The 61,213-nt window shown below is 31.8% G+C and overlaps 6 protein-coding genes and 2 long non-coding RNA genes across 14 annotated transcripts; 7 read left to right on the top strand and 1 right to left on the bottom strand.

Moving 5' to 3' along the window:
• Positions 1-188: 188 nt before the first annotated feature.
• LOC100808860 (ribosomal RNA-processing protein 8) lies at positions 189-5,634 on the bottom strand. 3 transcript variants are annotated; one of them, XM_014769265.2, is made up of 10 exons: positions 5,412-5,634; positions 4,042-4,292; positions 3,888-3,949; positions 3,645-3,696; positions 2,769-2,883; positions 2,579-2,673; positions 926-1,032; positions 723-837; positions 600-649; positions 189-356 (listed from the first exon to the last, which is right to left on the bottom strand). In XM_014769265.2, exons 2-10 carry the CDS (start codon positions 4,165-4,167, stop codon positions 242-244), a joined length of 837 nt encoding a protein of 278 aa, XP_014624751.1. In that variant the 5' UTR covers positions 4,168-4,292; positions 5,412-5,634; the 3' UTR covers positions 189-241. The 3 variants fall into 3 exon arrangements, with proteins under 3 accessions (XP_014624751.1, XP_003547708.1, XP_040866185.1); XM_003547660.3 differs by having other exon boundaries at positions 600-644; positions 5,412-5,633; XM_041010251.1 differs by lacking the exon at positions 5,412-5,634 and adding an exon at positions 4,794-5,057 and having other exon boundaries at positions 600-644; positions 3,888-4,292.
• A 12,226-nt stretch (positions 5,635-17,860) lies between these two features.
• LOC100809404 (protein LURP-one-related 10) lies at positions 17,861-28,975 on the top strand. 5 transcript variants are annotated; one of them, XM_041010254.1, is made up of 5 exons: positions 17,862-18,099; positions 18,349-18,582; positions 19,130-19,432; positions 19,547-19,577; positions 28,620-28,975. In XM_041010254.1, exons 1-5 carry the CDS (start codon positions 17,890-17,892, stop codon positions 28,784-28,786), a joined length of 945 nt encoding a protein of 314 aa, XP_040866188.1. In that variant the 5' UTR covers positions 17,862-17,889; the 3' UTR covers positions 28,787-28,975. The 5 variants fall into 5 exon arrangements, with proteins under 5 accessions (XP_025982017.2, XP_040866186.1, XP_040866187.1 ...); XM_026126232.2 differs by having other exon boundaries at positions 17,861-18,099; positions 19,130-19,600; positions 28,613-28,975; XM_041010252.1 differs by having other exon boundaries at positions 17,861-18,099; positions 19,130-19,577.
• On the top strand, positions 23,424-25,253 carry LOC106796340 (uncharacterized). The gene is made up of 3 exons (XR_001385293.2): positions 23,424-23,736; positions 24,378-24,507; positions 25,030-25,253. It is a non-coding gene; the product is annotated as an uncharacterized lncRNA (long non-coding RNA).
• Positions 28,976-33,082: 4,107 nt separating the features above from the next.
• Positions 33,083-33,938, top strand: LOC100809937 (germin-like protein). The gene has a single exon (XM_003547662.5). It carries the CDS (start codon positions 33,152-33,154, stop codon positions 33,782-33,784), a length of 633 nt encoding a protein of 210 aa, XP_003547710.1. The 5' UTR covers positions 33,083-33,151; the 3' UTR covers positions 33,785-33,938.
• Positions 33,939-38,464: 4,526 nt separating this feature from the next.
• LOC102665785 (germin-like protein) lies at positions 38,465-39,092 on the top strand (the record flags this gene model as incomplete). Its single annotated transcript, XM_006599736.3, has 1 exon — positions 38,465-39,092. A coding segment is annotated over one exon (627 nt), but the record flags the coding sequence as incomplete, so codon positions are not given.
• A 9,357-nt stretch (positions 39,093-48,449) lies between these two features.
• Positions 48,450-51,332, top strand: LOC121173778 (protein LURP-one-related 15-like). The gene is made up of 4 exons (XM_041010836.1): positions 48,450-48,555; positions 49,461-49,702; positions 49,942-50,166; positions 50,773-51,332. The coding sequence occupies exons 1-4, from the start codon at positions 48,450-48,452 to the stop codon at positions 51,124-51,126; spliced, it is 927 nt and encodes a 308-aa protein (XP_040866770.1). The 3' UTR covers positions 51,127-51,332.
• A 3,772-nt stretch (positions 51,333-55,104) lies between these two features.
• LOC106796524 (uncharacterized) lies at positions 55,105-56,965 on the top strand. The gene is made up of 3 exons (XR_001385470.2): positions 55,105-55,490; positions 56,132-56,261; positions 56,784-56,965. It is a non-coding gene; the product is annotated as an uncharacterized lncRNA (long non-coding RNA).
• Positions 56,966-58,925: 1,960 nt separating this feature from the next.
• LOC102661753 (protein LURP-one-related 10) lies at positions 58,926-60,729 on the top strand. Its single transcript, XM_006599023.4, has 3 exons — positions 58,926-59,160; positions 59,411-59,644; positions 60,187-60,729. Exons 1-3 carry the CDS (start codon positions 58,951-58,953, stop codon positions 60,538-60,540), a joined length of 798 nt encoding a protein of 265 aa, XP_006599086.1. The 5' UTR covers positions 58,926-58,950; the 3' UTR covers positions 60,541-60,729.
• The last annotated feature ends 484 nt before the right edge of the window (positions 60,730-61,213 follow it).

Here is a 61,213-nt window from a genome sequence, read left to right on the forward strand (position 1 = left end):
AACCACTTCAAACACACACTAAAACTACATGGTCCACGCGTGAACCACTTTTTCTTAGGATCCACCATAGCAATTGACTTCAAGACGACAAACATTTAAACCCATCCATAACCGAAAGGCAAAAGATTTTCAAGTCACCCTATACGCATTTAAAACGAAAGAATATGAGTGTGAGGTCGAGAAATCAATTACTACAAAACTTTTGTGATTTACTAATGTTGCGAAGATTTAATTAACTTAGTCAAATGACATTGAATACACCAAAAAGGAAAAAAAATATAATCTCATCGACGCTTGTACAAACAAGGTTTAAGCATTGGCCATTCAATTTCCTTCTGCTTAGAAATTTGCTTTTCCTACACACACAAGAGTAAGTTTAATCAGTACTTAGCAGAGAGGATCATATATTGTTAATATAAACTAGCATCAGAACCCGTGCATTGCACAGTTTTTAAGAAAAACAATAAATAATACTAAATAAATAAAAATAAAATGAGTAAAAAAAAACTTGAAAAACTGTGGCTGGACAGTTTTTATAATACTATTGACTATTGATAATAAATGAGCAAAATCAAATCAAATCACAACCAGCAACATACCTTTTTTGTGAAGTAAAACAAAATAAACATTTTATTTGAGAAGTCCTGCACTGAGTAAATATCAGTTAGCACAATCCAATTCCATGTTTATTTGTTGTAGTAACGAAATGAACAAATCCTCACCTGTTTCACAGAGTTGAAACCTAGCTTGGAAATAGCATTTGAAAACTTTTCAGGGTCTGCTCCTCCGGTATTTGGATCAAACCTGCTCTTCACTTCTGCTATCAAAAGCCAGCCACTGTTCAAAAAACTATACTAAGTCAGATCCTAAGTAGGGAAGCAATATCCAGCCTGAAAAGCTAAAATCCATATGAAAGAAAACAAACCCTGGCTTGAGCACTCTGTACGATTCTTTGAGGTAACTTTGGTAGTTGGTTCCCATCAACGAAAGACAGAAGACGGCGACGTCAACGGATGAGGAGTCAAGGGGAGTCTGCAAAAAATTCACAGCAGGAGTATGTATGCTTGTAAGTAACATAACCATGAAATGTTAAAATAAAAGCTTTAAGACTGTTCTTTCTTATGGTATGCACTTCACATATTTTGGAATTCATGTACATGGAATTTGACACAAGGCAACTGTTAGATAGGCATCAAGTGAGCCAGCCCCTGTTAGTTAGGCATTTTTAGTAAGAAGCAGACCTTAAAGGAAAACTCTTAGTAGTTATTTAGTTAACCTGCAATAAACAGAAGCACAGAATTTAAGGGAAGGCAGTTAGTTTTGGGTGGGAGAGACCAGGCTCTTGAGTACTACTTAGGGGAAGACACCATTGTATATCGTTCTTGCTCTTCTAGTGTTGGAGGAGGATATTCAACAAAAATTTCCAACTTTCTATCTGTTATATGTTGAACCAACATCTATCAACAATTTACAAAAAAAAATTCATGCTTTAAAGTATCCAAAACTATATAATTAGGATAGCAGGAAACAATTTTGTTCTTGCCGTTTAGTATATAATAAAGGAGTCAGCTTGGACCAGACTCAAAACTTGAGTTTATTTACTTAATTAAACAAATGAGTTTGATCAAACATTTGAAGAGCCAAGCCAGAATATTTCACAAATGGCTCAGCTCATTTACACTCCTATGTAAAACTGTAAATACATTCCCACTCACAAGAAATACATGTCAGCCTATCAGGCAAGCCTATTATTTGACTAGGAAGAATAAATGATACAAATCTCAAGCATGACCAGTTGCCTTAGTTTTGTAACATGTTACCAGTAATAACAGCATATTATAATCCCTATCGTGGATAGGAACATCGGGGGCCTATCCTATAAATCCAAGGCACCACTTTCTGCAGCATGAAAATGGGTTGAATGGTGGGAAGAAATACAATAGGTGGAAGTGCTGGTGGGTAGCTCTAAACTGGTCCATTTGGCAGCATAGGAATAAGGCTATTTTCATGAATGTTCCATTCAATGGCAGTAAGCTGATGGAAGATGCACTGTTTCTGGTATGGACATGGCTCAGAGCAACGGAGGAAAATTTTACAATGCACTATAACTACTGGTCTAGCAATCTATCAGCTGGTTTTCTGTAGGCTAGGGGGACACCAGCAGTGGTTCTTTTGTAATGTTCATTTGTTGACGAGTTGGTTCCTATCAGTCTGTATCCAGCCTGACATGCGGATCCACTAGCTTAACTTACATCATCCTGTATCTATAGTACCACTGGTACTCTGTTCTATATCAATATATATATTAATTTTGCTGACCAAAAAAAAAAAAAACAGCATATTATAATCTTTATATTCTAAAAAAATAATGAGCAGATAATGTTTTTATTTTCCAAATAAATGAATCTACACACTATACAATCATGTGAAATAAACAGCAACAGAAGGAATAAACTGACTTTCTACATAAATTGTGATTTATAAAGGAAAGGATGACAGATAAGATTACTACTGTCCAATTGCTATGAAAGTCTACTTCAATGTGCACTACTATTAGCCTTACAAGAAGAAAACATACATTTGCCATGTTGCAAGCAATTACATTCGGATCATTGGAGACAAGATCTAGAGAGAAGACTTCATTCTTCACACTTTTAGCAATGAGTGCTTCCCCTAAAATGGAAACACAAAGGCATTAGCAATGAGCAAAAAGAACTTGGCTATAGGTAAAAGTTATAATTAACAATAAGATCAGAGTAACTTCTCACCACAACCAAAATCAGCAACAGCAAAAGAAGGGCTCTGTTTTTTCAGCCACTTAATAATTACATTAACTGGCTGTTCAGGCCAATTTGACATTTGTGTTTTGTATCCTGCATGATACTACCAACATAAATGAAAGACAAATTGAGACAGCCAATAAGAATGGATTATTCAAACCATTACATCTCAATGCTAAGTCTGTGAATGCGCTAATATGCCAGAAGAATTGAAACAAGCTTAAAGGATTAAACTAATATACAAGAGGTTGTCGAATTCAGTCACCTGTCTATCTAAGACAAACAAACATGGCCTAAAAAAATATGTTTCGGAATGAATTTTAAATCCAACTTCTTTTTGTTAATTCCAATCCCAATACCCCTCCCATTTTTTACCCTACACAAACCTCTTGTAATTTATGAACAACATAACAGCCTCTATACCATTCCCACTAAAACAAACCTCTCCTAATTTCTTATGCAACTAAATTGACCAAGGTAGGTCAATGTAATGTCACCAGGCAGTTTCAATAATTCTCAAAGGAAAGTGAGTGTTATTCACTCTTTTTATTTGTACTTTAAACCCCAAATGCAGGTCATTAAAATTTCAAGAGTCTACAATTGTTATAACCTTTCAGTTTAATGTTCTTCCATAGATCCAAGTGTATTATCCATGTTGAAGGTTAGGGCCTTAGATGCAACATGTAAGTAACAAAGTAAGAAAAAAAAAAACTTTTCATTGTATGCAAGTGTAAAAGTACTTGTGAAGGTGATATGTTTGAACATTTTGCCTAAACAAAGGAACAGCCAATCTTGATTGAACGACACAAGAAACAATGAAACAATAATTTATCTTTAAAGATTGTCAATTAAAACAGCCCTTACCACATCAAATAGCGAAGGTTCTTCCTTGAAATAATCTAGTGCCTCCTTCCCTCTGAAAAAACCCAATACTTTTTGTCAAGATTTGCAATCAAAATGATACAAAAACAAAAATTTATAAAAACAGTAACAAAACTCAAAGCGTTGAAGCAATAACGATTAAAGAGCAAAAAATGGTCTAAATTTAAGGCTCTAAAAGAATTCAAAGTGCAGGAAGCAAATAAAAAAAAACACAATGCAGCATACGTGCAAGTGTAGAGCTTTTCATTAATCATCCTGAAATGCCCACCAGACAACCTTGCTCGCATCTGCAACAAACAAACACCATTCTCATCAAACCTCACAATAAAATAAAATAAAATATAATAAATAAAAGGTTGTGCTTTTGGGTATGGCATGCCTTTTCAAGAAAGGAAGAGGGTTCCTTCAGCTTTGTGCGCTTAGCAGAAGGAGAAGGAAGAGTTGGTTGCTCCTCCTTACCACCATGTTTGTTTCTGTGTCTCTTTCTTTTCTTGCTCTCACCCATTGCTGCAATTTTTATTGATTTAGTGCTTCAAACCAGAATCGTAACTCTCCTTTTCCTCTTCGCCTTTTGTTCTGGGCAACATAGAACTAGTGCTGCTGGCGCAGGCTTAGGGTTCTTTTCTTTAGCTGCATATTCGCATTACAAACTAATTAAAAATTTAGAACATGCACACATAAAAAAACTGAAGATTTTTCACATTACAAACTAATTAAAAATTTAGAACATGCACACATAGAAAAGTTACTTTAAGCAAAAACAAAAAATTAGACAATATTATCAGTGTCAGCCAACAAATTTTATTAATTTTACTAATAACCTATCAAGTAGACATAATAAACATCTGCATGGACAATAAAATAAGGAAACAGAACATATACAATTATTAACAATGACCATATCCAAACAATTCACAAGGGCATAGAAAACTAAATTGCCAACGGTTACACCTTAGAAAAACAAATTATGCAGAGAGATATTCAAGTCAAAATTTCTGAATTTCGATCATATCAATGCTTAAAATTCATGAATAACTTCTTGTTCTCTCTATCTCTCTAACATTTTTTTAGGATAGAAATTGTGTGAACATTCAAACCAGAGGCAATGGGTGAAAGGGTAAAGGTCCAAACCAGTGGTGGCGGGTTGACGGCGGCACAACGGCGGTCGCCAACGATGTAGGACTGCAATCGCAAGGAAACACGGTGGTGTTTGGTGGGCGGTTGTGTTTGAGTTCGGCAAGGGCACGACGGTGGCCAGAGGGTTGCGCAAGGAAACAGGATAGGCAAGGGTTTCTGATGAATTCTGATTAGATTAGGTTTAGCCGTTTAGGTTGAGAGTGTAACTGACTATAACTCTGTAAGGGTGAACGTCATGTGTCCAGTGTTATTGAACTCGGATCAGTCAGCGACTAGGTCAAGGTACTGGGTCAGAGGTCGATAATTGACCCGCACAACTCGGTTCATATTAAAAAAATATTAAATAATTCATAACCTGTATATTTTTATACTTAAGGATTCTGAAAATAAAAACAGTATGTAGACAATTTGAATTCTAAACTTTCCATTTTGTTTCCAGACATCAATATTACTCAGAAGTTCAGAACAACTGTACAATTTGAAACTGAACACATAACATACAAATACAATACATTATACATATTTGGACTCGAAAAGAGCAGCAAAATACATAAGGATTCAAAATGCACCAAACAGAAATGTTCGAATAGAGCAGGGCATAGAAGTGCTAACCTATTTTCTGGAACTGCAAAGGGCGTTGCCAGTGACGGAGGCTCCTGCGGTGACTCGGCTGGGGCGAGGAGCGGCGACACTGCTGGGGTGAGGCGCGGCGCGGAGACGCTGCTGGTGCGAGGGGCGGCGGCGAGCGGCGACGCTGCTGGGAGAGGGTCTATTCGAGGTCGAGGGACTGAGCAAAGGTGAGGGAGGCTGCGCGAGTTTGTCTTCTTTTCGAGATGTAATATGTAAATTAATAATCTTATATCATAAATAAAATAAGTTTTTGAAATAAAAAAATATTATTAAAATAAATTAAGGTAAATCGTAATTTTAAGTTCGTGAATCATAAACATGTAACATGTGAGGGTGATAATGTCTCGCATGCTAATTTTTTTATTCCTGTTAGTTAAGTTTTGGGGAAGAATGCATAATTTGTTTTTTCTTTTTAATCTTAACATGAACATATTAATAGATAAAAAATTAAAATACTAAAAAGCAAAATAATAATTATGCACTATACAATTGAAAGATGCAATCCATGGATCAGATATGCAAGTATGTTATATTGTTGATTGCCATTTTTTGTTGGACTTTATTATGCGGAGAAATATTATCACAATTAAATTGTTGAAAAACTAATATAAATTATAAGTTTCACTTATGAAAAAAAAAAAGATTTGAATATAAAGTAGACTTTTAAATAAGTTAATAGGTCTGGTCAGGATAGTAAAAAAAAAAAAAACCTTTGATAGATAATAAGTCACACTTAGGCTTTACTTTTATAAAATAGGTCAGGTTTATTTATGCAAAGCCTGGTCAGCCCTGACCTATTCTCATCCTTACACATTGGATCATCGATTCAAGATCAGGTTAAACTGGGTCACGCTGATTTGTGTGCACAAATAATCCAATAAGCGGTTTGGACTCGTTGGGTGCCCGGTTCCCAGGCCAATGGATCGACCTGCTTGGTCCGAGCGCGAGTTTAATAACTATGCTTGTGTCTTTGGTTTCAAAATAATGGGGGACTTCTATTGGCACTAATAGTTTTGCTAATGACACTATCCATTGCTAATGACACTATCCACGTGGGTGCACTGTAGCCATATCCAAAAACTGTTCCTTGAAAAATTGTAAAACAAAATCTTGTTTCTGTTGTACAATTGAGGGGGGGTTGAAAAAAAACTTAGCAATGAAATCATGATTTTGTTGTTAACTTTTTTTCAACCCCCAATTGCACAAGGAAACACGATTATGTTGTATAGTTGGGGGTAACACAATGGAATCATGATTATGTTGTACTATTTGTGGAGTTGTCATGTTGGCCCTAGGGCCAACCCACTTGGCCCTGCATAATGGCCCTATGGGGCCTTAGCCACCCTAATGAGGGGTCCTATAGGGCATAGTTATTAAACTCAACTCGGATCGGCTTGGTCGATCCATTGGCTCGAGAACTGGGCACCTAATTGGTTCGAGCCACATGTTGAAACGATTCTACATACGATCCGGTTTGACTCAGCACGACCCAGTTGACTTCGGGGATCAAGTATTTTTTAGGTTATTTTTATTATAGTTGAACAACATCACTCATATTAGAAAAATAAATTTATACCTTACACTTGAGTTGTTTATATACTCACTTATATTTTTGACCAAGCACAACCACATCTTGAAATTTGAGATGATATGCTATCATTTTCAATTTTCCTTTCACTAATTTGTATGTGTAACATCCCATTTTCCGTAAAATAAATAAAAATATTTTTATTTAAAAACTAATAAATAGAGTAAATAGTTTTTGTTAATTAAAATAAGGGTTTCATAGTATTAGAAAATAAATAGAGTAAAATGATGTTTTAGAAAATAAAGGAATGTTTTAATTGATTATTTATTTAATGAAACAGTAAAATAAAGTTCTTTTTTTTATAAAATAATAAAATAAAGAAAATAGAGTAAATAATAGGCTCGGAGTACCATAAGATATATTAGGTCATTTTTTACAACTAGGATATGTTTTTACGCTTTTTCCTCCTCCCAAATTCGTTATCTCTTCTTCCTTTCCCAAAATCCTCTTTTTTTCCTGCATACACTCAAACTTGTCATAGTAAAATTATGCTATTGGACTTGTTAACCGTTGGATCATCCTTAAATTTGGATACCGCTTTTGGAACTCATTTTCGAACATTCTCACTATTGGGATTTGCGAAATAATGTCTGTAGAGAGATAAATTCCCCTCACATGGAGACAGTGAAATTGAGGTTTAAATCCCTTCTCATTCTCTCTAATGCTTGAAAACTCTAGTAGAGCAACCAAAGGAAAAGATTGAAGAATCTTAGGGAACCGCTAGAGACACCTCTATCATTACTGGACTACACACGTGAGCCCACTTAAATGTAAGGGATGAGTTTATCGCAATTGACGTTAGAGTGAACATGTGTAGGGATCCTTAGAGGAATAAGTTAGGGCTAATTTTGAGGTGTTTTATATGTTTTAATTTTGTCTGTACAATGATAACTACAAATTGCTCATGTTTGACGGGTCAACTGATGCCCTGATGCGAATTGGATGGTTTAATTGAGTGTTTGGCTTTGAATGTTAGAAATCTAGAAATTTGGGAATTTTTGGTTCTTACATATTTTCTTGAAATTGATTGAGTGGTTTTGTTCCCCATGATGTGATCACATGTTCTATGTTATTAACCGAATGAATAAGTGAATGACTATATGCCTTAAATGTTGGAAGATTGGTACTGTATGATATATATATATATGATGTATGAGAAGTGATAATGTGTTAGTGAGAAGGTGTGATGAGACATGTGAAGAAGTGTGGGATTAATACATTCCTTGATGTGATTGTACATGTTATTGTGAAGTGTAAAGCGATGGCATTGAGTTGTGAGCTATAGACTGTATAATCACACAACTGTAAGACCCTTTAAGGGCGGCGAGTTTTTGCGCGATGGGTATTGTGATGGGATCTACTGTGAGAATCCGACGAGTTGAATCACTTTGAGGTGTGACGAATTAAAATGATTTTGAAAATAGTTGAGTAGGTTTGTGCATTGCATAGTTCATAAGTAAAGTCTGTGTTTGTGCCATGTATATATTAATACCGTGTGATGTGTATATGATTCATGAGGTGTGATAACATGTTGCTTTGGGATTATAACATTGTGATTGAGATTGAGTGTATGTGATAAGTTGAGTATGTGTTGAATTGTAAGATACATGTGTATTGAGATATTGTACTCATTGAGTTGTGAGCTATGAACTATGCAATTATATAACTGTAAGACCCTTTAAGGGTGACAAATTAATGCGCGATGAGTATTATGATGGGATCCACTGTGGGACCCCGACGAGTTTAATCACTTTGAGACACAACGAATTAAATTTATTTTGAGAACAATTGAGGACTTGTGTGTTTTGTATAGTTCATAGATAAAGTTTGCATGTTAAATGTTTTTTTGGGTTGAACCTGAATCAGGAGGGAGAAGTCCTAACGGACTCTTCGAAGTCTAGGCCTTGGGGGTAAATACATTCGGTTTGAGTGCTTCTTTAAGCCTGTGCCGATCCCACATGGTTGGAGCATCCTTGCAAAACAGTGTGATCCTGACTGGTCTCTCTATGATTTTACCTAGTGAAAATGACCTAGCTTACTATTGTGTGGTCTGTCTTGTCATGTACTCTTAGACGCCCAATGAGGTTTTTCAGTAACATGATATCATATTGCATATAGGATTGAGTCTTAGTGTATATATTGCATAACGCCTGTGTAATGATCATTGTGACTTGTTACGTGATGATGGGTAATGAATTGTGTGATTGTGAGATGTTGTGTTGTACTTGAGATGTGTTGTTTTGAACACGGGATTAATGTGAAGGTGTGGAATGTGATTTTTGATTAAATCCTTGGGACAAGTGATGTTACGCAATGAATGGTAAAATGATGTGAATTGTTCTAAGTTGAGCTTGTTATTCTTATATTATATATAGATATGCTTTCATTTATCTCTACTTATTTAAGAATGTGATAACTCATTCCCTGTGTGTTGTTTCTTTTTGTATCTTGTGATGATCTCAAACCTTGTGTTTGTGGGAACAAATGGTTAGGTGGATAGCTTTAGAAAACCTCGTGCTAGAGGACGCCGAGACACAATGCTCTGATAGGACGTGACACTGGGGCATGAGTTTATGCATTAATTACATAAAGTTCTCGACATGTAGTTTTTATCATTTTTGTTTCACATGTTGAGTCTTTAGTTCATTCTCTGGAGTTTTGGATGACCTTGTTTTGAGTCGGAAATGTTTTCATACCCCTAATTGATAAGTTTTTTTTTTTAATTTGGTGACTAATGTGAATATGAACCTTTTACCCACATGAACTCCTTATATTTATTGAATAAAATCATTTTATGTAATTCTATATTTCCATGTATTTTATTATATAAATATGTATATCGGGGTAGAGGGTGTTAGAGTGTGTATGTAATAGATTATGTTTGTCACTGTACAACAATAATATATATTTTAAATTCTAACTTAAGGTAGTTTATATATACTTTCTAAAAAAATATGTTGCATGCTCAAATTTTAAACAAGTTCATAGTTATGCTTCTAAATATGATGAATTTTATTAAACATTAAATTTTAAGTGTACAAGTTTACATATTATTAATTTTTTTTAATATAGACCGAGTCATGTGGGTCAACTAATGACTCACTGGGTCACTGGGTGACCTAGTACCCCGATTGAGTCTGAAAAATTCGAGTATGATAATACTGCTACATGACCAAACCCACACTGTACCTAATATGGGATTAGGGCCATTAATTTTATTTTTAAAAGTGATTTTTTTCCAACTGTCCAAAAAATATTTTTAAATTAATCGACTAGGTTTAATTTTAGTCGACCTCAACTAGGATTATTTGCTACCGACCTTGACAAAGGCTATTTTTGGACGACCTCAATGCGGATTTTTTCCCCACCTCGTTCAAAGCATTTTTTATTGACCTTCGTCAAGGCAATTTTGGACTGACCTTGTTAGGGTTGTTTTGGTCGACTTCGGTCGGAGCTATTTTTGGTTGACCTCAGTCAAGGTTGTTTTTGGTTGACCTCGGTCAAGGCTATTTTTGGTCAACCTCGACCATAACTGTTTTCAGTCTACCTTGGTTGGGGTCGTTTTTGGCTAAACTTGGCTAGGGTTATGTTCGACCAATATCAGCTAGGGTTATTTTTTACCAACTCCGACCAGGATTGTTTTTTATCAACCACACCCAGGGTTATTTTCTATTGACCTCGATCAAGTCTATTTTTGGTTGACCTTGGTTGAGGTTGTTTACGGTCGACCTCAACATGGCTCATTTTGGTTGACCTTGGCTAAGGTTATTTTTTGTCGACCTCGGTTAGAGTTGTTTTTGGATGACATTGACAAAACTCTTTTTGGATGACCAACCTAGACTAGGGTTATTTTTGGCCAACCTCAACTACGGTTAATTTTGGCTAATCTCGCCTATGGTTATTTTCAGGCGATCTTGTGTACGATTAATTTTGGCCAACCTCGGTTATGGTTATTTTTGGCCAACCTTGGTTGAGGTTATTTTCAGCCAATCTCGACTAGGGTTAATTTTGACCGATCTTGGCTGAGGTTATTTTCGGCCAACCTCAACTAGGGTTACTTTTGGTCGATTTCAACTAACCTCTTTTATACAATTTTTTACATGCTCTACTATATAAAAATAAAGAAGTATGATATTGAAATATATATTTGAATTATGAGAATTGAAAAAAAGGTCTAATTTTTCGGCCCATGGGCTAGTCCTAGCCCATAAGCCTTTGTGAGCTTTTTCGCCCTATGGGCCATTTATATATGTGGCCCATTTTGGCCCTAGCCCACATGGGCCAAGGCCAAATGGGTTAGGGTTGGCTTATTTGACAAGTCTAGTTATTTGATTCCACCACAAATAACACAACGAAATCATGCAATTACCCTTTTAAGCAACAACATTATGATTTCGTTGTGTTTTTAAAAAAATAGTTTTTTTACAAGAAATTTTTTGTTTTCGTAAAAGTAAACTTTAATGTTTTATATTGTGATTTAATAATCATATTTATGATGGTATGACAAGCCAACAGTGCCCTAGCTTGATGCAATGTGAATCGTTTATTTTGTCGGTGCAATCTTGGTTGTTGCTGATAATTGACTCACGATAGAACAATACAATATGATAATAAATATGATTGGTATGAGGATGCTCAATGCATTGTGTTGGATCTTTCACTATATTAGGTTGAAGATGGAGGGGAGTAGTTGCTATTGTGTATTATGATGGTGATGTGGTACAAACTTCTGAGGAGGTATAGTTTGAATGTCTAAATGGTCCTAAATTCATAAAAATTAGTGAGGAAATGTTGCTTATTGCTTTGAGGAAAGTAGTCACAAATGTCATCAAAGGCAAAAGAAGCAGGCAGAAGAAGCTTATTTGAGGTTTTTTTTATTGTAAACATATATATGTAGGTAATGGTTGTGCTTAGTATGACTGCATGGAGCTTAAAGACACAATGAAGTGGGGAAAACGTTTTTCATCTTTTCATAATTTAGTTCTAAAGGTCTGATCAAGTTGTATGCGATGGTTAGCCGATCTCCAAAAGAATTCTTTGCCCTGGTGAGAAACCAAGAAAACCAAGACCTACCGAAGAAATCATTTCTGTGATGCATAGATCAATGGTGACAACAAGCTCTAATGAAGATCATAACTCTATTTAGTCATGTTTTAATTGATGAAATTTATGTCAGTTTTGGTTGTTGTTGTTGTTGTTGTTGTTGTTGTTTGTTTTTTGAATTAAATTGAAATTTCGTTCTTTATTACATTAATAGGCGTGTGTCATTTAAACATATAAACAAGGCAAACAAGGCAAACCAATATATACTTATATTATTTTTTGGGTACAATTAATTTTTTTTTGAAACTATTAGACTTTGATTACATATTACTGCTCCATAACTTCTATTCCTATAATCAAGTAAGACTTTAATTATAATTTAGGTGTGAGTCATGTACCCCTTTATATTACGTTCCTACTCCAGAGCAAAGGGATATTAAATATTTAATGTGAAGAAGACTTTTAAAAAAGTTATCAGGTCAGACTAGGCTTTTAAAAAGGTCAGGCCAAACCAAAATAAAAGCCTTTGATAGGCCATAGACCAGGCTCAGGCCTAAAAAATCCATCGTAGGCTAGGCTCAGGCCTTTCAAAGCCTGGCCTGACCTGACCTATTCCCACCCCTATTTGGAAGATGTTTTTTCAGACTTGTTACTTAAAAATCAAATCAAACTATTTTAAATTACTATATATGGATTAAAAAAATTTGAAATTTAATCAAATTGATAAATAAAAAGATAGCATTTTTTTAAGTTTCTATTATTAAAATTGAACAAAATCAAATTAAATGGATAAACTTATATTATTTGTTTTTTTACCCCATATAAAATCCCATTCTTTCTTTAATTAACCCCTTTAAAATTCATTTTATTTTAGACTTTTATCTATACACCAATATTTTTTTACCATTGTTAGGTCAAAAGACCTTTGAGTCTTAAGATGAATCAAGACCCTTAAACATTTTGATTAAATACGAATAAATATAAAAGTTAAAAATTATATCTTATGCGCACTCAAATGAAGAACATTCTATTTGCATCTAAAGTTTCAAATGGAAGTAGATAAATGTATGATCTAATGCAACATTTAATATCTCATTTAAGACTTTAATTTAATACTTTGTGCCTGAGATTCATTTTGCATAAATTTTTTTTAAAAGGCATTCTCCTAGGATCTCTCGAAATCCTAAGAAGAATAAAAGAACTTTAAGAGCCTGGAAGTTCAAATAGTATCAAAACTCGTGCTCTGTTGTGATAGACTTGGTCTAACCAAAAGTAAGTGATTTTTTGCTGAAGTATTCTTCAAGGAAGCTAAAGAGAGTGATTTTCCAGCATGAAGCGGACGTGCATTTTATGCAAACATTAAATGCCCCAACGAACACTTCTTCAGACACAAGCTTCAATGAAAAATTCTACTCATTTAGGCACAACAGACACTCGAAGAAGAAGACTTATAAATACCAAAAGCTTTGAAGAAGAGCTGTAACTAATGAACCTACATGAAAAGGTTCAAATTCTATTGTTCTTTCTTCTCAAGCTTGTATATCCGTTAGTAAGATGATTAAGAACTAGTTAGCGAGCCAACCAAACAAAAAATATTTTGATTTTTTTTAGAGCCATTAATAGCTTGGTAGAATAAAAAATACCCGGTTCTTCAAGCTTGTTCTGTAAGAGCCAGAAGTGGCAGTGGAAAATAATACTTGTAACATGTTGAAGTTAGTGAAACTTGGTGGTTTGCTCGAGGTGCAGACTTTAATGAATTTGTTACCACAACCGATCTAAAAGGACGTCCTCATGCTTCTTAAGCTTTACCCAAACTGAACCTTTTACATTGGTTGTCAAGCAACTGATTTAAAAAGTAAATGTTTTATATCAATTGTGTTTACAACCGATGCAAAAAGTATTGATTTCTATCAAATAATTAATGGATCTAACAAAAAAGGCACAACTGTTTCTTTTTAAACAATTGAGAGATCAAATTTGACCTTTTAATAAATGAGGGATAAAATTGAATCTTAAAATATAGTTAAGGGACAATTTGTATAATTAAGCCTTATTTAAATCTTGTAATTAAATTAGGTAAGTGTCATATTTATAATAAAATTTGAATAAAAAATATTTAATGAGGTTATTTTAATAAAGGATATATTAATTTATAAAAAATTCTTATATACATGTGAAAGTTCTATTGTAACCACACAAGAGAAACTTTAATTCCTAGAAAATATACTAAGTAACCAAACATATTTTAATCATTTTCAAAGATCATAATTCACAGGAATCGACTTTTCCAAGAATCCTGATACATGGGTATCGACTTTTCCAAGAATCCTGATACATGGGTATACCAGATAAGTATCTTGCCAACCAAAAGGATGGATACTAAAAACCCTATACACCACAGTTATCATATGAACTTGGCATTGAGTCACTTGAATACCCTTTGGGCTAAAGTCAAAACATCTAGTATAATAAAAGACACTCTAATCAAGATTAAAGAGGAAATTGAACATCGTAATCACACTTAAAATAAGATTATCTAAAATGGTAATCATATAAAAAAATCCCACAGGTCCATAGACTGACGATTAAAATAATTATAAATAGATATGAGAATCTTGAGGTAAGAGGATTGTTTGTTCATTTATTATTTTAGCTGAAATCTTATTTGAGTGTCGAAGTGCGTTTTGCACCCAGCCTTTCAAGTGGCCTTTCAAGTGGCCTTAATCCGACAGTATGCCAGAGGACTTGTTTTTTTGAGTATAGGTTCATGGACATTTAATTATGGTGATGATGATATACTCGATTTTTCACTATTTAAAACTGTAAGTTGATCTATCCACTTGATGATAACGAAACCTTTAAACTATGTATTCTTAATTGAAAATAATAAAGTCTTCATCATTGCCAGCGGATGCACAAACTACACATAAAAATTAGGCTTAATATATTTTAACTTTTTAATTTTTAATTTGATGTATTTTATCTTTAACTTTTAAAAAAAATTCTGAATTTTACTTTATAAATTACTGGTCAGTAAAATACAACGAAGGCCTTAGATCCATGTTGAAGGAATGGCAATCGGAGAATGGAGGCATAATCTACTACTCCTACTTTGACACTTTTGCCAGCCATCAACGACCTTATTCAGACTCCAGCTTCTTATGGTACCATTTTATACGTACAATAACATATCCAACTATTATTTTCTTTCTTAATTCTTTTCATTTCTTTATTAAAATTAAGAAACTTTCCTTTCTCTTTTATTTTTTATTCTAATTCAAATAACTTTAAAATTTATTATCTTTTTTCTCTTTTATTTCTTTCCTCTACCAAAAGATGTTTATTAGTTTTGTTTTGAGTAAATGACCATTTTATTTTCTAAATTTGTATTTTGTTATGGTTTTAGTACTTAAAATCAAGAAAAATTCAAATAAGTTCACGAACATTTTTAGTGTTTCACTTAAATCTCTGAAAGTAACTTTTTTTCTTTTTCTTATTTTGGTTCCTAAACTCATGTTGTTATTATTACCTAAGTCCTCGTACTAGGGGTCAAAATGAAAAAAAAAGAAGATGTTAGGTTAAGAGACTTATTTGGTGAGATACAAATTTAGGAAATGAATTGGCTATTTACTCTTTTGTTTTTATAAAGTTGATTTCTAATTAAAATAAGTTTAAATCACTTTTCAGGATTTAGTGAGCCAGAGCTCCCAGCCTACCATTGTCAAACCTTTGTCCTAACAGAGACAAGATCACATCTTCTTTGACCAATTCCATCCTACGGAGGCGTTGCTCGTTTGTTTGTTATTTGTTAATAAACTTTTTTATGGCCCTTCAACTTACACATTGTAGAAAATAATATTATAAAATGTAACAATTTTATTATATATAACCCATTGATGGCCCTTCATCTTTATCCAATAGCTTATCTCTAACTTTGAACATTAACATTGCAATCGCGCTTCTATTTTTATTTTTTTTAATTTTGAAATTTGTAAAAAAATCTTTCATTCTCTTTTAATTTTGTTCCTTCTAAATGCTACCTTTTAATTACTTTTCAAATTTATCCAACGAATTAAGATAAACATATTTTTTAAATTGAATAACTATTGTAATTTTTGTTGTTGAAAACAATTGTTTTTTATTACTCCAGTTATGGGAGCCAATTTTAAACCACTATTTAATATTCATGAGGGTAAAAGTATCAATCTACAATTAATGATTTGTTTCAAGTGGCCTTAATCCGACAGTATTTGGATGACTTGTTTTTTTTAGTATAGGTTCATGGACATTTAATTATGGTGATGATGATAGTACCATGATGTACTCGATCGTTTACTATTTAAAACAGTAAGTTGATCTAGTCTCTACTTGATGATAACAAAACCTTTAAACAATGTATTCTTAATTGAAAATAATAAAGTCCTCATCATTGCCAGCTGATGCATAAGCTATCCATAAAAATTAGGTTTAATTGTATAATTTTTTTAATTTTTGATGAATTTTATTTTTAACTTTTTAATTTGACATATTTTACCTCTAATTTTTAAGAAGCTTGTGAAATTTATCCTTCCCATTTATCTATTAAAAAGCATAATAATTGATGGTAAAATTTGTCAAAGTTCAAGAGTAAAATTCGTAAAGAATAATAAGTCAGGGATAAAAAGTACAATTATATTAATAGTTAAATGATGGGAGTAAAATTCACAAGATTCTTAAAATTTGGGATAAAATATATCAAATTAAAAAAATTAAGGTAAAATTCACCAAAAATTTAAGAAATTAAGGATAAAAAATACAATTACGCCTAAAAATTATCATTTTGTCTACCACAATGTTTTTTTTTATTTCAGCTTAATTTAAGAAATTAAGGATAAAAAATACAATTACGCTTCAAAGATATTTACAATCTTTCTAGTTAACGTTTTACAAAGAGTACTGTGTTTAATTCATGGTGGGAATAATGAAAATTGATTTTGATTTGATTTAAACACGATTTTATCAAAATATAAATGCTTGGTTATTGTTAGCTAAAGTTATTTTGCTTTAAAAGAAGTGATAAAAAGTAACTTTTATGTTGAGTTAAAGAAGCAATCTCGCTTTCAAGATAAAAGCATACAAACCCTTGTCGATTTAAAATAAAATTTAATATTTTTTTCTTTTTTATTTTGGTCAAATAATTTTTAAAATTTATTTATCTGTTCCACAATTAGCCTATGAAACCGTTTTGTCTACGCATAATTAGACTTCTAATAAACCCAAACATCTTTTCAAAGACCAAATCTGTAAAAGTAAGAAAAAAAAATCAATTATTTCCTTAGATAAAAATTGAGAACAACTTGGCTAGTTTAATCAAATTTCATTTCCCCACATTTTGACAAAGTCATAAGCTAGCTTGCTAAACGAACTACGACTTTTCTCACTGTGTACGTTTTCCATGCAAAGTTGATGGTCAACTAGGCAGTTTTGCCATTGACAATAACATTAACATAGCTACTTGGGTAAGTGGACGTATTTATAAAGGATGGTCAATTGAGCAATTAATTAACATATGTACCAAACATATGTCTAAGATGCTTATGTCTTTAACCAAGTACTAGTAGTTTAGAATTTAAATTTTAATTAATTATTAGGTATAAAATAAATTATATTAAAAGAAAAATACCTATTTTACATGTGTTCAAGATTTCTAAAGAAAATTTATTTTTATTTTCAATGAAAACAATTTTATAATTATAAAAAATAAAACATACGTGAACACACAATGTGTGTACATAACATATGCTCTATAAATTAGCCTTTACTCCAAAAGACTATCTCATACCACAACACATGTTTCCAATGGCAAATAAGTTCTCAGTTATCAGCCCTTCCTATTGTGTTCCTAACTCTCTTAACCTACAAATTAACACAGAGAAAGGTGTTACTTACGACGTAAAGGGTAACCGTGTATTTTACATAGAAGATACTTTGTTCACATTTCACGGTCGTCGCGTGTTATGTGATGATAAAGGAAGCCCCATCGTCACTCTATACAAGAAGGTTTGTTACTGATGGAGGAGGCATCTTATACTCATTTTTTTTTGAATTTTTTTTCTATTAATTAAATTAACTAAATTGGTATTATATATTCTTAATTTTTGTTTTTTATCAGCAAATATTAATTATTAATTTTATTAGTTTTTTTTAGTAAAAAAAATTTGAATCTATAACCTCTCTTTTTCCTTCTTCCTTTATCTATCAAATCAACCTTATAATTATTTGGTATTCTTAATTTTTGTTTATATGTAGAATGTGACATTGCACGGGCAATGCAAAGTTTTCAGGGGTAATAGCAATGGTCCCTCTGAGTTGCTCTTTTCGGTGAAGAGATCGTCAATAATCCCGAGTGGGAAGATGATTAGATTAGATGTCTTCCTTGAAAACAAGAGAAAAGGAAGCATGTGTGATTTTAGAGTCATCGTTCGTGGAAGTAAAAATTCATGCACTATTTATGCCGGTGAATCTCCAACTATTGTTGCCAAGGTGTGTATTGCATGTGTTCTGGGCATGTTTTTATATACACATTAATTTAATTACCTATCTAGTATGGGTTTGGATAATTGCTGATATAAAGTGATGTGTAATTTATATTTAAATATTTTTATGATAAAATTAAGTTAAGAGTAAAATTTAGTATAATTTTTTTATCCTAGTTAGAATTGCTTAACTCAGGATCAATTTTAGATCCAAAATCGATTATGAATCTTTTTTAACATAAAATCAAACATATAATTTTTGTTCTAAAATCAATTATGAACTTGAAAATAATTCTTTTTTTTTTTTTTGCTTTTAACTCATAATCAATTCTAACATGAAACAAAGCACACATACTTTTTTCTTGATAATTATCGGAAACCTTGAGCACACACAAAATGAACATTTCCCTTTTAATACGATTTATAACCTAAGGACAAATTATAATTCGAACCCTAAACCACTTTTATTGTGCCAAACTCTTATTGATCCAAACACATAATTAATACAACTGAATGGATATAATGACTACATTTTATCGCCCTCTTTCATGTAGATGGAGAATAATGGAGGCTTCAAAGTCTTGGTCTATCCCAACGTGGACTACGCATTCATAGTGACACTACTTATGATTATTGATGACATCAAAGATTATGATGTGTTGGTAAATGCGACGGTGAGTAGTGTCCTAACTGTGGCGACGGGGGGTATCTTACCTATTCTGACATTGTTTGAGGGAGAAAATTTAGAAGAAGAAACCTTAGATGGAGAAAACTTAGAAGAAGAATACTTACAAGAAGGAGAAAACAACTCAGGTGGAGAAAACTTAGATGGAGAAAACAACCCAGAAGGAGAAAATTTAGAAGAAGAAACCTTAGATGGAGAAAACTTAGAAGAAGAATACTTACAAGAAGGAGAAAACAACTCAGGTGCAGAAAACTTAGATGGAGAAAACAATCCAAAAGGAGAAAATTTAGATGGAGAAAACAACCCAGAAGGAGAAAATTTAAATGGAGAAAACTTAGAAGTAGAAAACAACTTCGAAGCTGAAACTTAGACGCAGCTTCGTAAGTGAGTGCTTGTGGTATTGTTCTCTAATTGGCATTAATGTTTATGTAGTTTCATGTCAATAATAATCTGCATAATAAAGGTTTTCATTAAATGTAAATGCAGATTAGTCAGCTGGTTAAATTCTTATTATGTCGTCGAAGTTTTATTGTTGTATATGAAACAAATTAAAATTAAATCTTGGGCATGATTTTGGTTAGAACAGGTTGTATCTTTTCATTTTAGTGCATGAATAAAATTGAGAAGATATTGTAAATAAAAAAAGATGTAATATTTTTCGTAGTTTTTTTATAAAAAAAATTGAGTAATGATATTGGAACACTATTATTTTGAATATTTATCAACACTTGTCATTTTTTTTATCTTTTTCTTTCTACCACGTCAAATCACTAATGCGTATAATATGAATGGACAAAAACAAATATATCTTACATAATATAGTATCGAAGATTAAGAGTCCGGATATCGAATGCACGTGACAAATTGTGTTCTTAAAATAATATATTTTATTTTGCAACTAAGTAATTGAGGAAAGAAATTAAATTAAGATGGATTGATGGTCAATTATCTAATGCAAGATCAAATCTAAACGAGTAAGATAGTATCGAGTAAGATAGTATGAAAGAGAAGATGATTTCAGGCATACCAATTCCACCAATACTAATTCTAACAAGATTCTTACGATTGTTAATTGTCGATTTTCTAAAGTCAATTATTAGTCATTGATTGTAGTCTAATAATGGTCAATTATTAGTCATTGATTGTGGTCAATTATTAATCAATTTCCTAATTAACCTACTAGAGGTTATCCAACCAGTTTGGCATGCAGTTTGATATAAAACACTTTTTTTCCTAATTCTACCAATTACATGTAAATGATTACTGTTAAGCAATCAATTATGTATTAGTACATCCGTTTCCACCAACCAATTTGGTCATGTAGTTTGGTATAAAACACTTTCTTCCTAATTCTACCATTAAATGCAAATGATTACTATTATGCAATCAATTATGTATTAGAACATCCATTTCCAAAATAGAAATTAAAAGTAAAGAAGATAATCAATTAACTAAATGACATCGAGAATTTCATTAAAATTAAGAAAGGAGTTCAAACTAGGTTACATCATAATAATCGAACTAGGAAGACTAGTCGCTCATTGTACACACTATTACAAAAAAAACTTTTTTAACGTGTCTTACTTGGCATCTTGCTTGCATGAGTAAGTACAAGTGTACAATCTGTTTTAAATTATGTGTGTATTGGTTTGTTCTAATGGATTGGTTTGTTCGAGAAATAGATCAAAACAACTAGAAAGATCATGCATCAAAGACAGAAAATGGTGGTGAGTCTAGGAGGATTTCTAGGTCTTTTATACAATGATGTCAATGTGACATGTGAGCATTTTCATGGGAGAAAGATAGAGAGAAAAAGAGAGAGGTAGGGGTGACATGGATGAAGTTACCATTACCAAACAATTTAATATCATTTTATTCCTCAAATTAGTCACTTTAGTTCTTGAAAAAAAAAGTGTTATGGTTACTATAAATTATAAAAAAACACCCCTAAAATCTTCATTTTTGACTCTTATTATGTAGATAATGAACAACATCTTATTTTACTAACAAAGTTTGTAGATGGCTAACAGTAGGGATTAACTTGGATAACATAATTCAATGTCAAAGATTTATTTTTCATGTATCTAATTTTAGGAACTAATATTTTTTTATTGGTAAGAATTGAGCATGGTATTAAAGAATTTACAATACTCACACATCTTACTCAACCAATTAAGTTAGACCCCTTAATATTTTAGGAACTATACCCCCACAATTTTAGAGACTAAAATGATGATTTGATCCTTTTTATTTTTTGTCGAAGATGAAGAAAAAAGGAAGAAAAAAAGATTCAGATTTTTTTTTAAATATCTTTATATCTATTCATAACTTTTAATCTTAAATAAGAATATGATGCGTTCTTTGTTAGTAAGAAGCAACAAAGGAATAAGAATAACAAAAAAGCACATGATAGGAAATGAGAGCAAGCTCTCCAAGTCAGAGAATATCCTCTAGACTCCAAATTTCATTCAAATCCCTCGTACCCCTTACAATGACCGCCTTCCTTACATATAACTGAATTCCCCTCTCCATTGATTTTCTCCTCTAACAAACTTATTCCCCCTCTCACAAAAGTCTACTGCTAAATAGACAAATTTTCCCTCTTGGGCCTGATGGCATATACTTTATCAAATCTACTCTTGGACTTAAGTATTTTGAGTTGCAAAATAATTTTATAGGATTTAAGTATTTTGAGTTGTAAAATAATTTTATATTTTATGAATACTGTGACTTATTAAATAAGTTATGAGATTATATTTTATTATGAATGAGTTACTTAAATTGCTTAAAGGTTTATGACTTATCTTTTTTTGTTTATCCGATAATACAATTTTTAAGTTTGAGGATTTTATTTTATGGGATTATATTTTATTGTGAGTATATGTATAATATTGATTTTAAAAAAATGTCCCTTACTAATTTTTAAGTTTGAGGATTTTTTTTTCAAAACTTAAAGATGTGTTAATTTTTTAAGGGTCCAATTCTATAACCAACCCAATCCAATCTTATATATAAAAGTTAGATTAGATTAGATTGAGTTGTAAAAAAAAAAGGTAAGCTCAATCTAACCCAACCCAATTAAATTTAATTAGATTAGGTTGAAAAGGAAATAAAACTTAACTCAATCCAGCTCCTAATCTAAAATATACATACTATGCCAACCTTCTTGGTATTGGATAGAAATTTCACTATTAATTAATAATGTTGTATTGTCTGCCATATTTTAGGTTCTATATTTGGTTTAAAGGTGGGAGGAAAATAATTTTAATGAAAGAGGGAGAAGAAAAGAGAGGTGATTACACATTTTGTTTGGTTTAGAGAAAAATAGAGATTTTAATAGAATGAGAGAAAATAATCATTTTCTTGTTTGGTTCATAACTAGAGAAGGAATTTTGAAAATTAATTTCCTTGCATGTTTATATAATTTTATTTTCCAAAACATAAGTAGAGATATTTTAGTTAATACTCATCAAATATGTTTTAAATGTTTTTATTTTTTTCTCCCAAAAATTAAACCATTATAAAATTTTATAAAAATATATCCCTACATCCCTCTTCCACCATTTTCTTTTAACCAAACACTATATATGTTAGAGTGAATTAATTAGAAAGAGAAAAAAAAAACAAAAAGAAAGAAAGTAATAAATATGATATATAATGTGACTAACAAGTTGATCCGGTCAAGGTAAAAACAACTCAAATTTATTAATATATTTTAAAATAATCTCATTTTGGTAATTAGTTTATAATTTCCCTTCTCATCTTTCTCTCTTTTTTTTCCTACTTTGAAAGTAATAAATGTAATACAAATTAAATAAACACATTCTATTTGGATAATTAAAAAAAGTACATATCTAAAATATACTATGCCAACCTTCATGGTAACCTATAAAAAGTGTTTGGATAAGATTATTTTTCCAAAATCAAATTCAGTTTCAGTCAAAACAAAAAATAATTATTTCTACTTTTTCATCATAATTTTGAGAACTTAAATTGATTCCAGTAGTTATCCAAACACACCAATATAGGGTGGATTCAAAATGAAAGAATAGAAGAAAATAAAAGATAGAAAAAGAATAGTGTAAATATGATAAATGATGTAACTAGTGAATTGATCCGGTCAATGGTAAAAAGCATCTAAATCTCATAATATATCACATTTTAGTCATTAGTTTCTTAGAGTGTCCTGTTTTGGTGAACCATTCCTTAGTAAAATTACTCTTACCTTAAAGGACTTGCATGTGTGTGTGTATATATATATATATATATATATATATTAACTTTTGCAAAACTTTTGAGTGTAAGAGGATTGTTCATTCATTTATTACTCTAGGTGAAACCTTATTTGAGTGTCGAAGTGCATTTTGCACCCATCCTTCAAAAGAAGAACCCGCTAAGCACACTAAAGCGAGATACATCAAAGTGAAAGATATAGCAAGGAGAAAGGCATCTGGGCACTTCAAGCATGAACATCAGGTATGAAAAAATTTTCTCTCCTACCAAACATCCTATAGTTAATGGATATTCTCTCCTCCCTAATCCCCTTTCTACATTATCTTCTCATTCATTTCCTTCTTTTGCTAATTTTCTTCCTACTAAATGCTACCTTTTAATTACTTTTCAAATTTATCCGATGAATTAAGATAAACATATTTTTTAAATTGAATAACAATTGTAATATTTGTGTGTGAAAACAATTGTAATTTTTTTATTATTCCAGTTATGGGAGCCAATTGTTAAACCACTATTTAATATTCATGAGGATAAAAATATCAAACAATTAATGATTTGTTTCAAGTGGCCTTAAACCGACAGTATGCCAGAGGACTTGTTTTCTTGAGTATAGGTTCATGGACATTTAATTATGGTGATGATGATACACTCGATTTTTCACTATTTAAAACTGTAAGTTGATCTATCCACTTGATGATAACGAAACCTTTAAACTATGTATTCTTAATTGAAAATAATAAAGTCTTCATCATTGCCAGCGGATGCACAAGCTACACATAAAAATTAGGCTTAATATATTTTAACTTTTTAATTTCTAATTTGATGTATTTTATCTTTAACTTTTAAAAAAAATTCTGAATTTTACTTTATAAATTACTGGTCAGTAAAATACAACGAAGGCCTTAGATCCATGTTGAAAGAATGGCAATCGGAGAGTGGAGGCATAATCTACTACTCCTACTTTGACACTTTTGCCTGCCATCAACGACCTTATTCAGACTCCAGCTTCTTATGGTACCATTTTATACGTACAATAACATATCCAAATATTATTTTCTTTCTTAATTCTTTTCATTTCTTTATTAAAATTAAGAAACTTTCCTTTCTCTTTTATTTTTTATTCTAATTCAAATAACTTTAAAATTTATTATCTTTCTTCTCTTTTATTTCTTTCCTCTACCAAAAGATGTTTATTAGTTTTGTTTTGAGTAAATGACCATTTTATTTTCTAAATTTGTATTTTGTTATGGTTTTAGTACTTAAAATCAAGAAAAATTCAAATAAGTTCACGAACATTTTTAGTGTTTCACTTAAATCTCTGAAAGTAACTTTTTTTCTTTTTCTTATTTTGGTTCCTAAACTCATGTTGTTATTATTACCTAAGTCCTCGTACTAGGGGTCAAAATGAAAAAAGAAAAGATGTTAGGTTAAGAGACTTATTTGGTGAGATACAAATTTAGGAAATGAATTGGCTATTTACTCTTTTGTTTTTATAAAGTTGATTTCTAATTAAAATAAGTTTAAATCACTTTTCAGGATTTAGTGAGCCAGAGCTCCCAGCCTGCCATTGTCAAACCTTTGTCCTAACAGAGACAAGATCACATCTTCTTTGACCAATTCCATCCTACGGAGGCGTTGCTCGTTTGTTTGTTATTTGTTAATAAACTTTTTTATGGCCCTTCAAGTTACACATTGTAGAAAATAATATTATAAAATGTAACAATTTTATTATATATAACCCATTGATGGCCCTTCATATTTATCCAATAGCTTATCTCTAACTTTGAACATTAACATTGCAATCGCGCTTCTGTTTTTATTTTTTTTAATTTTGAAATTTGTAAAAAAATCTTTCATTCTCTTTTCACTGCTAATTTTCTTCCTACTAAATGCTACCTTTTAATTACTTTTCAAATTTATCCAACGAATTAAGATAAACATATTTTTTAAATTGAATAACTATTGTAATTTTTGTTGTTGTTGAAAACAATTATTGTTTTTTATTACTCCAGTTATGGGAGCCAATTTTAAACCACTATTTAATATTCATGAGGATAAAAGTATCAATCTACAATTAATGATTTGTTTCAAGTGGCCTTAATCCGACAGTATTTGGAGGACTTGTTTTTTTTAGTATAGGTTCATGGACATTTAATTATGGTGATGATGATAGTACCATGATATACTCGATCGTTTACTATTTAAAACAGTAAGTTGATCTAGTCTCTACTTGATGATAACAAAACCTTTTAACAATGTATTCTTAATTGAAAATAATAAAGTCCTCATCATTGCCAGCTGATGCATAAGCTATCCATAAAAATTAGGTTTAATTGTATAATTTTTTTAATTTTTGATGAATTTTATTTTTAACTTTTTAATTTGACATATTTTACCTCTAATTTTTAAGAAGCTTGTGAAATTTATCCTTCCCATTTATCTATTAAAAAGCATAATAATTGATGGTAAAATTTGTCAAAAAAATAAATAGTTCAAGAGTAAAATTCGTAAAGAATAATAAGTCAGGGATAAAAAGTACAATTATATTAATAGTTAAATGATGGGAGTAAAATTCACAAGATTCTTAAAATTTGGGATAAAGTATATCAAATTAAAAAAATTAAGGTAAAATTCACCAAAAATTTAAGAAATTAAGGATAAAAAATACAATTACGCCTAAAAATTATCATTTTGTCTACCCCAATGTTTTTTTTATTTCAGCTTAATTTAAGAAATTAAGGATAAAAAATACAATTACGCTTCAAAGATATTTACAATCTTTCTAGTTAACGTTTTACAAAGAGTACTGTGTTTAATTCATGGTGGGAATAATGAAAATTGATTTTGATTTGATTTAAACACGATTTTATCAAAATATAAATGCTTGGTTATTGTTAGCTAAAGTTATTTTGCTTTATAAGAAGTGATAAAAAGTAACTTTTATGTTGAGTTAAAGAAGCAATCTCGCTTTCAAGATAAAAGCATACAAACCCTTGTCGATTTAAAATAAAATTTAATATTATTTTCTTATTTATTTTGGTCAAATAATTTTTAAAATTTATTTATCTGTTCCACAATTAGCCTATGAAACCGTTTTGTCTACGCATAATTAGACTTCTAATAAACCCAAACATATTTTCAAAGACCAAATCTGTAAAAGTAAGAAAAAAATCAATTATTTCCTTAGATAAAAATTGAGAACAACTTGGCTAGTTTAATCAAATTTCATTTCCCCACATTTTGACAAAGTCATAAGCTAGCTAGCTAAACGAACTACGACTTTTCTCACTGTGTACGTTTTCCATGCCAAGTCTTCGGAATCTTGGGCTCTGCAAGTTGATGGTCAACTAGGCAGTTTTGCCATTGGGTAAGTGGACCTATTTATAAAGGATGGTCAATTGAGCAATTAATTGATTAACATATGTACCTAACATATGTCTAAGATGCTTATGTCTTTAACCAAGTACTAGTAGTTTAGAATTTAAATTTTAATTAATTATTAGGTATAAAATAAATTATATTAAAAAAAAACCTATTTTACATGTGTTCAAGATTTCTAACGAAAATTTATTTTTATTTTCAATGAAAACAATTTTATAATTATAAAAAATAAAACATACGTGACCAAACACACAATGTGTGTACATAACATATGCTCTATAAATTAGCCTTTACTCCAAAAGACTATCTCATACCACAACACATGTTTCCAATGGCAAATAAGTTCTCAGTTATCAGCCCTTCCTATTGTGTTCCTAACTCTCTTAACCTACAAATTAACACAGAGAAAGGTGTTACTTACAACGTAAAGGGTAACCGTGTATTTTACATAAAAGATACTTTGTTCACATTTCACGGTCGTCGCGTGTTATGTGATGATAAAGGAAGTCCCATCGTCACTCTATACAAGAAGGTTTGTTACTGATCGAGGAGGCATCTTATACTCATTTTTTTTTGAATTTTTTTTCTATTAATTAAATTAACTAAATTGGTATTATATATTCTTAATTTTTGTTTTTTATCAGCAAATATTAATTATTAATTTTATTAGTTTTTTTTAGTAAAAAAAAAATTGAATCTATAACCTCTCTTTTTCCTTCTTCCTTTATCTATCAAATCAATCTTATAATTATTTGGTATTCTTAATTTTTGTTTATATGTAGAATGTGACATTGCACGGGCAATGCAAAGTTTTCAGGGGTAATAGCAATGGTCCCTCTGAGTTGCTCTTTTCGGTGAAGAGATCGTCAATAATCCCGAGTGGGAAGATGATTAGATTAGATGTCTTCCTTGAAAACAAGAGAAAAGGAAGCATGTGTGATTTTAGAGTCATCGTTCGTGGAAGTAAAAATTCATGCACTATTTATGCCGGTGAATCTCCAACTATTGTTGCCAAGGTGTGTATTGCATGTGTTCTGGGCATGTTTTTATATACACATTAGTTTAATTACCTATCTATTATGGGTTTGGATAATTGCTGATATAAAGTGATGTGTAATTTATATTTAAATATTTTTATGATAAAATTAAGTTAAGAGTAAAATTTAGTATAATTTTTTATTCTAGTTAGAATTGCTTAACTCAGAATCAATTTTAGATCCAAAATCGATTATGAATCTTTTTTAACATAAAATCAAACATATAATTTTTGTTCTAAAATCAATTATGAACTTGAAAATAATTTTTTTTTTTTGCTTTTAACTCATAATCAATTCTAACCTGAAACAAAGCACACATACTTTTTTCTTGATAATTATCGGAAACCTTGAGCACACACAAAATGAACATTTCCCCTTTTAATACGATTTATAACCTAAGGACAAATTATAATTCGAACCCTAAACCACTTTTATTGTGCCAAACTCTTATTGATCCAAACAAATAATTAATACAACTGAATGGATATAATGACTACATTTTATCGCCCTCTTTCATGTAGATGGAGAATAATGGAGGCTTCAAAGTCTTGGTCTATCCCAACGTGGACTACGCATTCATAGTGACACTACTTATGATTATTGATGACATCAAAGATTATGATGTGTTGGTAAATGCGACGGTGAGTGGTGTCCTAACTGTGGCGACGGGGGGTATCTTACCTATTCTGACATTGTTTGAGGGAGAAAATTTAGAAGAAGAAACCTTAGATGGAGAAAACTTAGAAGACGAATACTTACAAGAAGGAGAAAACAACTCAGGTGGAGAAAACTTAGATGGAGAAAACAACCCAGAAGGAGAAAATTTAGATGGAGAAAACTTAGAAGTAGAAAACAACTTCGAAGCTGAAACTTAGACGCAGCTTCGTAAGTGAGTGCTTGTGGTATTGTTCTCTAATTGGCATTAATGTTTATGTAGTTTCATGTCAATAATAATCTGCATAATAAAGGTTTTCATTAAATGTCAATGCAGATTAGCCAGCTGGTTAAATTCTTATTATGTCGTCGAAGTTTTATTGTTGTATATGAAACAAATTAAAATTAAATCTTGGGCACGATTTTGGTTAGAACAGGTTGTATCTTTTCATTTTAGTGCATGAATAAAATTGAGAAGATATTGTAAATAAAAAAAGATGTAATATTTTTCGTAGTTTTTTTATAAAAAAAATTGAGTAATGATATTGGAACACTATTATTTTGAATATTTATCAACACTTGTCATTTTTTTTATCTTTTTCTTTCTACCACGTCAAATCACTAATGCGTATAATATGAATGGACAAAAACAAATATATCTTACATAATATAGTATCGAAGATTAAGTGTCCGGATATCGAATGCACGTGACTAATTGTGTTCTTAAAATAATATATTTTATTTTGCAACTAAGTAATTGAGGAAAGAAATTAAATTAAGATGGATTGATGATCAATTATCTAATGCAAGATCAAATCTAAACGAGTAAGATAGTATCGAGTAAGATAGTATGAAAGAGAAGATGATTTCAGGCATACCAATTCCACCAATCCTAATTCTAACAAGATTCTTAGGATTGTTAATTGTCGATTTTCTAAAGTCAATTATTAGTCATTGATTGTGGTCAATTATTAATCAATTTCCTAATTAACCTACTAGAGGTTATCCAACCAGTTTGGCATGCAGTTTGATATAAAACACTTTTTTCCTAATTCTACCAATTACATGTAAATGATCACTGTTAAGCAATCATTTATGTATTAGTAAGTCCATTTCCACCAACCAATTTGGTCATGTAGTTTGGTATAAAACACTTTCTTCCTAATTCTACCATTAAATGCAAATGATTACTATTATGCAATCAATTATGTATTAGAACATCCATTTCCAAAATAGAAATTAAAAGTAAAGAAGATAATCAATTAACTAAATGACATCGAGAATTTCATTAAAATTAAGAAAGGAGTTCAAACTAGGTTACATCATAATAATCGAACTAGGGAGACTAGTTGCTCATTGTACACACTATTACAAAAAAAAAAATTTTAACGTGTCTTACTTGGCACCTTGCTTGCATGAGTAAGTACAAGTGTACAATCTGTTTTAAATTATGTGTGTATTGGTTTGTTCTAATGGATTGGTTTGTTTGAGAAATAGATCAAAACAACTAGAAAGATCATGCATCAAAGATAGAAAATGGTGGTGAGTCTAGGAGGATTTCTAGGTCTTTTATACAATGATGTCAATGTGACATGTGAGCATTTTCATGGGAGAAAGATAGAGAGAAAAAGAGAGAGGTAGGGGTGACATGGATGAAGTTACCATTACCAAACAATTTAATATCATTTTATTCCTCAAATTAGTCACTTTAGTTCTTGAAAAAAAAAAGTGTTATGGTTACTATAAATTATAAAAAAACACCCCTAAAATCTTCATTTTTGACTCTTATTATGTAGATAATGAACATCATCTTATTTTACTAACGAAGTTTGTAGATGGCTAAAAGTAGGGATTAACTTGGATAACATAATTCAATGTCAAAGATTTATTTTTCATGTATCTAATTTTAGGAACTAATATTTTTTTATTGGTAAGAATTGAGCATGGTATTAAAAAATTTACAATACTCACACATCTTACTCAACCAATTAAGTTAGACCCCTTAATATTTTAGGAACTATACCCCCACAATTTTAGAGACTAAAATGATGATTTGATCCTTTTTATTTTTTGTCGAAGATGAAGAAAAAAGGAAGAAAAAAAGATTTAGATTTTTTAAAAAATATCTTTATATCTATTCATAACTTTTAATCTTAAATAAGAATATGATGCGTTCTTTGTTAGTAAGAAGCAACAAAGGAATAAGAATAACAAAAAAGCACATGATAGGAAATGAGAGCAACCAAGTCAGAGAATATCCTCTAGACTCCAAATTTCATTCAAATCCCTCGTACCCCTTACAATGACCGCCTTCCTTACATATAACTGAATTCCCCTCTCCATTGATTTTCTCCTCTAACAAACTTATTCCCCCTCTCACAAAAGGCTACTGCTAAATAGACAAATTTGCCCTCTTGGGCCTGATGGCATATACTTGATCAAATCTACTCTTGGACTTTAAGTATTTTGAGTTGCAAAATAATTTTATAGGATTTAAGTATTTTGAGTTGTAAAATAATTTTATATTTTATGAATACTGTGAGTTATTAAATAAGTTATGAGATTATATTTTATTATGAATGAGTTACTTAGGGGGTGTTTGGTTTGGTTATTTTCTGTTTTCATTTTCACCGAAAACAGAAAACGGTGATGAAAATGTGTTTGGTTGGATTTCTGAAAACATTTTCAGTGAAAATGAAAACAGGAAACAGCCAGAAAATGAAAACAATAAATTTTCGTTTTCAGTGTTTTCAGTTGAGAACAGAAACCTCATTTCAGGTAAAATAAAATTGTGATGACAATGAATGTATTTTTAAACAAATCTAAAAATACAAAAAGACAAAAAGTCAATATATCATAAATTTTCAGTATTTTTATTTCATGAAAACAGAAAATAAGAAGTCAAACCAAACATATTTTCAGAATTCTAATCTTTTGAAAATGAAAACAATTTTCAGAAAATGAAAACAGAAAATGAAAATGCAAACCAAACACACCCTTAAATTGCTTAAAGGTTTATGACTTATCTTTTTTTGTTTATCCGATAATACAATTTTTAAGTTTGAGGATTTTATTTTATGGGATTATATTTTATTGTGAGTATATGTATAATATTGATTTTAAAAAAATGTCCCTTACTAATTTTTAAGTTTGAGGATTTTTTTTTCAAAACTTAAAGATGTGTTAATTTTTTAACGGTCCAATTCTATAACCAACCCAATCCAATCTTATATATAAAAGTTAGATTAGATTAGATTGAGTTGTAAAAAAAAGGTAAGCTCAATCTAACCCAATCCAATTAAATTTAATTAGATTAGGTTGAAAAGGAAATAAAACTTAACTCAATCCAGCTCCTAATCTAAAATATACATACTATGCCAACCTTCTTGGTATTGGATAGAAATTTCACTATTAATTAATAATGTTGTATTGTCTGCCATATTTTAGGTTCTATATTTGGTTTAAAGGTGGGAGGAAAATAATTTTAATGAAAGAGGGAGAAGAAAAGAGAGGTGATTACACGTTTTGTTTGGTTTAGAGAAGAAGAGAGATTTTAATAGAATGAGAGAAAATAATCATTTTCTTGTTTGGTTCATAACTAGAGAAGGAATTTTGAAAATTAATTTCCTTGCATGTTTATATAATTTTATTTTCCAAAACATAAGTAGAGATATTTTAGTTAATACTCATCAAATATGTTTTAAATGTTTTTATTTTTTTTCTCCCAAAAATTAAACCAAATTATAAAATTTTATAAAAATATATCCCTACATCCCTCTTCCACCATTTTCTTTTAACCAAACACTATATATGTTAGAGTGAATTAATTAGAAAGAGAAAAAAAAAAACAAAAAGAAAGAAAGTAATAAATATGATATATAATGTGACTAACAAGTTGATCCGGTCAACGGTAAAAACAACTCAAATTTATTAATATATTTTAAAATAATCTCATTTTGGTAATTAGTTTATAATTTCCCTTCTCATCTTTCTCTCTTTTTTTTCCTACTTTGAAAGTAATAAATGTAATACACATTAAATAAACACATTCTATTTGGATAATTAAAAAAAGTACATATCTAAAATATACTATGCCAACCTTCATGGTTTGGATAAGATTATTTTTCCAAAATCAAATTCAGTTTCAGTCAAAACAAAAAATAATTATTTCTACTTTTTCATCATAATTTTGAGAACTTAAATTGATTCCAGTAGTTATCCAAACACACCAATATAGGGTGGATTCAAAATGAAAGAATAGAAGAAAATAAAAGATAGAAAAAGAATAGTGTAAATATGATAAATGATGTAACTAGTGAATTGATCAGGTCAATGGTAAAAAGCATCTAAATCTCATAATATATCACATTTTAGTCATTAGTTTCTTAGAGTGTCCTGTTTTGGTGAACCATTCCTTAGTAAAATTACTCTTACCTTAAAGGACTTGCATGTGTGTGTGTATATATATATATATATATATTAACTTTTGCAAAACTTTTGTTTGCGGCTAGTAAGATCAGAGCCCTATAAAAATGTAGCCAATAACCCATATTCCCACATATGTTCTAAATCCACTATTCATCCAAATGAAGAATATGTTTCTCATCCTTTTCTTTTCTGCTCTTCTAATTTCATCCACTTCTAATGCTTCTAACGTCAATGATTTCTGCGTAGCAGACCTCAAGGGTACAAATAGCCCTTCTGGCTCTAACTGCAAGCCCGCTGATACAGTAACAGCAAATGACTTTGTCTTCACTTTTCAACCTGCAAACACATCTAACCCTATCAAAACTGGAATCAGCACTGCATTTCTTAAAGACTTTCCTGCTCTCAATGGTCTTGACATCTCTGCAGTACGTGTAGTTATCGATAAAGATGGATTTATTCCATTGCATTCACATCCTCATGCCACTGAACTAATAATCGTGGTGGAAGGTCAAATCACTGCTGGATTCATGGCAGCTACCAAAGCTTATGTGACCAAGACACTGAAACCGGGAGATCTTATGGTTATCCCACCAGGACAATTGCATTTTCTAGCAAATTATGATCAAAGAAGAGCCACTGTTTTTGCTGCTTTTAGTAGCTCAAACCCTACTGTCCATTCTTTTAATAATATATTTGCCAACAATGTACCCTCTAATGTACTTGCCCAAACTACCTTCCTTGATGTTGCCCAAGTGAAGAAGCTTAAGGCTCGTTTCGGTGGCAGAAACTAGGATATTATTGCTTGCTTATTGATTAATTAGTTAGTTAATGTGTTTGTTCCAATGATCATAAACAATAAACACTGATTATATTCTTTTGTGTCTGATAAGATTATATATACTCTTTCGATCCCTTCATCACTTATATACTAGATTTTGAGTTCTCCCTTGATTTTGTGCATGTTCAGCTTTCAGGTGATGCTTCATGAACTTTGTAATCTCGATTAGTTGTTCTGGCTTTTAGCTGCCTTTATGACAACAACAACAAAAATGTTTATGTAGACTTAAACTTGTGTTTGGAACGAGACCAAGTTGATTTTCTTTATGCCGAAAAGTTTTTGACGAGTGTACTACACAAGATAAAGATAAAAAAATTAAAATGGAGAATTTTTTTTAAGAGTCGGTCTATTCTAATCCACAATATGATATCTGGATGATTTTCTTAATTACAAATAATTAGGTATGTTGATAAACTACTCAATAAACACCTTAGAAGAATAAAATAGAATAACAAATAAAATAAATATTCAGTTAACTGCAAAACTCTTTGTTCTCCCTACAAGAATGTTCAGTTGCCATTCTTGTCATCGACGATGACAACCTCCGCAAGTAGGTCTTCGATTCAACCCGCACAGTTCAGAGTCGTACATGTAGAAGGTGCATTAAAATGTGGCAACTTGGACGGGGAACTTCTATATAAAAAAAAAAGGCTTGGACGGAGAGACGAGAAAATGTTAGCGGTAGTTGGAGAGAGAAAGACAACATTTTTGTGAAGAAAAAATTGTGTCTTTTTCTTCTATTACTGGGTTTTTTTTTTTTGCTGTGAAAGAACAATCAAAGTATTCATTTGTCAACACTTCAGCACATGTGTGTGATTTGTCATATCATGATCACTTCAATGTATTTTATTAAATAATAAAGACAATTAGATAAACAAACTCTTTAGTATCTGAAAATACTCATTTAATTGATCCCAACACCCCAATTATTTGATGATATTTATGGTCATATATCGATTATATTTGCCCTTTTCGGCTTGAACTGGTTGAGAATATTTGAATTTGAATCCGTCCATAACCAATTACCCATAAGCCTAATTTACTTATTCTGTATGTATGAAAAACATGACCATTATCAACCAGACGAAGCTTACAAATTTTTACCCCTTCATGACACTGCGGTGTGTCAAAAGGATTTGTATTTGGACAAGAAAATGGTACAATAATTTCCACACTAAAGGAAGAGAAGTGAAGGTATTAAAAAAAAAGTATGAGGTAAAATATCAATATGTTGAAAAGACAGAAAAACACATAATATTATAAAATATAAAATTAAATATGTTCTTGGTATTTACTAATGTTTGTTTTTGTTCCTTAAAAAATATTTATCATTCATGAAAATGTGTTGCTCGCAATTCTTATATATTTTTCATATATGAGTATTTATTTGTTAAAAACACATTTCTAGAGCAAATAAACAAACAAAAAATGGCATTTTACATATACTAAAAGTAAATGTTCTGTTTACATAATCATAGATATCTTCCTAATATGAATACTTCTATCACCTTATGACCTTAAAATTATAAATAAAAAAAATATTGTATGAGTAATTGTTGTAATTTGTTCTAACAGTAATGTAGTACTATCAGTTAAGCTTAATTTCAACACTCTACCCGACACATGTTTAATTTTACCTTTCTGTTTTGTTTTGTTTCCACTTATTAGTGTATGTATTTATTGTTACTACTAGTAGCCAAATTCTCCGAAACAGGGCCAAACAATGTGAGCAGAGAAACATTACTACAGTAATCTTTATAGTTAGCAAACATATTCATAACAAATTACATCTAAAAAAGAATTATTCCTTAGCGAAGTTTCTTTTAACTTGATAGTTAGCAAACATATTTATAGCTAATGTATCAAAAATTCTTGTCCATTCCTCGGTAGCTTGAATAGTTGTGATATCATCTATGTCAAATACTAAATTTTCTACTGCACCCATTCCCTTCCGTGTTAATTCCTATGGTTTTTATGTACAATAATATGTTACTTTTGCCTTTGTACATTACAGAATAAGCAAAACAGTGACAGCGTGACTATTAATTGCAAGTTGCAATATTCTTTTCTATTTTCCTTTTGTTTTACACATGAACAATCCTGCAAAATAATAAGGTTATTGCTGAGATGACCTAATCATGCTCTATTTTGGAAATGATGCGTTCTGGTATTAAAATATGCTTTCTATGATTTTTATTTTATTTTTTTGTTCCTGGTTGCTTTAACCTAGTGTTTTGCCCCATAGGTTATCATCAATCACCAGGCTCTTCCTTGCCTTCTAATCTATTGACCAATAATTATTAAAAAAGCATCAAGAAGGAAGCTTGTTGGACCATATCAAACATCACAACCGGTAATAAACAGCAGATTCAGGTATAGTTACTTGTTCATCAGTCCCTTCCCCTTTTGCATAATTGCATGCACGTACAGATTATCAGATGCAAGCCTGGACTTTTGAGTCTATAGATTATTACATTTTAACGATGGAAAAATGAATTCAAAAGTCAAACTTAATCAGATTTTGCCAAAGGAGAAGATAGAAGAAAAATAATCACGATAGTAATCAACCTGAGGTGGAATGTGGATTTCAGAATATGGATTTTATGATTATTGTATCGTTATGAATCATCAAACTAGTAAGGACCAAAAGTGGAATTGTTGGTTGGTTAAAAGTCTTTATTGGCATTACTATGTTAACACTTGACATTATTGGAGAATAGAGACAATATTCTTTAACCATTAGTATTAGAGGCATGAGGTATTTTAGATTCTTCATCTTAATGCCTAAGATTAAAATGGGACCTTGTATACAAGGTTTGAGCCTGAAGCATTCATGTGATCACTTACTAATGCAGTTCTAATTACTGAGATTTCTCTTGTACTATTAAAAACTCCTATTGTGATTTGTGCTATATCTTTGTTTCTTTCTCCTTTATTCTAGAACTTAAAGTTAATTATTTTGCTGGCACAGGCATTTGGTTGATTGACACCATAGAGGTCTTTATCTGGGAGTTAATGCAGAATTCCAGATCATGTATTTGCATTTTTAAGAGCAAATGCATTTTTATTCTTTCACAACGTAAAAGTAGCTTGTTTTAGGCACGTTTTAGCTCTACCGCACACTGTTTAATTCCTTGATCTGCATGTTACTTGACTTAAATACAATTTGAGACTTACGGATAATGCAATGGTACAACCCCTTTATATTTTCTGATGACATAAAACTGTACAATTACTTGAATTACAGTTGCTAATTTTTCAATCTTCAATCATTATAGAAGCTTAAGGAACAATCACAAGCTTCTTCTGTTCCTTTTCACAAACTTCTAAAAGTCATATAAACTCTCTCATTCTTTATTATTCTCTAAAACTTCAAGGTTTTATGGGCTTGGATCTTTTTTAGATATTTTTTTAGAGAAATTTATCAGAGGGAACAAATAACAAATGCCATTCAGCCTCCAATGAATTAAACACGGTGAAGAATAAACACAAAGTGAAGAAACTAAAATTCTAGAAGAATAAACACAAGCACCAAATTTGCAAAAATGCTCACAGTACAAATTAATGAAATCAAACAATGAATATCCACAGTACAAAATCAATGAAATCAAACATTTAAATAAAAAATAAATCAAAAATTAACGAAAAAAAAATGAATACACTGTGGCACAGCGAGAGTGTGGATTGAAATCGCAAGGAAAACTTACTTGTGAGCGAACGTTATGTGTGGTGCGTGAGAGTGACTGAGAGGGAGAGAGAGCTACGGAGAGAACTAGTGTACTAAGAGGGAGAGAAAGCGCTAGCGTCGTGTGCGTGAAAGTGACTGAATTTGATTTTGAAAAAATAATCTTATCCAAACACCTTTTATACGTTACCATGAAGGTTGGCATAGTATATTTTAGATATGTCCTTTTTTTAATTATCCAAATAGAATGTGTTTATTTAATGTGTATTACATTTATTACTTTCAAAGTAGGAAAAAAAAGAGAGAGAAAGATGAGAAGGGAAGTTTGAATATTTTTATCCATTAGAGAAATGCTTACCCGGAAGAGAATATAAATTTAAAGGTAAGTAATTGTATTAAAGGCTGGTTGACCAAAGTAGGGGTACTATTATAAACTAATTATCAAAATGAGATTATTTTAAAATATATTAATAAATTTGAGTTGTTTTTACCGTTGACCGGGTCAACTTATCAGTCACATTATATATCATATTTATTACTTTTTTCTTTTTGTTTTTTTTTTCTCTTTCTAATTAATTTACTCTAACATATATAGTGTTTGGTTGAAAGAAAATGGTGGAAGAGGGATGTAGGGATATATTTTTTTATAAAATTTTATAATTTGGTTTAATTTTTGGGAGAAAAAAAACATTTAAAATATATTTGATGAGTATTAACTAAAATATCTCTACTTATGTTTTGGAAAATAAAATTATATAAACATGCAAGGAAATATCTCTACTTATGTTTGATGGTTTGTTCGGTTGATCTTTACAGTATTAGAGACGGGTTATTGAGACGAAATGTCCTATGTCTAATAAATGTTAACTGATGATATTTATCTTGATTACTAGTTTCTAAAAGTGTCCTAATTAATTTGATCAATCATTTTTTTTATAAAATTACTCTTTTCTCATTCTTTTCTTTTCCGCTCTTCTTTCATCCACTTCCTATGCTTCCAATGTGAATGATTTCTGTGTGGCAGACCTTAAAGGTCCAGATAGCCTTTCTGGCTATCCTTGCTTGCCACCTACAACACTTACAGATGATAACTTTGTGTTCAATCTTCAACCTGCAAACACCTCACAGTTCCCTACTATCAAAGCTGGAATTAGCACTGCATTTGTTAATGAATTCCCTGCCCTCAATGGTCTTGACATCTCTGTAGCGCATGTAGCTTTCGAAAAAGATGGGTTTTTTCCAATGCATTCTCATCCTGATGCCACTGAACTAATCATCTTGGTGGAAGGTGAAATCACTGCTGGATTCGTCACCGGTATGAATTCGATTGCTTATCTGAAGACGCTGAAACCCGGAGATCTTATGGTTATTCCACCAGGACATTTGCATTTTGTAGCAAATTCTGGTAATGAGAAAGCCACTGGTTTTGCCACTTTCAGTAGCTCAAACCCTACTATCCATTCATTCAACAATATATTTGCCAACAATATACCTTCTGACATACTTGCACAAGCTACATTTCTTGATGTTGCCCAAGTCAAGAATCTTAAGGCTCGTTTTGGTGGCAGCAACTAGTATGATTAATTGCTAGCTTATAATTAATTATGTGCTGGCTCCAATGGTTTTTCTTTTTTATAAGATGTGTTTGCTCCAATAATCATCAACAATAAAGTTATTTACTTGTATGTTTCCCTTTTTCATTTTTTGTCCAATCTCAAATCTTAATATACTTGTTGGCTCCCTGACTGCGAACGAAATAACTACAAGGAAATAACCCCGGATAGGTGAAGAAAGAAAGATCGACAAGCATTCGAATTTTTCATAATAAAAGCACACTTTATTTTAATTTAGTTTTTGTTGATTTATTTTACTTGCATTTTTTTTATCAATGGAAAGAATAAAAAAGAAGTAGGCAGAAGAAAACTAATGGCAGCGGACATTGGTCACAACTCACAAGTCTGAAAACTGGGCGATGATTGGCCACCTTACTTTGCTAACTAGTCGGCTATCTTTTTCCTTCACTAAAAGTGTGAGAGAATTGAATATTTCATTGTTGTTGCTTAAAGGAATGAATCTTTGTAATGAGAGTTGCGTATATGGATGACATGAATGTACTCCAAGATTGATAAGCTCCAAAGGGACTTTTGAATCCATTTCACATATAATATGATGCGCACCCAGGGAATGCCAAGAACCAACGCAAATAGTTCTGTATGAAGGGATGTAATAACCCCACATGATCAATAGAAACGTGTTACTCATTCACCAGTTGTGTTCTTCCTAATTACTCCTCCGACGCCTACTTTGCCCAGATTCCCAAGAGGAGAACCATCAGTGTTCAACTTCAAGAAATTTGGTGGTGGCAGACTCCGTGAGATATAGATAACTGAGTTGTCCCTATTGTTGGAACACACACTGTTCCTCACTTAATTGCAAGAGATGCAATTCACTCCCTCACACATTCCCTCGTGTATCACTCACTGTTTTCTAAGCATAGAATTGCACACACACTAGGAATAGCACTAGAGACTGAAAATGATAGAATGAAAACAACACTTTATTAAGATGTATGATTGCCCTTTTATACAAGCAAAACAAAGTAACAACCCTTCACTCTTAGGTTAGCACTTATAACAGAATTTTAAAATTCTGCTACTCTCTCTTATATACAAAGCCAAAACAGAATTAAACTCTCACACCCTCCCTTAATTCTGATCTCCTAAGTCCATCAAGCCAATTCTGTCCCTTAACATTTTAAACCTCTCCCCTTTGAGAGGTTTGGTTAAAATATCAGCAAGTTGATCAAATGTGCAGCAGTACTCCACTTTTAATTTCTCTTTGTTCACTTGATCCCTAAGATAGTGAAATTAAACCTTGTTTCTATGTGTTTGCTTCTACCATGAGAGGTTGGATTCTTTGATAGGCTTATAGCTGACTTATTATCCACAAAAAGCTTCACTCCATCACTCTCCTTGATTTTTAATTCCTGTAGTAATGTGTCCAACCAGACAGCTTGACAAGCACTCATTGCAACTGCAACATACTCAGCTTCACATGTTGATAGAGCCACTATGGATTGCTTCTTAGAACACCTCGATATTGGTGCTGCACCATACATGAATATGTAACCTGTAGTACTCTTTCTGTCATCTCTGTCTCCTCCCCAATCTGCATCAGTATATCCCATCAATTCCTCTGAGTTGCTATTGTCTTTATTTGGAAATAAAATTCCAGCATTGATGCCCCCTTTTATGAACCTTAGAATCCTCTTGGCAGCTAAGAGATGAGGAATTCTGGGTCCTTTCGTATATCTACTTACCAGTCCAACAGCAAATTCCAAATCAGGTCTTGAATGACACAAGTACATGAGAGAACCAACAATCTGTTTGAACTCAATTGCATCGACTTTGTCTTCCTTGCCCTCCTTTTCAAGTACAAGACCTGCCTCTGTTGGTGTTGCTGCTGAATTACATTCAACCATGTTGAATCTCTTCAATATTTCTGTTGCATACTTGCTCTGGAGCATCAAAATACCTCTCTCAGTCTTCTTGAATTCAAGTCCAAGGAAATAGGATAGAACCCCCATATCAGTCATTTCAAACTCACTCATCAATTCCCTTTTTAGTTCTGCTATTTCACTTTCATTACCACCAGTGATCAACAAATCATCCACATAGAGGCATATAATAATGATATTACCTACTGACTTGGATCTTACATAGACTCCAAACTCACAGCTACACTTATCAAAGCCAATTTTCATCATAAAACTGTCAATTTTATTGTTCCAAGCTCTTGGGGCTTGCTTAAGTCCATAAAGAGCTTTTCTCGACCTGAGAACCTTTGACTCTTGGCCAGCTATAGAGAATCCAAGTGGCTGAGTAACATAGACCTCCTCATCAAGAGGACCATTTAAGAAAGCACACTTCACATCTAGTTGGTGCACTGTCCAATTCTTTAGGCTAGCAATTGCCACTACTGTTCTAATAGTCTCAATTCTAGCAACTGGTGCAAACACCTCTCTGTAGTCAATCCCAACTTTCTGCAAAAATCCTCTAGCCACAAGTCTAGCTTTATACTTGACCACCTTGCCTTCTGGATTTGTCTTAATCTTATAGATCCACTTCATATCAATGGGCTTCTTTGATTTTGGTTGAGATACCAGCTCCCACACTTGATTTTTCTCAATAGATTTAAGCTTTTCTATCATAGCTTCAACCCACCTCTGATCAGTCATAGCATCTTCAAAGTTTATTGGTTCTGCTTCAGAAAACAGAGCAAAATGTACAAGATTCCCATCTGCACTTACATCAGCATCAAACAACATCTCAAAACCTTGAAATCTAGCTGGTTTGGGTGCATTTCTCTGGGGTCTCACTTCTCTTTGAGTGGTATTACCATTCCCTTCACTTGTTTCTTCCTCTTCTGACCTTATCATTATTGAAGGTCCTTTCATTTCAGTATTCTGCTCCCAGTTCCAGCTTCTAGATTCATCAAATACCACATCCCTACTAATTATTATCTGCTTACTCTTCGGATCAAACATCTTATAGCCTCCAGTTGAGTGATATCCGAGTAAGATCATTTGTTCACCTTTATCATCTAGCTTCCTTCTTAACTGATCTGGGATATGCCTAAAACAAAGTGATCCAAAGATTCTGAAATGGCTCACATTTGGTTTAGCACCACTCCAAGCTTCTTAAGGTGTTATTCCTTCCAATCTCTTTGAAGGGCTCCTATTCAAGATGAAGACAGCTGTAGACACTGCCTCTCCCCACAAGTACTTGGGCAGACTCTTGCCTTTCAACATGCTCCTTACCATATTCATTATGGTTCTGTTTTTTCTTTCTGCAGCTCCATTATGTTGAGGTGTGTAGGGAGGAGTCACTTCATGAATTATGCCTTCTTGATCACAAAATTCTTGAAATTCTATAGAAACATATTCACCTCCACCATCTGTTCTTAATATCTTGATCAATGAGTCACTTTGCTTTTCTGCCATATTTTTGAACTTCTCAAAGACTTCAAAGACATCACTCTTCCTTCTTATTAGGTAAACTCATACTTTCCTAGTCAATTCATCAATAAAGGATATGAAGTATCCGTTTCCACCCAGAGATTCAGTTTGCATAGGGCCACACACATCAGAGTAAATCACCTCAAGTTTCTCTTTTGCCCTGATTGGTACATTTTGTTTGAAAGTGCTTCTTGATTGCTTACACTGTAAATCAGCTGTAGACACTGCCTCTCCCCACAAGAATGTGATAACTCATTCCCTGTGTGTTGTTTCTTTTTGGATCTTGTGATGATCTCGAACCTTGTGTTTGTGGGAACAAATGGTTAGGTGGATAGCTTTAGAAAACCTCGTGCTAGAGGACGCCGAGACACAATGCTCTGATAGGACGTGACACTGGGACATGAGTTTAAGCATTAATTACATAAAGTTCTCGACATGTAGTTTTTATCATTTTTGTTTCACATGTTGAGTCTTTAGTTCATTCTCTGGAGTTTTGGATGACCTTGTTTTGAGCCGGAAATGTTTTCATACCCCTAATTGATAAGTTTTTTTAATTTGGTGACTAATGTGAATATGAACCTTTTACCCACATGAACTCCTTATATTTATTGAATAAAATCATTTCATGTAATTCTGTATTTCCATGTATTTTATTATATAAATATGTATATCGGGGTAGAGGGTGTTAGAGTGTGTATGTAATAGATTATGTTTGTCATTGTACAACAATAATATATATTTTAAATTCTAACTTAAGGTAGTTTATATATACTTTCTAAAAAAATATGTTGCATGCTCAAATTTTAAACAAGTTCATAGTTATGCTTCTAAATATGATGAATTTTATTAAACATTAAATTTTAAGTGTACAAGTTTACATATTAATTTTTTTTAATATAGACCGAGTCATGTGGGTCAACTAATGACTCATTGGGTCACTGGGTCACTGGGTGACCTAGTACCCCGATTGAGTCAATGAAAAATTCGAGTATGATAATACTGCTACAGGACCAAACCCACATTGTACCTAATATGGGATTAGGGCCATTAATGTTATTTTTAAAAGTGATTTTTTTCCAACTGTCCAAAAAATAATTTTAAATTAATCGACTAGGATTAATTTTAGTCGACCTCAACTAGGATTATTTGCTACCGACCTTGACAAAGGCTATTTTTGGACGACCTCAATGCGGATTTTTTCCCCACCTCGTTCAAAGCATTTTTTATTGACCTTCGTCAAGGCAATTTTGGACTGACCTTGTTAGGGTTGTTTTGGTCGACTTCGATCAGAGCTATTTTTGGTTGAACTCAATCAAGGTTGTTTTTGGCTGACCTCGGTCATGACTATTTTTGGTCAACCTCGGCCATGACTGTTTTCAGTCTACCTTGGTAGGGGTCGTTTTTGGCTAAACTTGGCTAGGGTTATGTTCGACCAATATCAGCTAGGGTTATTTTTTACCAACTCCGACCAGGATTGTTTTTTGTCAACCACACCCAGGGTTATTTTCTATTGACCTCGATCAAGTCTATTTTTGGTTGACCTTGGTTGAGGTTGTTTATGGTCGACCTCAACATGGCTCATTTTGGTTGACCTTGGCTAAGGTTATTTTTTGTCAACCTCGGTTAGAGTTGTTTTTGGATGACATTGACGAAACTCTTTTTGGATGACCAACCTAGACTAGGGTTATTTTTGGCCAACCTCAACTACGGTTAATTTTGGCTAATCTCGCCTATGGTTATTTTCAGGCGATATTGTGTACGATTAATTTTGGCCAACCTCGGTTATGGTTATTTTTGGCCAACCTTGGTTGAGGTTATTTTCAGCCAACCTCGACTAGGGTTAATTTTGGCCGATCTTGGCTGAGGTTATTTTCGGCCAACCTCAACTAGGGTTACTTTTGGTCGATTTCAACTAACCTCTTTTATACAATTTTTTACATGCTCTACTATATAAAAATAAAGAAGTATGATATTGAAATATATATTTGAATTATGAGAATTGAAAAGAAGGTCTAATTTTTCGGCCCATGGGCTAGTCCTAGCCCATAAGCCTTTGTGGGCTTTTTCGCCCTATGGGCCATTTATATATGTGGCCCATTTTGGCCCTAGCCCACATGGGCCAAGGCCAAATGGGTTAGGGTTAGCTTATTTGACAAGTCTAGTTATTTGATTCCACCACAAATAACACAACGAAATCATGCAATTACCCTTTTAAGCAACAACATTATGATTTCGTTGTGTTTTTAAAAAAATAGTTTTTTTACAAGAAATTTTTTGTTTTCGTAAAAGTAAACTTTAATGTTTTATATTGTGATTTAATAATCATATTTATGATGGTATGACAAGCCAACAGTGTCCTAGCTTGATGCAATGTGAATCGTTTATTTTGTCGGTGCAATCTTGGTTGTTGCTGATAATTGACTCACGATAGAACAATACAATATGATAATAAATACGATTGGTATGAGGATGCTCAATGCATTGTGTTGGATCTTTCACTATATTAGGTTGAAGATGGAGGGGAGTAGTTGCTATTGTGTATTATGATGGTGATGTGGTACAAACTTCTGAGGAGGTATAGTTTGAATGTCTAAATGGTCCTAAATTCATAAAAATTAGTGAGGAAATGTTGCTTATTGCTTTGAGGAAAGTAGTCACAAATGTCATCAAAGGCAAAAGAAGCAGGCAGAAGAAGCTTATTTGAGGTTTTTTTTTATCGTAAACATATATATGTAGGTAATGGTTGTGCTTAGTATGACTGCATGGAGCTTAAAGACACAATGAAGTGGGGAAAGCGTTTTTCATCTTTTCATAATTTAGTTCTAAAGGTCTGATCAAGTTGTATGCAATGGTTAGCTATCTCCAAAAGAATTCTTTGCCCTGGTGAGAAACCAAGAAAACCAAGACCTACCGAAGAAATCATTTCTATGATGTGTGGATCAATGGTGACAACAAGCTCTAATGAAGATCATAACTCTATTTAGTCATGTTTTAATTGATGAAATTTATGTCAGTTTTGGTTGTTGTTGTTGTTGTTGTTTGTTTTTTGAATTAAATTGAAATTTCGTTCTTTATTACATTAATAGGCGTGTGTCATTTAAACATATAAACAAGGCAAACAAAAACTACTAAAAATAAGTTTTTATAAAAAACATCATAAGTAAAATACATAATAATACAAAATGATTGAAAAAAATCATCAAATGTCTTCAAGTGCCCTTATGGCCACCTCCTCTGCCACCTTTGTTGGCTTTCTTCCTCGGCTACTCCTCAGTGACCTACATCCAGCTGCAAGACCATCGTGTGCCATCAGCAGAAGTTGTTGTTTGACCTGATGACTATTTATGCCTTTAGGTACAACTCTCATGTCCATTAGTCTCTATGTGTACGCTGACATCATTTGGAATCAATCCTACATAAATAAAACAATACAATTAGTAATTATTTTTTTATTAAAAATAAAACAAAATGATGAAAATATTGTTTGCATTACTTGATAGGAGTAAACAACCCCTGATACATAATCTAGCATCTGAACACCACTAGCTCGTGGCCGAGGTTGAGGAGAAATATGTATTAGGACTGTGTGGTGGCTCTCCCTCCTGTGGTGAAAGCATGTATGGATGTGAATGCTCTTAATACCAAGGCAGGTAGTATCGAGTGCAAGCCCATGGAGCCCCATGTGGAACAACCTTGACCACTGCCACTGCATGCTTATCTCACTCGGCCCATGTCTGACAATAAGGCTCATATTCTTTAGGATGCTCAAATGGGTCCAAGGGAATCCATTGTACGTACCCAAACTATCTCAAAACCTTCTTTGATAGATATAACCACATGTATATCCTAACTCCAATGTAGGCAGGGTACGATGTCTAGTCGTCAAAAGGTATGAGGTCTTTGGGTGATGCATATTGGGACCAGACAACATCAGTCATCTATAGCCTATCCAATAACTCCCTAGTCCCAACAACCTTGTTAGTACCCCTCAACGGCATGTTGCGATGCTTGCGGTCATGATCCAACACCTTTTCACTACAAGGAATGGTCGAAAAAGGCTCAAACACCCATGCTTGTAAAACATGAAATATATTTTTAGCATCAAGTAGTACTAAAAAAAACATCAATTATGTATACAAAATTAAATTGTTCTTACTATGAGTAGAGTCATATAAGCTCACATATGTTTGTTGGTATACTTGTAAGCATATGTCAATTGGTCATAAAGATAAGCCAACGTAGTTGCCCCCAAGCGTACTTATAGCATCAATCCAAATCACCGAGGTACTAGAGGTAGCAGATGTGTACACTCGTCAAGTTCTTCTCGACAAATATGGTATTGTCAAGCAAATGCAGAAAATACACCTTGGCAACCCAAACAAATGACTCATTGGAAACGTAACTGTGATAAGGCTCTCTAACAAACTCAGAGGCACCTTATTGCTTGATGACGTTGCAACATCTACCTCCTGGTCCATCATAATTCCAAGCTCTAACCTTACTAGACCTCTAATCTCCTTTGTGGCGTAGGTCGTGTCTGTTTGATCAAGAAAACAAACGATGATAGAAAGATGTAAAAGGCATGACAAATAATTAAGGGTAATGGTCATCTCTCTTATAGAAAGGTGGAAGGAGGAGGTCACACTGTGCCATCTCTCAATAAAGACATTGACTACGCCTTTATTTGTGGACATGTACCGCGCATCATACAGGCCCTTTAGCCTTGACCTATCCACGTACCTCTTCATCATTGAATTGGTGGGGTAGTGCATAACCTTGCCACCATGGCTGACCAGCTTCAGCTCATCTTTGGGTTGACTGATCCATACATGGCCAACTATGTGGTCCTTATAGGATCGAAGCAGACTCAAATACATAAGACTTCCTCCAATTGGGGATTTGATGATATGGTTAGTAGGCGATATTTGTGGTTGTTGTGGCTTTGGTTGTGCCTTAGGCTATGGCTCCGGTTGTGCCTGTGCCTCCGGCTCTTGTCAAGAAGCCTTTGAATCACAACATGCTGACATAGTCACGCGTTGCCTCTGAAACTCAACATCTGATACAAAGGCAATAAGCTTTGTGTGATCCATCTAAAAAGGGTAGGAATATCAATTAAACAATAAATTAGATAATTTAAAAACAAAAAATTGATGAATAACACAACAAAATCGTATTTCTGTTATGGTTTTATAAAAACAACATATCAAAAATACGATTTTATTGTGCTATTTGATAAATAATACAACATAACCGTATTTTAATTGTACTTTTTTCAAAACGAAAAAAAATAACACAATGGAAGTGTGATTCCGTTGGGTTCTAGGTTCATAATCACAATAGGATCGTACTTCCATTGTGTTTTTGTTTTGTTTTGAAAAACACCACAACATAGTTACGATTCAGTTGTGATTTTCAACACAGGACATAATGGAACTAGTATTCCATTGTATTCTGGGTTGAGAATCACAATGAAATTGTACTTTTGTTGTGGTGTTTTCCAAAACAAAACAATAAAACACAACAAAAGTAGGATTCCGTTGTGATTCTCAACCCAGAACACAACGAAATCACACAACTATTGTGTATAAAAAAGAAAAAAAATAACTTAATAGAGCTCCAAAATGAGAAATGAATGGAGAAGAGAGAAGGGTCTTCGACGAAAATGAGAAAATGAAAGGGAGCGGGAAAGAATGAAGGAAGAGAATGAGAGGGAGTGGGATTGAAGGGACTTGGATGAGAGGAAGAAAATGAGAAGGAGTGAGTGAGATAGAGAGAGGGAGAGAAAGAGAGATGTTTAAGAGGAAGGGGAAAGGGTGGGGGTGAGAAGAAGGGGTGGGCAGATGCGAAAGGGAAGGGGTGGGGGTAAGGGGAAATTTCCTTAAGGACAATTTCATATTTCCATTACCATTTTCAAAAATGGTAGTGCCAATAACAGTGGGAGGTAGTGAGAATAACAATTCCCAAATAAGTGGATTATGCAAGCTAGCCTATGAGCCCACAGAATACGTCGTCAAGTCCACTGGTTTCATGGGCCAAACTCAAGTATTGCCTATAGTTATGTGGGTTAAAAAAAGCAGGTTCGTTATCCACGCGGTCCGCTGGCTTAACGGGCTGACCCACGAACTTAGGCCCATATACCCACCTCTAGTGATGGCGAGATGAGGACGACAATGATAATGACTACGATAGCAACAAAATAGTGATAGTAGTGATATTGAGTGGTAGTAGAAATAGTGGAGTGACAGTGATTTCCTATTTAAACGCCCAAGGTGGCTTTCCTAGTCCAAAATTCGTTACACTAAAAAAGTGGCTCAATAGGCCTAGAACGGGTGGAAAAGAAAAGTAAATTTAAATAATAATTGTATAATATTTTTATATTAAATAAAAAGTAAATTTATCTTTTAAAAAAACATCATCCCATTTAATGGTACATTGATATTTTTTTTTACTTTTATATAAAAAATAAAATAAAAAAACTAACAATCCTCCCCTCAGCTTGCTTGTTTTAAAAAATAAAATAAAAAACATCATCCCATTTAAATGAAATTTGTTTTTATTTTTAATTATTCAAAGACGGTCATTATAATAAGACCGTCTTTGTATCAGCTTGCTTGTTTATTAAAGGCGGTTATTTCAATAATCGTTGTTGTCAACTTTTAGAAAATTACAATAATGCCACCGCTATTATTTTTACAACGTGTGATATTCAACCGTGGTAAGTGTGATGTCGTAAAATAACATTATTGTAGTAGTGTTAATATATTTTAACTTTAAAAAAAACTTCTGAATTTTACTTTATAAATTACTGGTCAGTAAAATACAACGAAGGCCTTAGATCCATGTTGAAGGAATGACAATCGGAGAGTGGAGGCATAATCTACTACTCCTACTTTGACACTTTTGCCTGCCATCAACGACCTTATTCAGACTCCAGCTTCTTATGGTACCATTTTATACCTACAATAACATATCCAAATAAGTTCTCAGTTATCAGCCCTTCCTATTGTGCTCCTAAGGCTCTTAACTTACAAATTAACACAAAGAAAGGTGTCACTTATGACGTAAAGGGTAACCGTGTATTTTATATAAAAGATACTTTGTTCACATTTCACGGTCGTCGTGTGTTATGTGATGATAAAGGAAACCCCATCGTCACTCTATATAAGAAGGTATGTTACTGATCTAGGAGACATCTTATACTCAGCGATTTTTTTTCTATTAATTAAATTAACTAAATTGATATTATATATTCTTAATTTTTATTTTTTATCAGCAAATATTAATTATTAATTTTGGTAGTTTTTTTAGTGAAATAAATTTGAATCCATAACCTCTCTCTTTTCTTCTTTCTTTAACTATCAAATCAATCTTATATAATTTAGTATTCTTAATTTTTGTTTATATGTAGAATGTGACATTGCACGGGCAATGCAAAGTTTTCAGGGGTAATACCTCTGAGTTGCTCTTTTCGGTGAAGAGATCGTCAATAATCCCGAGTGGGAATATGCTTAGATTAGATGTCTTCCTTGGAAACAAGAGAAAAGGAAGCATGTGTGATTTTAGAGTCATCGTTCGTGGAAGTAAAAATTCATGCACTATTTATGCCGGTGAATCTCCAACTATTGTTGCCAAGGTGTGTATTGCATGTGTTCTGGGCATGTTTTTATATACACATTAATTTAATTGCCTATCTAGTATGGGTTTGGATAATTATTGATAAAAATTAATTTTAAATTTTGAATGAAATTAATTTTACAGACTTGATTAGAATTAAAATTGATTTTAAAGTGATGTGTAATTTATATTTAAATATTTTTATGATAAAATTAAGTTAGGAGTAAAATTTAGTATAATTTTTTTATTCTAGTTAGAATTGCTTAGTTCAGAATCAATTTTAGACCCAAAATTAATTATGAATCTTTTTAACATAAAATCAAACATATAATTTTTGTTCTAAAATCAATTATGAACTTGAAAATTATTATTGTTTTTTTCCTATTAACTCAGAATCAATTCTAACATGAAACAAAGCACACATACTTTTATCTTGGTAATTGTCGTGGATCTTGAGCACAAAATGAGTATTAGTCTCCTGGTACGATTTATTACATGCCTAAGAACAAATCAAGATTTGAATTCCAAATCACTTTTGTTATGCCAAACTGTTATTGATCCAAACACATACTTAACACAGCTGAATGGATATAATGACTACATTTTATCGCCCTCTTTCATGTAGATGGAGAATAATGGAGGCTTCAAAGTCTTGGTCTATCCCAACGTGGACTACACATTCATAGTGGCACTACTTATGATTATTGATGACATCAAAGATTATGATGTGTTGGTAAATGCGTCGGTGAGTAGTATCCTAACTGTGGCGACGGGGGGTATCTTACCTATTCTGACATTGTTTGAGGGAGAAAATTTAGAAGAAGAAACCTTAGATGGAGAAAACTTAGAAGAAGAATACTTACAAGAAGGAGAAAACAACTCAGGTGGAGAAAACTTAGATGGAGAAAACAACCCAAAAGGAGAAAATTTAGATGGAGAAAACTTAGAAGTAGAAAACAACTTCGAAGCTGAAACTTAGACGCAGCTTCTAAGTGAGTGCTTGTGGTATTGTTCTCTAATTGGCATTAATGTTTATGTAGTTTCATGTCAATAATCTGCATAATAAAGGTTTTCATTAAATGTCAATGCAGATTAGTCAGCTGGTTAAATTCTTATTCTGTCGTCTAAGTTTTATTGTTGTATATGAAACAAATTAAAATTAAATTTTGGGCATGATTTTGGTTAGAATAGGTTGTGTCTTTTCATTTTAGTGTATGAATAAAATCGAGAAGATATTGCATATAAAAAAAGATGTAATATTTTTCGCAGTTTTTTTTATAAAAAAATTTGAGTAATGATATTGGAACATTATTATTTTGAATATTTATCAACACTTTTTATTTTTCTTTATCTTTCTTTCTAGCATGTCAAATCACTATTGCGTATAATATGAATGGGCAAGAATAAGTATATCTTATACAAATAGTATCGAAGATTAAAAGTCCAGATATCAAATGCACATGATTAATTGTGTTCTCAAAATTATACATTTTATTTTGCAACTAAGTAATTGAGGAAAGAAATTAAATTAAGATGTGATTGATGGTCAATTATCTAATGCAAGATATCAAATCTAAACGAGTAAGATAGTATGAAAGAGAAGATGATTTCCGGCATACCAATTCTATCAATCCTAATTCTAACAAGATTATTGTTAATTTCCCGTTTTCTAAAGTCAATTATTAGTCATTGATTGTGGTCTAATAATGCTCTTTGTCTTAAACAATAGTCAATTGATCGTTGACGTATTAATGGCTGACCAGCTTCAGCTCATCTCTGGGTTGACTGATCTATACATTGCCAGCTATGTGGTCCTTATAGGATTGAAGCAGACTCAAATACATAAGGCTTCCTCCAATTGGGGATTTGATGATATGGCTAGTAGGTGATATTTGTGGTTGTGGTGGCTCTTGTTGTGCCTTAGGATATGGCTCTGGTTGTGCCTGTGCCTTTGGCTCTTGTCGAGAAGCCTTTGAATCACAACATGCTGACATAGTCACTCATTGCCTCTGAAACTCAGCATTTGATACAAAGGCAATAAGCTTTGTGTGATCATTCTAAAAAGGGTAGGAATATCAATTAAACAATAAATTAGATAATTTAAAAACAAAAAATTGATGAATAACACAACAGAATCGTATTTCTGTTATGGTTTTATAAAAACAACACATCAAAAATACGATTTTATTGTGCTATTTGATAAATAATACAACATAACCGTATTTTAATTGTATTGTTTTCAAAACAAAACAAAAAATAACACAACGAAAGTGTGATTTTGTTGGTTCTAGGTTCATAATCACAATAGAATCGTACTTCCATTGTATTTTTGTTTTGTTTTGAAAAACACCACAACAAAGTTATGATTCTGTTGTGATTTTCAACCCAGTACATAATGGAACTAGTATTCCATTGTGTTCTGTGTTGAGAATCACAATGAAATTGTACTTTTGTTGTGGTGTTTTCCAAAACAAAACAATAAAACACAACAAAAGTAGGATTCCGTTGTGATTCTCAACCCAGAACACAACGAAATCACACAACTATTGTGTATAAAAAAGAAAAAAAAATAACTTAATAGAGCTCCAAAATGAGAAATGAATGGAGAAGAGAGAAGGGTCTTCGACGAAAATGAGAAAATGAAAGGGAGCGGGAAAGAATGAAGGAAGAGAATGAGAGGGAGTGGGATTGAAGGGACTTGGATGAGAGGAAGAAAATGAGAAGGAGTGAGTGAGATAGAGAGAGAGAGAGAGAGACGCTTGAGAGGAAGGGGAATGGGTGGGGGTGAGAAGAAGGGGTTGGGTAGATGCGAAAGGGAAGGGGTGAGGGTAAGCGGAAACTGCCTTAAGGACAATTTCATATTTCCACTACCATTTTCAAAAATGGTAGTGTCAATAGCAGTGGGAGGTAGTGGGAATAGCAGTTCCTGAATAAGTGGATTATGCAGGCTAGCCTATGAGCCCACAAACTAAGTCCGTCAAGTCCACTGGTTTCATGGGCCAAACTCAAGTATTGCCTATAGTTATGTGGGTTAAAAAAAGCAGGTTCATTATCCACGCGGTCCGCTAGCTTAACAAGCCGACCCACGAACTTAGGCCCATATACCCACCTCTAGTGATGGCGAGATGAAGACGGAAGTGATAATGACTCCGATAGCAACAAAATGGTGATAGTAGTGATATGGAGTAAATTTAAATAATAATTGTATAATATTTTTATATTAAATAAAAAGTAAATTTATCTTTTAAAAAAACATCATACCATTTAAATGTACATTGATATTTTTTTAAACTTTTATATATAAAATAAAATAAAAAACTAGCAATCCTCCCCTCATTTGGAAGATGTTTTTTCAGACTTGTTACTTAAAAATCAAATCAAACTATTTTAAATTACTATATATGGATTAAAAAAAATTGAAATTTAATCAAATTGATAAATAAAAAGATGGCATTTTTTTAAGTTTCTATTATTAAAATTGAACAAAATCAAATCAAATGGATAAACTTATATTATTTGTTTTGTTTACCCCATATAAAATCACATTCTTTCTTTAATTAACCCCTTTAAAATCCCATTTTATTTTAGACTTTTATCTATACACCAATATTTTTTTACCATTGTTAGGTCAAAAGACCTTTGAGTCTTAAGACAAATCAAGACCCTTAAACATTTTGATTAAATACAAATAAATACAAAAGTTAAAAGTTGTATCTTACGTGCACTCAAATGAAGAAACATTGCATTTGCATCTAAAGTTTCAAATGGAAGTAGATAAATGTATGATCTAATGCAACATTTAATATCTCATTTAAGACTTTAATTTAATACTTTGTGCTTGAGATTCATTTTGCATAATTTGTTTTAAAAGGCATTCTCCTAGGATCTCTCAAAATCCTAAGAAGAATAAAAGAACTTTAAGAGCCTGGAAGTTCAAATAGTATCAAAACTCGTGCTCTGTTGTGATAGACCTGGTCTAACAAAAAATAAGTGATTTTTTGCTAAAGTATCCTTCAAGGAAGCTAAAGAGAGTGATTTTCCAGCATGAAGCGGACATGCATTTTATACAAACATTGAATGCCCCAACGAACACTTCTTCAAACACAAGCTTCAATGAAAAATTCTACTCATTTAGGCACAATAGAAACTTGAAGAAGAAGGCTTATAAATACCAAAGGCTTTGAAGAAGAGCTGTAACTAATGAACCTACACGAAAAGATTCAAATTCTCTTGTTCTTTCTTCTCAAGCTTGTATATCCATTAGTAAGACGATTAAGAACTAGTTAGCGAGCCAACCAAACAACAAATATTTTGATTTGTTTTAGAGCCATTAATGGCTTCGTAGAACAAAAAATACTAGGTTCTTCAAGCTTGTTCTGTAAGAGTCAGAAGTGGCAGTGAAAAATAATACTTGTAACATGTTGGAGTTAGTGAAACTTGGTGGTTTGCTCGAGATGCAGAAACTTTAATGAATTTGTTAACACAACCGATCTAAAAGGACGTCCTCATGCTTCTTAAGCTTTACCCAAATTTGGCCTTTTACATTGGTTGTCAAGCAAGTGATTTAAAAAGAAAATGTTTTATATCAATTGTGTTTACAATCGATGCAAAAAGTATTGATGTCCATCAAATAATTAATGGATCTCACAAAAAGTGCATAAGTGTTTCTTTTTAAACAATTGAGAGACCAAATTTGACCTTTTAATAAATGAGGGATAAAATTGAACCTTAAAATATAGTTAAGGGACAAATTGTATAATTAAGCCTTATTTAAATCTTGTAATTAAATTAGGTAAGTGTCATATTTATAATAAAATTTGAATAAAAAATATTTAATGAGGTTATTTTAATAAAGGATTGACTTTCCCAAGAATCCTGATACACCGGTGTACCAGATAAGTATCCTGCCAACCAAAAGGATGAATACTAAAAATCCAATACATCACAATTATCATAAGAACCCAACATTCAGTCACTTGAATACCCTTTGGGCTAATGTCAAAACATCTAGTATGATAAAAGACACTCTAATCAAGATTAAAGAGATAATTGAACATTGTAATCACACTTAAAATAAGATTATCTAAAATGGTAATCATGTAAAAAAATCTCACAGGTCCGTAGACCGACCATTAAAGTAATTATAAATAGATATGAGAATCTTGAGGTAAGAGGATTGTTCATTCATTTATTACTCTAGGTGAAACCTTATTTGAGTGTCGAAGTGCATTTTGCACCCATCCTTCAAAAGAAGAACCCGCTAAGCACACTAAAGCGAGATACATCAAAGTGAAAGATATAGCAAGGAGAAAGGCATCTGGGCACTTCAAGCATGAACATCAGGTATGAAAAAATTTTCTCTCCTACCAAACATCCTATAGTTAATGGATATTCTCTCCTCCCTAATCCCCTTTCTACATTATCTTCTCATTCATTTCCTTCTTTTGCTAATTTTCTTCCTACTAAATGCTACCTTTTAATTACTTTTCAAATTTATCCGATGAATTAAGATAAACATATTTTTTAAATTGAATAACAATTGTAATATTTGTGTGTGAAAACAATTGTAATTTTTTTATTATTCCAGTTATGGGAGCCAATTGTTAAACCACTATTTAATATTCATGAGGATAAAAATATCAAACAATTAATGATTTGTTTCAAGTGGCCTTAAACCGACAGTATGCCAGAGGACTTGTTTTCTTGAGTATAGGTTCATGGACATTTAATTATGGTGATGATGATACACTCGATTTTTCACTATTTAAAACTGTAAGTTGATCTATCCACTTGATGATAACGAAACCTTTAAACTATGTATTCTTAATTGAAAATAATAAAGTCTTCATCATTGCCAGCGGATGCACAAGCTACACATAAAAATTAGGCTTAATATATTTTAACTTTTTAATTTCTAATTTGATGTATTTTATCTTTAACTTTTAAAAAAAATTCTGAATTTTACTTTATAAATTACTGGTCAGTAAAATACAACGAAGGCCTTAGATCCATGTTGAAAGAATGGCAATCGGAGAGTGGAGGCATAATCTACTACTCCTACTTTGACACTTTTGCCTGCCATCAACGACCTTATTCAGACTCCAGCTTCTTATGGTACCATTTTATACGTACAATAACATATCCAAATATTATTTTCTTTCTTAATTCTTTTCATTTCTTTATTAAAATTAAGAAACTTTCCTTTCTCTTTTATTTTTTATTCTAATTCAAATAACTTTAAAATTTATTATCTTTCTTCTCTTTTATTTCTTTCCTCTACCAAAAGATGTTTATTAGTTTTGTTTTGAGTAAATGACCATTTTATTTTCTAAATTTGTATTTTGTTATGGTTTTAGTACTTAAAATCAAGAAAAATTCAAATAAGTTCACGAACATTTTTAGTGTTTCACTTAAATCTCTGAAAGTAACTTTTTTTCTTTTTCTTATTTTGGTTCCTAAACTCATGTTGTTATTATTACCTAAGTCCTCGTACTAGGGGTCAAAATGAAAAAAGAAAAGATGTTAGGTTAAGAGACTTATTTGGTGAGATACAAATTTAGGAAATGAATTGGCTATTTACTCTTTTGTTTTTATAAAGTTGATTTCTAATTAAAATAAGTTTAAATCACTTTTCAGGATTTAGTGAGCCAGAGCTCCCAGCCTGCCATTGTCAAACCTTTGTCCTAACAGAGACAAGATCACATCTTCTTTGACCAAATTCCATCCTACGGAGGCGTTGCTCGTTTGTTTGTTATTTGTTATAAACTTTTTTATGGCCCTTCAAGTTACACATTGTAGAAAATAATATTATAAAATGTAACAATTTTATTATATATAACCCATTGATGGCCCTTCATATTTATCCAATAGCTTATCTCTAACTTTGAACATTAACATTGCAATCGCGCTTCTGTTTTTATTTTTTTTAATTTTGAAATTTGTAAAAAAATCTTTCATTCTCTTTTCACTGCTAATTTTCTTCCTACTAAATGCTACCTTTTAATTACTTTTCAAATTTATCCAACGAATTAAGATAAACATATTTTTTAAATTGAATAACTATTGTAATTTTTGTTGTTGTTGAAAACAATTATTGTTTTTTATTACTCCAGTTATGGGAGCCAATTTTAAACCACTATTTAATATTCATGAGGATAAAAGTATCAATCTACAATTAATGATTTGTTTCAAGTGGCCTTAATCCGACAGTATTTGGAGGACTTGTTTTTTTTAGTATAGGTTCATGGACATTTAATTATGGTGATGATGATAGTACCATGATATACTCGATCGTTTACTATTTAAAACAGTAAGTTGATCTAGTCTCTACTTGATGATAACAAAACCTTTTAACAATGTATTCTTAATTGAAAATAATAAAGTCCTCATCATTGCCAGCTGATGCATAAGCTATCCATAAAAATTAGGTTTAATTGTATAATTTTTTTAATTTTTGATGAATTTTATTTTTAACTTTTTAATTTGACATATTTTACCTCTAATTTTTAAGAAGCTTGTGAAATTTATCCTTCCCATTTATCTATTAAAAAGCATAATAATTGATGGTAAAATTTGTCAAAAAAATAAATAGTTCAAGAGTAAAATTCGTAAAGAATAATAAGTCAGGGATAAAAAGTACAATTATATTAATAGTTAAATGATGGGAGTAAAATTCACAAGATTCTTAAAATTTGGGATAAAGTATATCAAATTAAAAAAATTAAGGTAAAATTCACCAAAAATTTAAGAAATTAAGGATAAAAAATACAATTACGCCTAAAAATTATCATTTTGTCTACCCCAATGTTTTTTTTATTTCAGCTTAATTTAAGAAATTAAGGATAAAAAATACAATTACGCTTCAAAGATATTTACAATCTTTCTAGTTAACGTTTTACAAAGAGTACTGTGTTTAATTCATGGTGGGAATAATGAAAATTGATTTTGATTTGATTTAAACACGATTTTATCAAAATATAAATGCTTGGTTATTGTTAGCTAAAGTTATTTTGCTTTATAAGAAGTGATAAAAAGTAACTTTTATGTTGAGTTAAAGAAGCAATCTCGCTTTCAAGATAAAAGCATACAAACCCTTGTCGATTTAAAATAAAATTTAATATTATTTTCTTATTTATTTTGGTCAAATAATTTTTAAAATTTATTTATCTGTTCCACAATTAGCCTATGAAACCGTTTTGTCTACGCATAATTAGACTTCTAATAAACCCAAACATATTTTCAAAGACCAAATCTGTAAAAGTAAGAAAAAAATCAATTATTTCCTTAGATAAAAATTGAGAACAACTTGGCTAGTTTAATCAAATTTCATTTCCCCACATTTTGACAAAGTCATAAGCTAGCTAGCTAAACGAACTACGACTTTTCTCACTGTGTACGTTTTCCATGCCAAGTCTTCGGAATCTTGGGCTCTGCAAGTTGATGGTCAACTAGGCAGTTTTGCCATTGGGTAAGTGGACCTATTTATAAAGGATGGTCAATTGAGCAATTAATTGATTAACATATGTACCTAACATATGTCTAAGATGCTTATGTCTTTAACCAAGTACTAGTAGTTTAGAATTTAAATTTTAATTAATTATTAGGTATAAAATAAATTATATTAAAAAAAAACCTATTTTACATGTGTTCAAGATTTCTAACGAAAATTTATTTTTATTTTCAATGAAAACAATTTTATAATTATAAAAAATAAAACATACGTGACCAAACACACAATGTGTGTACATAACATATGCTCTATAAATTAGCCTTTACTCCAAAAGACTATCTCATACCACAACACATGTTTCCAATGGCAAATAAGTTCTCAGTTATCAGCCCTTCCTATTGTGTTCCTAACTCTCTTAACCTACAAATTAACACAGAGAAAGGTGTTACTTACAACGTAAAGGGTAACCGTGTATTTTACATAAAAGATACTTTGTTCACATTTCACGGTCGTCGCGTGTTATGTGATGATAAAGGAAGTCCCATCGTCACTCTATACAAGAAGGTTTGTTACTGATCGAGGAGGCATCTTATACTCATTTTTTTTTGAATTTTTTTTCTATTAATTAAATTAACTAAATTGGTATTATATATTCTTAATTTTTGTTTTTTATCAGCAAATATTAATTATTAATTTTATTAGTTTTTTTTAGTAAAAAAAAAATTGAATCTATAACCTCTCTTTTTCCTTCTTCCTTTATCTATCAAATCAATCTTATAATTATTTGGTATTCTTAATTTTTGTTTATATGTAGAATGTGACATTGCACGGGCAATGCAAAGTTTTCAGGGGTAATAGCAATGGTCCCTCTGAGTTGCTCTTTTCGGTGAAGAGATCGTCAATAATCCCGAGTGGGAAGATGATTAGATTAGATGTCTTCCTTGAAAACAAGAGAAAAGGAAGCATGTGTGATTTTAGAGTCATCGTTCGTGGAAGTAAAAATTCATGCACTATTTATGCCGGTGAATCTCCAACTATTGTTGCCAAGGTGTGTATTGCATGTGTTCTGGGCATGTTTTTATATACACATTAGTTTAATTACCTATCTAGTATGGGTTTGGATAATTGCTGATATAAAGTGATGTGTAATTTATATTTAAATATTTTTATGATAAAATTAAGTTAAGAGTAAAATTTAGTATAATTTTTTATTCTAGTTAGAATTGCTTAACTCAGAATCAATTTTAGATCCAAAATCGATTATGAATCTTTTTTAACATAAAATCAAACATATAATTTTTGTTCTAAAATCAATTATGAACTTGAAAATAATTTTTTTTTTTTGCTTTTAACTCATAATCAATTCTAACCTGAAACAAAGCACACATACTTTTTTCTTGATAATTATCGGAAACCTTGAGCACACACAAAATGAACATTTCCCCTTTTAATACGATTTATAACCTAAGGACAAATTATAATTCGAACCCTAAACCACTTTTATTGTGCCAAACTCTTATTGATCCAAACAAATAATTAATACAACTGAATGGATATAATGACTACATTTTATCGCCCTCTTTCATGTAGATGGAGAATAATGGAGGCTTCAAAGTCTTGGTCTATCCCAACGTGGACTACGCATTCATAGTGACACTACTTATGATTATTGATGACATCAAAGATTATGATGTGTTGGTAAATGCGACGGTGAGTGGTGTCCTAACTGTGGCGACGGGGGGTATCTTACCTATTCTGACATTGTTTGAGGGAGAAAATTTAGAAGAAGAAACCTTAGATGGAGAAAACTTAGAAGACGAATACTTACAAGAAGGAGAAAACAACTCAGGTGGAGAAAACTTAGATGGAGAAAACAACCCAGAAGGAGAAAATTTAGATGGAGAAAACTTAGAAGTAGAAAACAACTTCGAAGCTGAAACTTAGACGCAGCTTCGTAAGTGAGTGCTTGTGGTATTGTTCTCTAATTGGCATTAATGTTTATGTAGTTTCATGTCAATAATAATCTGCATAATAAAGGTTTTCATTAAATGTCAATGCAGATTAGCCAGCTGGTTAAATTCTTATTATGTCGTCGAAGTTTTATTGTTGTATATGAAACAAATTAAAATTAAATCTTGGGCACGATTTTGGTTAGAACAGGTTGTATCTTTTCATTTTAGTGCATGAATAAAATTGAGAAGATATTGTAAATAAAAAAAGATGTAATATTTTTCGTAGTTTTTTTATAAAAAAAATTGAGTAATGATATTGGAACACTATTATTTTGAATATTTATCAACACTTGTCATTTTTTTTATCTTTTTCTTTCTACCACGTCAAATCACTAATGCGTATAATATGAATGGACAAAAACAAATATATCTTACATAATATAGTATCGAAGATTAAGTGTCCGGATATCGAATGCACGTGACTAATTGTGTTCTTAAAATAATATATTTTATTTTGCAACTAAGTAATTGAGGAAAGAAATTAAATTAAGATGGATTGATGATCAATTATCTAATGCAAGATCAAATCTAAACGAGTAAGATAGTATCGAGTAAGATAGTATGAAAGAGAAGATGATTCAGGCATACCAATCCACCAATCCATC

Source organism: Glycine max, chromosome 16 (assembly GCF_000004515.6).
Source record: "Glycine max cultivar Williams 82 chromosome 16, Glycine_max_v4.0, whole genome shotgun sequence".
Lineage (NCBI taxonomy): Eukaryota > Viridiplantae > Streptophyta > Magnoliopsida > Fabales > Fabaceae > Glycine > Glycine max.

Bases quoted from the DNA above. Each gene is read 5' to 3' on its own strand.
- LOC100808860 (XM_014769265.2), bottom strand. From the start codon at position 4,167: ATGGGTGAGAGCAAGAAAAGAAAGAGACACAGAAACAAACATGGTGGT. The intron at 3,697-3,887 runs GTATGCTGCATT...GGGTTTTTTCAG, and splicing joins GAAAAGCTCTACACTTGCAC to AGGGAAGGAGGCACTAGATT. The intron at 838-925 runs GTTTGTTTTCTT...TTTTTTGAACAG, and splicing joins TACAGAGTGCTCAAGCCAGG to TGGCTGGCTTTTGATAGCAG.
- LOC100809404 (XM_026126232.2), top strand. From the start codon at position 17,890: ATGTTTCCAATGGCAAATAAGTTCTCAGTTATCAGCCCTTCCTATTGT. The intron at 18,583-19,129 runs GTGTGTATTGCA...TCTTTCATGTAG, and splicing joins CTCCAACTATTGTTGCCAAG to ATGGAGAATAATGGAGGCTT. The intron at 19,601-28,612 runs GTAGAAAACAAC...ACATTGTTTGAG, and splicing joins TAAATGGAGAAAACTTAGAA to GGAGAAAATTTAGAAGAAGA.
- LOC100809937 (XM_003547662.5), top strand. From the start codon at position 33,152: ATGAAGAATATGTTTCTCATCCTTTTCTTTTCTGCTCTTCTAATTTCA.
- LOC121173778 (XM_041010836.1), top strand. From the start codon at position 48,450: ATGGTAGTGCCAATAACAGTGGGAGGTAGTGAGAATAACAATTCCCAA. The intron at 49,703-49,941 runs GTATGTTACTGA...GTTTATATGTAG, and splicing joins TCGTCACTCTATATAAGAAG to AATGTGACATTGCACGGGCA. The intron at 50,167-50,772 runs GTGTGTATTGCA...TCTTTCATGTAG, and splicing joins CTCCAACTATTGTTGCCAAG to ATGGAGAATAATGGAGGCTT.
- LOC102661753 (XM_006599023.4), top strand. From the start codon at position 58,951: ATGTTTCCAATGGCAAATAAGTTCTCAGTTATCAGCCCTTCCTATTGT. The intron at 59,161-59,410 runs GTTTGTTACTGA...GTTTATATGTAG, and splicing joins TCGTCACTCTATACAAGAAG to AATGTGACATTGCACGGGCA. The intron at 59,645-60,186 runs GTGTGTATTGCA...TCTTTCATGTAG, and splicing joins CTCCAACTATTGTTGCCAAG to ATGGAGAATAATGGAGGCTT.